Source organism: Schistocerca nitens, unplaced genomic scaffold, assembly GCF_023898315.1.
Source record: "Schistocerca nitens isolate TAMUIC-IGC-003100 unplaced genomic scaffold, iqSchNite1.1 HiC_scaffold_451, whole genome shotgun sequence".
NCBI lineage: Eukaryota > Metazoa > Arthropoda > Insecta > Orthoptera > Acrididae > Schistocerca > Schistocerca nitens.
Genome location: NW_026045984.1, coordinates 503928 through 576016, shown reverse-complemented (window position 1 = coordinate 576016; position 72089 = coordinate 503928).

Here is a 72089-nt window from a genome sequence, read left to right as displayed (position 1 = left end):
ATGAATTACTGGCTCGGTTATGTGTAGTTCATAAGAAATAGTGTAATTTAGTTGCGTGTGACATGAAACTTGGCAAGGACGATAACTTTAGTGAGTTTGTCTGTGGAGGGCCCAACTTAAAACCTGGGTTTGTGTAATTGCTGTTAACTCAATCGCTTCACAAAGCTCATCTTTCAAAATTGTCACCGCATTAAACTAACAGAAACGTACTGTTTGATTCCTAGTGGCCCCGTCCGTTACTTCTTTGTTTTCATTGCTTTAATAGAAGCCCTGTTACTAAGGAGTAACTCTGAACGTAACTGCCTTCATTCTGTGGCGCCAACAGCAACAATCGACCGCTGATGCAGCGACAGAGCTCTGTGGTCTGCAGTAGACGGAGAATTAACGGAAAGACAAACTCGGCTTCTACATTACTATGATCTGCATTTGCGATTAATGTCTGAATGTGCTTACAACCAGTACAGTGTCACTATGCGAATCTGGTACTGGTTTCGTGATTTTGTGAACCGCGTGCAGGCTTTCCAGAGACGCGGCGGAACATAGGGGGACAACCTGGCTGGGTGTCATTCAGTGACATACTTGTAACGAACGTATGAAGTGAATAACTTAAACAGTGCTGTTTGAGCTAGTTTTGCCATCCAGCACCGATATACAGGGCGTGCAGAAAGCATTTGACCAAGATTGCAGGGCGGAAGGACAGCATGTAGCATAGGAATTTGTGTATGGCAACTAAAAGTCGTAAATTCATATTTTCAGTGCTACGGGAACGTAATTGAAATCTGACATACGGTGGTCCTTGTTCAAAATGATAGGTAATTTACAGAAAATGTATATGTAAACAGAACTTTCGGACTAACCAGTCACGATTATAAGATAAATTTAAAACATCACTAACACGTGTATCGTATTTAGTTGACGAACGAGATAGTACTTCTTCATGAATGAGGACACCCACATGTCAATGTTTCTTGTTTGAATATATCTCAAAAAGGTCAAAATTAGTGAAAAATTAGGCACCACTTAGTTAAGATGAGTATGTATAGAAAATGTTCAAACTGACCACCGTTTTCATGCTGGCATAGTGGTTAAAGGATTTAATTGCGACCTGTATTTTCTATACTCAGATTCCTTCATTTGATACTGTCTTCGTCAGACTGGTTTTCCGCGCCGTGTGTATGCCAGACGATGCATTACACTCTGTTGTTCGAATTCTCACGAGTCCAGTACACTTAATCCTTGGTAGAAAGTGCTAAGAACGGCAAAATGGCGGAATACGTTGGTAGCGAGTAGTAATTTTAAAATTCAGTAGACAGTAACTACGTAAAAGGAATGTGACACTTATAACGAAGCACTACTGAATTAGACGTGAAATACGTTTCGTGATTACAAAAAGTCCTCTAGTAGAGTGGTGGACGCAGAAATGTCGTGACAAAGAGTGTCTCTCACGCTATTGTAGGGCAACGTGTGAGGCCCCTCAGAACAGGTATTAGTGAAAGCAAGCACCGTTGGTCGGTTGCCAAAGCGTTTAAAATTAAAGACGAAATACATTTATACCGTCTATGATGTTGAAGTAATGTTTCGGAGCAGCATGAATACGGTGAAATTGATTACTCTTTCTTAGTTCGATATATATCTACGACACAAGGACGATACTCTATGGAACCAAGTAGCCCCTACTCCTTCTCCCGACCAGAGGCAAACACCATTCTACTTATTAACTGTTTTGACAGTACTGAAATGTGGTGAATATTGCTTCTAGCCCTGCATCAAGGTGGGCTAACAGAATCGGATACCTGCTGCGAGTTTCCATGTTTGTACTGAGCAGTCAAGACGAACGGCGCGACACAGACGGCGACCACGCGGGACACAACATTGGGATGACCAAAATTTCGGAAACCACTTTTCGATAGTCGTGTTTACATGTTAAACCTTAATCGATTCTACTAGCCGGAACGAACGTCTGCAGCACGTTCCAAGATTCATACGTTTCAGACCCATGGTCTCCGCTGAGCAAACTATCGACAATGAAACGAACTTAGTGGTGTTTTCGTATTGTGAAAGGAAGACGTCAACATGTAATGTAGAGTACGAATTCCTTACGGAGGTCAGTGAAAATATAAGATGGAGAAGTGTGAGGAGCAGATCACACGTAAAGGGATGTCCAGAAGTCTTATCCAGGCCCATTAAAGCGTTCGTGGCTGCTTCATTAGTGGGCCGGAATTACGCTCGTTGTCGAAAGAAATACGAGGCGGGCACTGGTGGAAGGGTTTTGCACCTGAAAAGATTAGGCGTTTAGGGATGGCCAGAAAACTTGTGATCGAGTAATCAATCAATGTTGTGTGATGGAGCCTATGCCCCTAAGCGAGAGGTTGGCTGTGGTTATAAGGACATTTGCAGCATCGATATTGCAGTGTTTCCGTGATAAGACAGAACTGCTACTGGCCGATCGATTTGCAATGACGGCCCTATGTGGAATGTATTAACAGTCCTACTATTTTACTGTCAAAGAGACGATTTGAAGACCTCACGCACATCCCTAAATATGTATATTATCAACAAATCAGAGATTCAAACAGTAGATGTGCTTGTCCCACACTGGGGAATGATTTAGAAAGAGTACATAGATATACAAATCGCACTGACTTGTGGGACAACTCTGCGATGCGACACGAGGGACAGCTCATTCAATAAGAGGACATCAAAACGATAACTTTTGTTTCACGTGATAATAAAAAAAAATTGTCAGAGTGCTTTAATAAATGGCAGGAATATGAAGGACACTACGGCAGAATTTAGAGGTCGGCCGAAGGTACGGAAAATAGTGTGAGTCCAAAGTTTTACACTGGCCAACGAGCGGCAAATAACGCATTCAGGCACCGTGAATGAAGCTTTGGTGGCGTTCGATCACGCGACCGGCTCTGCCCAGCAAAAGGACAAAAGAATATGGATGACACAAAGTTTTTATTCTAATTTTCTACCGCCGTTTGTCTTGAACGTGATCTTTGTTCTCATAGATGCAGTGTGCGAAGGTCCTAGATAGATCTTTTTTTTTTCAGTTGCCAGTTACTAATGGAACATGTATAAGCAGAGAAGCAACTGCTGGACACATTGCCCCAAGGAAGGAAACAGTTTCTCACACGGCGTTTAAATTCCGCATCGGCACAAAACACATGATATTTGTTTTTATTACATTTTCACAATCGATGCCTGTTTACAAAATACACGTTGATAATACATATATGATTAAGATTTCGCCTCGACTCAAGACGAATCTTTCTAGCGGTTGCCGTCTTCATAATCTTGGAGCGTAAAAATACGTTACACCTCTTACCACGCATCGCGTGTCATCTAGGTGAGCATAATAAAGCAGAATCACATGTGTTACCTGGCATGGATAAATATGTTTTGACGGTATTTGTTGACGACTTACATCAGTGTTTTCTTGAAGATTTTCTCACAAAACCTCCCCCCCCCCCTCCTCACAAGTTTGGGATACCATCAGCTGGAGGCAGCTGTGACAGAAGGCCGCCCATGAAAGTGCGGACTGCGAAATAGCAGTGTCCGGATGCATTAAAACAGTGCAACTAGCCAGCGACTAGGAGTGTGATTATGGCATGTTGGAATGGTTACGCACCTCGTAAATGGCAGGCGACGCGACGTTCTTCTGTGGGCATTTTCGAAAAACTTTTCCCGCTTTCCTTTAGGCCAGGAAACCGCCGTCACTCGCGAGGGAGTGGAACTGCCAACATTTAGGAGCGCCAGCAGCGACAGCCAGCAGCTGAGGCAGTGGCAAAGCTCTGTCGGCCGCAGGGACGGAGAACTGACGGAAAAATGTATTCGGCTTAACTGTGTATAGATGAGTGGCAGGGGTAAAATACAGGGAGCGAAATCTATTTACAATTTGTACAGAAACCAGATGGCAGTTATAAGAGTCGAGGGGAATGAAAGGGAAGCAGTGGTTGGGAAGGGAGTGAGACAGGGTTGTAGCCTATCCCCGATGTTATTCAATCTGTATATTGAGCAAGCAGTGAAGGAAACAAAAGAAAAATTCGGAGTAGGTATTAAAATCCATGGAGAAGAAATAAAAACTTTGAGGTTCGCCGATGACAGTGTAATTCTGTCAGAGACAGCAAAGAACTTGGAAGAGCACTTGAGCGGAATGGACAGTGTCTTTAAAGGAGAATATAAGATGAATGTCAACAAAAGCAAAACGAGGGTAATGGAATGTAGTCGAATTAAGTCGGGTGATGCTGAGGGAATTAGATTAGGAAATGAGACACTTAAAGTAGTAAAGGAGTTTTGCTATTTAGGGAGCAAAATAACTGATGAAGGTCGAAGTAGAGAAGATATAAAATGTAGACTGGCAATGGCAAGGAAAGCGTTTCTGAAGAAGAGAAATTTGTTAACATCGAGTTTAGATTTAAATGTCAGGAAGTCGTTTCTGAAAGTATTTGTATGGAGTGTGGCCATGTATGGAAGTGAAACATGGACGATAAACAGTTTGGACAAGAAGAGAATAGAAGCTTTCGAAATGTGGTGCTACAGAAGAATGCTCAAGCTTAGATGGGTAGATCACATAACTAATGAGGTACTGAACAGAATTGGGGAGAAGAGGAATTTGTGGCACAACTTGACAAGAAGAGGGGAGCGGTTGGTAGGACATATTCTGAGGCATCAAGGGATCACAAATTTAGCATTGGAGGGCAGCGTGGAGGGTAAAAATCGTAGAGGGAGACCAAGAGATGAATACACTAAGCAGATTCAGAAGGACGTATGTTGCAATAAGTACTGGGAGATGAAGAAGCTTGCCCAGGATAGGGTAGCATGGAGAGCTGCATGAAACCAGTTTCATAACTGAAGACCAGCAACAACTTTGTACAATATTTCGCACTTGTGTTTTAGGCAAAAATAATTAAAGTACTGTTATCAACGCTAAACTGAGGAATGCAAACTTTTTTATTTCATAGAAAGGCTTTACGTATTCTGCCATCAAAGGGGCCGCACAGATCAGATTTTGCGACAGTAATTACAACCTGGACGGCATCTGTAGTCCAGAGCATCTCGTCGAATCATTTACGTCCCGGCGCGGGGAAACAGAGTCGCGGACATCGGCATGTTCCCTGGCAGAACGACGGCAGTAACAGGATAGGTTTTATAGGCTACGATGTCTCTGTCCGCGAAGCTTTCCAGTCCAGACACTGTTGATACACCTGTACCTCCTCGGACGATAGCTACAGTTAACCAACCGTTCCAATGTGTAAATGTGTCATTCACATCAATGCTGAAATTCAGTGTGCATCCACAAAACACAGATGGTCCATCCAGCAGTGCGTGTGCTGAAACAGATTTCATAGTATTCTTCTTCTTGTCCGCAGCGGATGTTGTCATTTCGACGTCTTCCACTGCCTTGTATATTGTTTGTCTCGTTAACACAGCGCTCGCCGGCCTGTGTTATCTCCATGTTATAACTACATGGCAAACTCGCCGGCACGGCCCTAGTAATATTAAGGGCCGTGCTCGTGAGGCGCTGCCAAGTGCGTTGCGCAACCGCGCGGCTGGCGCGGAAAGCGCGCGGCCGCCATTAACGTAGCAAACTCTATGCGTTGCAGGGGGGGGCGCAGCCCCCCCCTGACCCCCCCTGCCAAAAAAAAACTTCCTGCATAACGCGTTCGCCCGGGCTACGCTACAGGTCAATTTATTTATGAAAATACAGTGTACAATCTCCAACAAATTTAACATACTCACAAACTCCTTTTCCTTTACACCAAATATACACACTTTCATTTACATTAATCTTACGTCAATTACGAGTATACAGGACGAAAGGTGAAGGTGACATGTATGCTGATTTGCCGAAATCCTTATTTGCTAATTCCGTAACGTGATAGGTTTTATAAGCTATGATGTCTCTGTCCACAAAGCTTTCCAATCCAGACACTGTTGATACACCTGTTCCACCTCGTACAATGGCTACAGTTAACCAGCCGTTCCCATGAACACGGACAGCGTCCGACGCAGGAATGCCGTTGCGAGCAACTCCCTTCCCAGTTGTAACAGAATTCTCGGCCCACAGCAGGTTTCGTGGCAATTTATAAACACCGCGTCATTTTAGTTGTTCGTTTATCTCGTACTGACGAATGACAGAGGTGTGACGCGGAGAGAAATGCGATTACAATGATGAGCTGCAGGCTTCTCTTAGCTGCGGCGTAATCGGAGGAGCGTAACATTTCTTATCGTGTTTTCTGTGGATTAAGGACAACACTGTGCTCTTTCATCCTGCAAGTTTTGATATTTACTTCGAAGCATCGTTCTGAACGAAACAAAAGTAGTAGGCGACATTCCCTGGAATGTTCAGAGTACCTGTGACGCTACCTATGTAGAGTCAGGCAGATGAAAGATTCTAACAGTGCACAGTAGTTTCGACTCAGTGACTCCGTTTGCCCTAATTGGGACATGGTTTCCAAAGAATTGCATTACATATACGGCGTGTGCCAATTTGTAGTACAGATTCCTAGTAGTATGGACATTTCGGACACATCGAGTAGCGGACACCAAACAAGCCGCTGTCGTCACCATTAAGACGTCACGGAAGACTCAGCTGTCACGACAGCCCTGTGATGGCAGACATCTATAGCCAAGTCTTTCTATTTTTTTGCTTGTTTATCGTTGTTGCCGAGAAAACTGCCGCATTCATTCACGTAATTCAGTTTGGAAGGTCACATATGAATTACATGTAGAGGTAATGACAAAATGATTCATGTGTGGCAACAGGAAATGCTCTGGCTGGAGGTATTGTTTCCTGGGTGATAGCGTGCTAGACACAAGACTACTATCTCATGTGAGCGTTACGTAAGGAAGATACAACAGTAGGAATAGTAACAGTCAACTTCGTTATGAATTACACGCTTAATTATGTGTAGCTCATAAGAAATAGTCTGATTCAGTTGTGTGTAAAATGAAATGCGGCAAGGACGATAACTTTTAGTGAGTTTGTCCGTTGCGAGCGTAACTTTAAATTTGGATTTTTTTAATAGATAAAACTCTTTATCTTTTAAAATTCTCGTCGCATTAAACTAAAAGAAAAGTGCTGTCTGAGTGCTAGCTGCCGCGTTCGGTACTTCTTTCTGTTTTCATTTCTTTAATAGAATCGCAGTTGCTCTAGAGAAAGTCAGAATCTAACTGCCATCTTTCCGTGGCGCCTACAGCAACAATCGACCGCTGATGCACCGACAGAGCTCTGTGGTCTGCGAGATATGGAGAATTAACGGAGAGATAAACTCGGCTTCTATATTACTACGATCTGCATTTGCAGAACGTGTATACGTAAACAGAATATTTGAAGAACAGGATAAATTTAAAGTATCACACGTGTATCGGACTTGGCTGACGCACCATGTTTCATTTTTCAATATCTCATAAAATAGCCAAAATGAATGACGGATAAGCAGCCACTTAATTAACATAATTATCTGTAGCAAATGTTCAAACCGACCACCGTTGTCATGCTGACATAGCGCCTTAAATATTCACGTGCGACCTCTGGCCTCTATATTGAGATTCTTTCATTTGATGCCGTCCTTGTGCCCTACACTTTTGGTCAAATTGTGTTTCCGCACCCTGCATATGCCAGACTAGGCGTGACAGAGGGTTGGTCGAATTCTCTAGAGTCCAGTACACTTAATCTTTGATGGAAAGTGTGGAAAATGGCAAATTGACGGAATGCGTTGGTAGCAATTTGTAACTTTAAAATTCAGTGGATGATAACTATGATACGTTTAACAAAGGCGCTAAGGAAATAGATGTGAAATACGTTTCTTGATTACTAAATGTCCTCAGGTATAGTAGTAAATGTACAAGTGTCGTGACAAGCGTATCAGTCACGCTATAATGGGGCAACACGAGAGACCGCACAGAGTCAATATTAATGAAAGTAAAGACTATGCACCGTCGGTCAACTGCCAAAGCATTGAAAACGAAGCAAAATTTTTAACTGCGTTGGTCACATTGTTACCATCATCGTGAGTAACGGCGGTACTCTTGTTTATAGTCTGTGATTCGGTATTGATGACTCAGAGGCTGTCGAATACGGCGATATTAACTTCTCTTTGTATTTCAATAAACATCTGAAACATGTGGACAACAACCTATGGAACCACGTAGACCTCGACCTGAATTTAATATTTTCTGTGATTTAACACCTAGCCTGGTTACTGAACAGGTAAGGCGGACGGTACGACAGATATGACGTTTACACGGGACACAACATTCACAAGACCAAACTGTGGGCAACAGCTTTTCTCTAGTCATGTTTGCATATGAAACGTTAGTCCGAAGAAGCCTCTATTTTGCGAGCTTCATAACATTTACGCTCGTAGCCTCTGCAATGCAACTATCCTCGGTACAGCGAACTTTTCGGTGTTTCCCTAATATCGGGAGCAGACATTAACAAACGGTGGAGGGTACGGACTTGTTACGGACGCCAGTGAATACATGAGGAGCAGGAGGAGGTTGGACATAAACGGGTGTTCAAAAGTATCCACGTGCGTTAAAGCGTTGGAAGGTGCTGTATTGAGCGACCAAAGTTACGTTTACTGGTGCACGGTTGTGAACTAAGTGTAGATACAGGTTGCGCACTTACTTCTTTTACGGCTTTGTGGTACCCACTATTCAAACACGATAGAGAATGGACAGCATACTTGACAACAGGTTGCAAAAAGAATAACTTTACGTGTTTCCACATTGTCAAGAAGCCGAGTACTGGCCTGTTTTTATACACGACCGGAATGTACAAGAGACCACTGCACCACTTCCGGAAAGAAGACGTCACAGCGATGTAAACATGTCGTCTACTCGGCTCGCGCGATCATTTTGCACAATCACCAGACAGAGAGATTAATAATTATATTAGTTGGCAGCTGTAGCTAGCAGAGTTGAAACCAGTCGGAAAGATGTCCGCCGTTTACGTTTTCAAGGTGTATCAAGCGCATAGTAGAGCAAAAATGAGACACATTGAAATGGAAAAAAAATTGTTTCTTCAGTACTTTAGTAATAAGAATGTGAGGCCAGGGTCACTAGATTACAGGCGTGGCGTGTTTGCCAGTGCAGGATCGTCCGTAATGAATGACTCGCGAGTGTCGATGTTGCGGCGTCTCCATAGTGTATCAGCAAGAGACGCCCTCCGCAGACCTGAATATGTGTAACACAACTGAAGCGAAGGGAACAGTCAATTCTGGGAAGCGCGCCATGTTTATAACATTTTCCCTCGTTTGCCACTTGCCTCATGTAAGTGTAATACTTTGCCTAGCGTTTTACGTAAAAATATTTAGAGTACTGTTACCAACAAAAAATATAGGAATACAGACAATCTTTGGTATAAGAAAAGGGCTTCACATTTTTCTGTCGTCAGAGGTGCCGCAAAAACCACATTTCCCAAAAAAAAATTCAATTTGTGCAGCGACTACTCTACGGAGCAGTTGGTCGAATCATTTGCGTCCGGACGTGGGGGAGCAGCGTCGCAGACGTCGACACCTCGTCTGCCAGCACGGCGGCAGTGATGCGGAGTCGAAGTAAAGGAGATGAATCTTTCTAAAGTAATCCTGAACAGATACACCAGTTTAACTCGACAAGAGCACGGACAGCGTCTGACGCAAGGATGCTGTCGCAAGCCACTCCGTTCCCCGTTGTAACGGAATTTTAGGCGCACAGCTGTTTTCGCAACAGTTTATTGTAAACACTGCGTCATTTGAATTGTCCGTTTATCTGATTCTGACGAATTACAGGGCGGTGAACTGGAAGGAACTGCGATTACGATGAGAAGTTGAAGGTTTTTCTTAGCTGTAGATTAATCGGAAGAACGTAACATTTCTTATCGTATCTTCTGTGGATTAGGGGAGACCACACCATGCTGATTCAGTCTATTCACCTATGAGATGAAATAAAAAAAATTAAACAGATTTACCCCTAGTTCGCAAATGCCTTCATCGCCTCGCTAGTACGGACGACCTCCAGATTCAGCCGTTGACAAAAGTTTGCTACCGACGCTTCCTCCTTTCCCAAACAGAGCAGGGCACACAGCGAGAGGTGAATAGCGTACACAGAAATGAATGACTTCGTTAAATATGCTGATATCAGCTGTCTTTTTTTTCCTTTCTGCTCTCACTATAAAGCTACGGCGCAAGAGTAACACTGTGTGACGTGGTGGTTGTACGTGCAGGAACGGTAAAGTATAATCTGCCGGAACTAAGAGGTGCTATCAGTTTCTTCTGACCAGAAGACAAAGTAGCTTCAAATGTTACCAATACTGACTAAACTGAAAGCAGAAAAATACTTCCTCCGAAACCACATCTTCACTGGCTCCAAAACTTTAATAGCAACTGGAAGTTTCGATGTTTACCTCGAGGCATCGGTCTGAAAGAAACAGAAGTGCCGTAGCATGCATTGTTCATGCAAATCTCCTGAGTACAACAGACGCTTTGTTACGCCAAAGTCAGTGTATTAATGACAAATTAAAACTTCTAGTAGTACACAGTGGTTCTAGTACAGCAACTGTGTTTCCCATAATTGGGTCACAGTTTTCAAAGATTACGTACATGTATGACTGGCGCCAGTTTCTACTACAGTCTTCTAGTAAGGACCATTTAAATACGACGGAGAGTGCACAACGCATTTTGTAGAAGCAGATATTAACGAGTAATTTATTCTTTGTCGTCATCAAGGCAACTCTGATATTGGTTTGATACGTGGCCGGAATGTGTGAGATGTCGCACAACTACTTTGCGGAGGAAGATGCAACTACAACGTTAACACGGAGGAATCTTTTGGAACACTGAACGTATCATCTTGGTGAACAGAGGATAAGGTAGGGGCTGCATACGTGGGTTGTGACAATCTCTCGTAATAAACAGGACGGGAGTGTAGATGTTATAACGTCACGGTTGTGTATCATGGAACGCGATGTGTATGGAACATATGTAAATTTTCCACAGTATGACTACACATCTGCATATGCGTTTCTAGGGCTGGGCTGACAGCGGTGAGCTCCCGCGCTTGCCGACCATCACAAAGACACGTGAAACAAAAGTCGTTACAGTTTGCCCACTGACGGATCACTCAGGAATGTTTGGACACTCTTTCAAAAGGGAGAATTTCAACCCAAATGACAACAGCACAGCCGGCCGAAGTGGCCGAGCGGTTAGAGGCGCTACAGTCTGGAACCGCACGACCGCTACGGTCGCAGGTTCGAATCCTGCCTCGGGCATGGATTTGTGTGATGTCCTTAGGTCAGTTAGGTTTAAGTAGTTGTAAGTTCTAGGGGACTTATGACCACAGCAGTTGAGTCCCATAGTGCTCAGAGCCATTTGAACCATTTGAATTTGACAACAGCACACGCTACGCGGCAAACATTTTCCAAAATCCTTGGGTTGGATGAAAGCAGGGATGTTGGCTGTGTCGGTCGTCATTTTTGAAACTCTACGAATGGCGAAAATTTTTGACACGACAGAGCGTTAATCTCTAACGCACTATTACGAATTTACTCTACAAGCAACGTTTTCTGGTACATCACGCTTCTTATCTCGATATTGGTTCGTCATTTGTACTAGATAAAGCACAAGTCGTAGGTTTTTATTCCGTGTAAAAATAGGACGTTACGGATGTCACTTCTTAAAGCATAATGCCACACATGAGACGCAGTCGTAAGGAAGTGGCCAGAAAACTATATGCTTCCCGCCAACGGATTCTGTGGAAGCGGCCAGCTAAATGAGCCACAGTCCAACAAGAAAAGGAATTGGTCGCATTACTGTAAGTCTGCCATTTGTGAAAATAAGGAGGTGGCAGGACATTGTTTGAAACGTTTGCTGTCGTTCCACGTGGCCAAACGTAACAAGGATAGTTATCGCATTAACGTCGCGAATCTTGTAGGAAGTAGATTAATTGAATTACCAAATGAGTGGTCCTAATGCGACAAGATCAGTTGTTGAAGTCAGTACTTGATTGCAGTTGCAGATAGTGCAACCGTCTAATCCATTTGGTTTCGAACCACAACACCGGAAGGATAGATGCAGGCGCCGTGTATACGTGTATCTCTACGGTCGAGCACATGAAGCCCGGTGTGTGTTCACAGATTCACGTACGCCAGCGAGGAGCACATAACGAAGTCAGGCATCGTAAACCAAAGTTTTGGCGGACTTCATTCTCGCGATAGGCGCCACCCACCTACACGACAGAATAATATCGCTGACGCAAGCTTTTTCCATTTCTTTGCCTTCTCAGTGAACTAATTGTTGACTCGAATGCAGTCGTCCTCCTATCATGAGCAGTGTGTAAAGGCATTCGAGGAATCCTTTCTTATCTGTTACCATTTAACACATCGATACAAAGAAATGATGCTGTCAACTTTTTTATTACGTCATCATAAGCGATGCTTGGTGACAACATATTCGCTAATTCTACGTACACGACTAAGTTTTCTCCTTGGCTCTAGAGCAATTTTTCTGTCCATTACACGTCTTCAAAACCATGGAGTGTAAATACGTTCCAGCTCTTACTGTTCCACGTATTCCGCACGACGCGTGTGATCCACGCGAGCGTAATAAAACAGCATCAGTGAGTTATTTGGCTTCGATGAAAACGTTTTAACGGTACTTCTTTACGGTTTTCTTTACATGTTTACCGGGAGATTTTTTCACTCAATCGCCTCCTTCTCGGGGGTGTAGCGTAACATCAGCTGGAGGCAGCTGTGACAGAAGGCCATCCACGAATGTGCCGAGTGCGAAAGAGCACAGTCCGGATGCGTTACAGTGGTACAACTGGCCAGCGGCTAGGGCTGTGATTCACATGTGGGGAAGGACACACACCTACGCGAGTTCTTGCTGTGGGTAGACATGCGTCAAGTAGGGATTCACTCTCATTTCGATGATGAACACTTGCATCTGAATTTTTCTCCCGTTTTCGCTTATTTCACAAAACCGCCATTACTCGCGGGAGAGTTAAAACTGCCAACATTCCGCGGTGCTGGCAGCAACAATCGGTCTCTGACGCAGCGACAAAGCTCTGTCGGTTGCAGGAGACGGAAAATTAACAGAAAAATAAATCCAGCTTCTACATTACTACTATATGTATTTGTGACTAACGTCTAAATGTGCTGACAATCAGTACGGAGTAATTATGCAGATCTGATGCTGGTTTCGTGATTTTGTGTGTCGCGTGCTGGCTTTCCAGTGACGCGACGCAACGTGGGCGGACGACCGGGGTGGGAGTCATTCAGTGTAGCGTACGTTAAAAGTGAACAATTTAAGCAGTGCTGGTTGAGCAGGGTTTCGCCATCCAGCATCGTTATACAGGGTCCGGAGAAACGATTTGACCAAAGGTGTAGGGCGGAAAGACAGTGTGAAACTTAGTAGTTTGGGTACAACAACTCGGGGTCGAAAATTCGTATTTTGGGCGCTACAGGAACGTAATTAAAATCTGACATGTGAACGTCTTTACTCAAAATGAAAGATAATTCACACAAAATGTAAGTGTAATCACAGTCTATGGACTAACCAGTCTCAGGACGATAACAAGAAAAACTCAAAGCATCACATACACCTGTGTAATACTTAGCCGACGTTCTAGACAACATTTCTTTAGAAATAAAGACAATCACATGTCCATGTTTTATATTTCAACATGTCTTGACAAAGTAAAGGAAACGTGATCCACCACTTACTTAGCGTTAAGTATGTCGCAGCAAATGTTCAGACTGCCCACCGTTTTCTTGCTGGCATAGCGCTGTAAATATTCAACAGCCATTTCTAGTTCCTATACTCGGATTGTTTTTTTTCATGCTGTCTTTCTGCCCTACACTTTGCGTCAGACTGTTTTCCCACACACTGTATATGTGAGACAAGACATGGCAGAATGATGGTCAACTTCTCAAGAGTCCGTAGAAAGTGCTGGAAACGGCAAAATGACGGAATGCGCTGGTACCGATATATATCCTTAAAATTTAATAGAAAAAATGCGATACGTTTAACCGTGTAGCTAGAATGTAAGATGTAAAATACGTTTCTTGATCACAAAAAGTCCTCAACTGAAGTGGTGAACGTATAAATGTCGCGACCATAGCCTCCGTGACGTTACTGTGGAGCAACATGTGAGCCCCTGCAGCGTCGGCATTCATGAAACGAGAGACGGTGCACCGGTGGTCGGTTCCCAAAGCACTGAAAATAAAACACGATTTTTAACTGTGTTGGTCCCACTGCTCCTATCATCGTAAGTAAAGTATTTTTACAGCTTCTGTGACGTGGAAGTGATGACAGAGACCGATGAATACCGTCATATCAACTCCCCCCACACGTTAACCTATGGAACCAAGTAGCCCTCATTTCTTCTTCTGATCAGAGGCAAACCACATTCAATTTATTTACGTTTTTGACTGTACTCAAACGTGGTGAATTTTGCCTCTAGTCCTCCGTCAAGGTATCTGACACCTGCTGCGATTTTCCATGTTTGTATTCAGCGGTTAAGACAGAGACGACGACTACACGGGAAACAACATTCAGGTGAGGAAAATTTCGGAAACCATTTTTCTCTAATGATGAGGTTGCACGTTAAACATTAATCGGATCTGATAGGATGAACAAACGTCGATGTCCAGAGGTTCATAATTTTTACACACATCTCTCTGCAATGGAGCTGCCCTTGACGAAGCGAACTTGTCATTTTGTGTAATATGAAGAGGAAACATTAACAAGTAGTGGAGAGTACGGAATCCTGGCAGACGCCAGTGGAGTCTTGATTTGGGGGAAGATGGGGAGCAGATTGCACGTAAAGGGATGTCCAAAAGCCTCGTGCACGGCCACTGAAGCGCACGCAGCTGATTTATTAAACAATCAGGATTACGCTCGTTGCGGAAAGAAGCGCGAGATGGGCACTGCTGCAAACACATTTCACCGAAAAGCGTTTGGCGTTTACGCACGGCGGCAAAACTACTCAAAGACTGAGGACCCATTCAGACCGCTGTGCACAGAGTCAGGGGGTGTCTTGTCTCCGGCCACTGTTTGCCGTGGCCCTCGCCACTGAGCGAGAGGCTGGCTGTGGCTATTAGCACATTCCCAGGATCCATATCGCAGTGTTTGCGTGATAAGACAGAACTGCTATTGGCAGATCGGTTTGCAAATACTGCCCTACGTACTATGTAGTAGCAGTCCTACTATTTGGCGGTATATTGATAATTTTTACTTATCGACCGTCTGACAGCAACTGAATAAAACACAATTTTAGTGCCATATGCGTTTCGCCTTTATTTTCTGCGAGACATCATCAGTGGCAGGTTGCGTGGACAATTTCTTACATATTACGCTCCTGTTGCATTTTCGGTGTTCTTCTTACGAATGCGAATTTGCGGTTTTTTTCCCACATTCCACAGCACTATGAACTGAACGCTTGTTTCAATGGAATGTTTTGGTTTCTGTTGCCGACTGTCAGACGGTCCATAAGTAAAAATTATCAATATACCGTAATATTACACGCAACTGAGGAAGACAGGACTAAAAAAGTTGAAGATGTCTACTATTTGACGTTCACAGAAACGGACTGGGTACCAGATACGCTTCCTAATGTAAGTATATTACGGAGAAATCGAAGATTCGAATACTAGAGAACGATTCTATCATCTCAAATGTCCCGCAGACGTGTTTGTCCCATATTGGGCAATGACTTCGAGAGAGTATCTAGGAATACAAATCGCACAGATGTGTGGTACAGCTTTGCGACACCGTCTGTTGAAACACGACGAATGGCACGTTTAACAAGAGGGTATAAATAATGACAACTTTTATTTTCGTGGTTTTTCAAAAAACATTGCGGAATTGTTTTAATATATACCAAGAATGTGAAACAGACTACGTTAGAATTTTGAAAGCATAAGGAGTATAAGGTTTGCACTTGTAGCCCGGTGACTTAAAAACGATCGGCCAGACATCCGCCATTTGCACGCTTTCAAAGAGGGTTAACACATACACTAGAAAAAAAAGTGTCGTACTAAACGGAAACAATCACCTCTTCAGAAACTCATGCATCTGGGAAAATATGTCAAGCAGTCAGCCCTTACAACACAAGTAAGGCCTGAATAAATACACGTGAGCGACAGAGTTGCAAACGGTTACGTACACACCACTGAGATGTTTCTAGAGTGTACTAAAGTCAGAGACAAACAGAAGGTATGCTCTTGAAATTCCTTAACTTCCTAAAACGACGGAACTTTTCGAGTGCCAAATGTATTTTGTTAGCGTGGCCAATAACAGACCAAGCTGTGTCGGTTCCAGAATACATAATGTCATAGGCAGCTTTCCAGGTAAGCAAATTCGTCTCTGGTTTTACGGTGGTGAGTTTCCTGCTCTGCTAATGGTGCAATTTGCTTGCCCGCGGCCAACAACACGTGTGAAAACAGAGAGGGTATTACGAAACCTGAATATGCTTTGGACGATAATGCGATAAAACAGTTAGCAATAAATGTAAATATTCGCTGTAGTATTTTAGGTAAAATTAGTTGCGTTATTTTTACTGAGGTAAAACCAAGGTACATCAGTTCCGTGGAAAGGCAGGCCGCAAGAGATGGGAACGTAGAGCAGAAACTTGCACCGGCACCGCGGCTACAGTCTTTCCTTGAGGGGCTGCAGAGGATTTCCCCGAGTTGGTTGCGATTCGAGCATGGGGGGGAAGCAGCGCCGCAGACATCGACGCCTTCGTTGGCAGCACGGCTGCAGCCGGCTGGTGCAGAGAGAGGCGATGGAGAGATTCGTCCGAATCTTGATTTCTTATTCAAATCTAACGCGCCAAACACGCCGAAAGCATTTGTATCCAGAATGCCGCTGCGACCCACTCCGTTCGCAGTTGTAACGAAATTTTCGGCGCAGTACTGCTCTCGCGACATTTCAAAAATTCACCTCTTTGTAATTGTTCGTTTATGTACTGCTGAAGAAACGAAAACCTCTGAACTAATTACGATGATGAGTCTACGAAACATTTAGATTTGGAAACAGAACGATTATGGAAATTATTGTCGATTATATCAGTTAGTATCATTTCCTGGTGACGAATACGATAGATTGTTACTTTCCACGTCTGCATACGAGTTTTAGCCGCTGTTTCAGAGCAATAAATCATTGTCTCTCCATGTGAACAAATCGGTGCTCGGCACTCACATTATGTATGTGAATGCCAACAAGATAAGTAAGAAGTAAGAAGACGTTGAATCTTTACAGCTCGTCCATTACTATTGCGAAAATATTGAAATGCTTTCAAATGCGAACAGAGTGTGTAATATAGCACACAATAGTTTGCTGTAGGGAGGTGGAAGTGTTATGCAAGCATGACGCCACAAGTGATTACTGGGAGTCAGTAGTGTTTTTCATCGAAGAATACGATGCGTAATTTCGATTGGACAGAATGATAACTTTGGCGAGTTTGTGTCTGAAAGGCCTAACTCTAAAAATGGGTTTATATAGATTAAATACAGTCATGTGAGCTTCTAACTCCGATGAATGTAAAGTTTGACTGATGGCTGTGCATTTACTATCATTTTTCCGTTTTCATTTTCTGCATCAAACCGCCATTATTCGCGAGAAAGTTAAAACTGCCGACATTGTGGAGCGCCAGCACCAGCAATAGCTACCTGAGGCAGCGACAAAGGTCTGTGGGCTGCAGCAGACGCAGAATTAACGGAAAAATAAACTCCGCTTCTATATTTCTACCATCTGCAAGCGCGATTAAAAGTGCCCAACGTCAGTACCGTGTCATTATGCGAATCCGACGATTTTGTGTAATCCCTTTTGGTGGTCAGTCAGTGACGCGTGTGAAAAAACGCGAACGTAAGCAGTGGCGGTGGAGGGGGGTTTCGCCGTCCTGCACTGTCACACATTATCAGACATGACCAGGTGCTGACCGCAGTCTCAATTCTTCGATAAAATGAAAGTGCTTAATAGCGTAAAATGATGGAATGCTGTGGTAGTGGTTTTTTCCTTCGACATACAGCAAGAAATCCGGCATCGGTGACCATGTTTCCGGAGTCGATATGATAGCGTTTACATGACGAACCAGAAGCGGTAGCGGCAGATCGGTTTATGAAAAGCACATTCGTTAGCCGTTTGAACAACTGTTAGATAACGATTTATATTTTGTTTGACACAGTGAAAGCGATTATTAACATACCGTTTCCTTTTCGTCGCGGGAACACGGAGAAACAAAGATTTTACTTTTACGCTTAACATTTCTCCTCCGTCCGACATTTATAATTTTCTGCAAAGAGATATCAGAATTTCCGTGTCCATTATTATATACAAGGTCCTTGATCGTTGAATGGCAGAATGGCGCCCGTAGACATCTTTTTCGCGCTGTTTATTCCGTTTCAACGTCTTATTCCTTATATCAAAGCTTAACACGGCAAGTCGCATGCTGCCATCGGTCGGCCATCGACTACACTGCGTCCTCTGTAACTCGTTTCGCAGTTACCTTCTTCTGCAACATCGGGCGCCATCAGAACGTCTTTAGATAGCGCTCTTTGGGGTGCGAATCACGCACTTCCAACAAATAAAAACAGAACATTCGTTCATAAAAATCTCTTGTAGTGGGCAACGAGAGAGGGCTGTAGCCTATTTGTGTGAAAGAAGGTAAATTGAGACAACTGTGAGCCGACAAGACTGCCACATCAGAGAAACAGGCAGTTGCGATTTCAAATCCGCCTCCACACAGCACCAGAGAATATCGTATAACGCAGTCAGGAGCCGTAGAATAAATTTCACACTGTTTTCGTTCTCGAGCGAAGCGTTGCTCAGCGCTTTCAAATAAGTAGTAGCATATTAAAACATGAAATAAGTTTATATTTTGTATTTCTTTTGAAAAGAATGGAAATAAATAAAGTTTTTTTTTTTTCGTCACGTTCCAACACTACCAGGAACATCTTTTCTGTTTTCCTGAAAGGAAAAAAACTGATTTCAATTTCAGGTGCAAGTATATTCCCTGCGTAGCGTACTTTTCAACTACTTAATATAATACGTGGCCTTAATTTCTCTTTAGTTCTTCAGTGACAGGGCACAATTCCTGGCATGGAGAACAAGAGACATAAGCAGTTAGGTGCGGCGCTGGAAGATACATCATGTGAATGGAGAAAGAGCTAAAGTAACAACCGGCGGCAGTCTTCAGAGAAAGCGGTCGCGAATCAGGTGTTGAGTGCGACGGACTACCTGGCGGATCTTGAAACGGAAAATCTGAACATGAACAGTAGCGGGAGGCAAAGGCCGGGCAAGTTCTCATACATAGGAAGATTATCCAGCAATCTGTGGGCGGCGATATACCACTGTGTGGACAGATTAAAGTTGTGTAACTGATCAGTGAGTGGGACAGGATACCGGCAGCAGACGCAGCATTATGCTGTGCTCAGAGGTTTGGAAATTAGTTCGCTGGCTTGAGTAGGGAGAGACTCCAATGTTTCTCTTAACGAGGTACACGGATTGACATGTGTCTTCTTCGTGGAAGATCAGAATTTGCATATGAATTATAAAGATATGTTATGTGCCTAATACTACTAAAGATGTACCCGGTAACAGTGGGGCAACTTTGAAATGTACAAGCAAAAATGCTTGACGTTTACTGAGTGTAGAATGAGGAAAGTCGGCAACAAACGAATAACCAGACAAAAATTGAATGTAAAATTGTTAATAATCACGCCGCTCGTAAAAAAGTGTTATACAGAGCGTTTCAATTGATTATACTGATACCGAGAAAATACACAGGTGTTCAAGGGTGAGAAACTATCGAAATGCTCGATAAAGATAAATAAATGATTGGATACAGCGAGACACGTCGCGCGTGCTCTACGGAGACAGGGGTGCGATGTGGCGCCTCAGCCGCTGTGGCCGCCATTAAGACTTGAGGAACGACTCAGCTGTCACTGCAGCCCTATGATGGCGGACATCTGTGGCCAAGTCTTAGTATTTCGTTCTTGTTTATCACGGTTGCTCAAAAAATTGAAACATTTATTCACACTATGCAGTATGTAATTCGGCACACCCTGTTACTAAATGTTCAGTTTATAAAGAAAGATATAAATTACATGAAGGGCATTTCTGCTCTGGCTGGAGCAACTGTCTCCTCCACGATTGCATGATAGACGTAACACTTCTATCAAGTGTGAGCATTTTCCTCATTCTTTACCTAAGAAAAATACGAGACTAGTAAAAATAATAGTCAACTTCGTCATGAATTACAGGCTCAGTTGTGCGTAGTTCGTAGGAACGTGGCAGGGACGATATCTTTAGTGAGTTTGTCTGTGGTGGACGCAACATAAAACCTGCGTTTCTGTAATTGCTGGTAACTCAATCGCATCACGAACATTATCGTTCAAAATTGTCAACGCGTTAAATTAACAGAAACGTACTGTTTGACTGCCAGTTGCCGCTTTCGTTACTCCTTCCTGTTTTGATTTCCTTAATAGAATCCCAGTTACTCCGGAGAATGCCTGAATCTAACTGCCATCATTCCGTGGCGCCAACACCAACAATCGACCGCTGATGAACCGACAGAGCTCTGTGGTCTGCAGGAGACGCAGAATTAATGGAAAGATAAACTCGGCTTCTGCATACTACGATCTGCGTTTGCGATTAATGTCTGAGTGTGCTTACAATCAGTACGGTGTCACCATGCGAATCTGGTGCTGGTTTCGTGATTTTGTGGATCGCGTGCTGGCTTTCCAGTGACGTGGCGGAATGTAGGCGGTCAACCTGGCTGGGTGTCATTCAGTGAGATACGTGTAGCGTCTGTAAAATGTGAATAATTTAAGCGGTGCTGGCTGAGCGACGTTTGCCATGCAGGAATGTTATACAGGGTGCGGAAAAACAATTTGACCAAAAGTGCAGGGCGGAAAGACAGTACGAATCATAGGAATTAGAGTGCCGCAAGTAAGAGCCGCAAATGCGTAATTTCGGCGCTACAGGAGTGTAATTAAAATCTGACATGGAGACCACTTTACCCAAAATGAATGGTAATTTATAGAAAATGTACGGCTGAACACAGTCTTTGGACTAACCAGTCTTCAGGATGAGAACAAGAAAACTAAAACATCACATACACGTTCATCATACTTAGGCGACGTACCACACAATATTTCCTTAGAAATGAGGACAATCGCGTGTCCATATTTAATACTTGAAGATGTCTTGAAAAGGTCAAAGTAAATGAAAAATGAGTCACCACTTAATTAAGTAAGCGTGTCGTAGCAAGTGACATAATGATAGTCGAACTCTCACGACTACATAGAAAGTGCTGGAAACGACAAAATGACGGAACGCGTTGGTAGCGATGTACAACTATAAAATTTAGTGGACGGCAAGTACGTGAAAGAAAATGCGAAACGTTTAAGCAAGTAGTAGATGTATAAATGTGGTGAGAAAAGCGTCTGGCACATTATTATGGGGCAACATATTATGAGCCCCTACAGCGTCGGTATTAATGGAACGAGAGGTACAGTGCAGCATTGGTCAGTTCCCCAGTTACCTATGGACTGAAAATGAAACGCAACTTTTAATGGCGTTGGTCGCATTGCTCCTATCATAGAGACGAACTAATTTTATAGTTTCTGTGATGTGGAAGTGATGACTCAGAGACCGATGAATAGTCTGATATCTGCTGCTCTCCGTATCTCGATATATCCCTGGGACACAGTAACCTATGAGACCAAATTTCCCTGATTTGTTCTCCTGGCAGAGGCGAACTATATTCTATTTACAGTTTTGACTGTACTGAAATGTCGTGAAATTTGCCTCACGTCCTCCATGTAGGTATCTGATACCTGCAGCAAGTTTCCATGTTTGTACTGAGCAGTCGGGATGAACGATACGACAGAGACGACGACTACACGGGAAACAACATTCAGATAAGGAAAATTTCGGAAACCGTTTTAATCATGTGGTTACATGTTAAACAGTAATCGGTTTTGCTAGAGTGAGCAAACGTCCATGTCCCGAGCTTCATAATTTTTACACGCGTGGTCCCTGCAATGCAGCTGTCCTCGACGAAGCAAACTTATCAGTCTTTGCGTAATACGAGGTGGAGACATTAACAGATGGTTTAGAGTACGGATTCCTGGCAGACGCCAGTGGAGTCGTGATGTGGTGGAGGGTGAAGAGGAGATTGGAAGTAGAGGAACGTTCAAAAGTCTCGTGTTCGGCCATTGAAGCGTTCGTAGGTGGTTTCTTGAGCGATCAGGATTACGCTCGTTGTGGAAAGAAGCGCGAGATGGGCACTGCTGCAAACACATTTCGCCAAAAAGCTTCGGGCGTTTAGGCACGGCGACAAAACCTCTCAAAGACTACAGACCCATCCACACGGCTGTGCACAGAGTCTGGGGGTGTCTTGTCTCCGGCCACTGTCTGCCGTGGCCCTCGCCACTAAGCGACAGGCTGGCTGTGGTCATAAGCACATTTCCAGGATCGATATCGCAGAGGTCGCGTGATGAGACGGAACTGCTATCAGCAGATCCGTTTGCAGAGACTGCTCTATGTAATGAATAGTAGCTGTCCTACTATTTGACGTTCACAGAAACGGACTGAGTACCAGATACCCTTCCCTACGCAAGTATGTTACTGAGAAATCGGAGATTCGAATAGTAGAGAACAATTGTATCATCGCAAATGTCGTGGCAGTTGTGTTTGTCCCATATTGGGCAATCGCTTCGAGAGAGTGTGTACATATACAAATCGCGCCGATCTGTGGTGCGGCTTTGCGATGTCGCCTGTTGAACCACAACGAATGGTACGTTTAAGAAGAGGAAATAAATATGACAACATTTGTTTTCGTGGTCATTCAAATAAATCGCGGGATTGTTTTCATATATACCAAGAATGTGGAACCGACTACGGTGGAATTTGGAGATATAAGACGCTGCAGGAATAAAATCGCATGTTGGCAACAGACGTCACGTAATCCGTTGGTCGAGGCGAACACAAAGCCGTGAGGAGTACAAGTTTTGCGCTTGTAGCCCAGTGAGTTAAACACGATCGGACAGATCTCCGCCGATTACAAGCTTTCCAAGTGTGTTAATACCTGTAGTAAAAGAGAAGTTGTATTAAATGGAAAAAATCGTCTGTCCAGAAATGCATGGCTCTTTTGAGAGTAGTTGCCGTGTTATTCTAGTGAGAAGCAAAAGGCCGGGCTCGCACGATTTCAGGGCTAGCATATGTGGCAGTGCGCAGCCGTTCATAATGAATGAGACGCGAGTGTGGATGTTATGTCGTCACTGTGGTGTACGAGCAAGTAACGCCGGCCGTGGTCTCCAGTTAATGAAGTACTGTCGCAAAGAGACTGCACAGCTACGCACTAAGCTCTCGATAACACGAGATACAATAATAACAACAACTCATTCTCTATCCATTATCATCACGACAATTGTAACACGCTTTTAGTATGTGGCCGGAATATGTAAAGAGCCACAGCACCGCGTCGCAATGGAAGGTGCCAAATTAAGGAGAACATGTCAAGCAGTCAGCTCCTAAAAGACAAGTTTAAACCAGAATAATTATATGTAAGCGACAGAGTTGCAGACGGTAAGATAAACACCTCTGAGATGATTTTAGAATGTATTGAAGCTAGAGCCAAACAAAAAGTATGCCCTTGAAATTCCTTAACTTCCTAAAACGACGGTCTTTTTCGAGTGCCACATGTCTTCTCTTAGTGTGGCGAACAACAGGCCAAGCTGTGTCGGCTATAGAATAGATGTAAACCTTCACAAGTTGCTTTCTCGGTAAGCAAATTTGTCTCCGATGCTGGTTTGACGACGGTGAGTTTCCTGCACTGCTAATGGCGCGTTTGATTGCCGGCGGCCACAAACACATGTGAAAACAGTGAGGGTATTAGGAAACCTGAATATGCTTAGGACGATAATGCGAGAAGACAGTTAGTAATAAATGTAAATATTCGCCGTAGTGTTTTGGCAACATTATTTACGTTGTATATATTCAGGTAAAACCAAGGAACATCTGTTCCGTGAAAAGACAGGCCGCAGAGACGAGAGTGTACAGCAGTAACTTGTACCGTCACGGCGGCTACTGCCTTAGCGCTGGGAAGCTGCAGAGGCTCTCCTAGAATTGATAACTTTTAACCCGTGGTGGAAGCAGCGTCGCAGACATCGACACCTTGTTTTCCAGCACGGCAGCAGTCGGCTGGTTCAGAAAGAGGAGACGGAGACATTCGTCCGAAGCTCGGTTTGTTATTCACGGCTAATCCGGCGAAGAACGCCGAAAGCGTGTGTCAGGGCAATGTCGCTGCGATACACTCCGTTCCCATTTGTAACGAACGTTTCGGCACAGTTCCAAGTCTCTGTAATTGTTCGTTTACGTATTGCTGAAGAAACAAAAGCCTCTGAACTAATTACGATGGTGAGTTAACGAAACATTCAGCTTTGCGAAGACAACGGCTATGGAAATTACTCTCGCTTATATAAGTTAATATCATTTTCTAGCGACCAGTATCATGGGTAGTTTCTGTTGGAACGAACGACGACTTTTGCGATTCGGTTTCTACGTCTGCATACGAGTTTCAGCCGCTGTTTCAGAGCGATAAAACATTATCAATCCCTGTTAACAGGGAGCTCACACAACGTTTGTGAATGCCGACATGATAATTAAGCAGTAACAAGACGAAAAATCTTTTTAGCTCGTCAATTACTATTGCGAAAATATTGAAATGCTTTTATATGCGGACAGTGTTTAATATAGCAGACAATCGTTTGCTACAGGGAGGTGGAACTGTCACGCAAGCACGATGTCACAAGTGATTAGTGGAAGTGAGTAGCATTTTTCATTGAAGAATACGATGCGTAATTTCGATTGGACAGAATGATAACTTTTGCGAGTTTGTGTGTGGAAGGCCTAACTCTAAATGAGGGTTTAAATGGACTACATACAGTTATGTGTGCCCCACCGACGTTGTTTATCGTTTAAAGGTTTATCGTTTATATATGACGATAGTATCTGTTCCCGAAAGAACAGTTACCGTTGATGACCTTGCAGCTTTCGTAGAAATGATAAGTAAATGGACACGCTAGCTGCAACAGGCGTTGATATACTTCACTGGGGACATGTTGAAAATGTGTGCCCCGGAGATCCCGGGTTCGAGTCCCGGTCGGGGCACACATTTTCAACATGTCCCCAATGAAGTATATCAACGCCTGTTGCAGCTAGCGTGTCCATTTACTTATCATTTCATTTAGTTTATCGTTTACATGTAAAGTTTGATTGGTGGTTGTGCATTTACTATAATTTCTCCGTTTTCATTTTCTCCATAAAACCGCCATTGTCAGCGAGCAGGCACTTATGCAGTTTAGCAGGTACGGAAAATTATGAGCAGCATATTCTCATCATCAACTCATTAAATGAAAATGGATGTTATATGGTGAATGATCACCAGTTCAATATTTTCGAATCATAGGCGGCCGCTGCCGCGGCCGCATTCCAAAAAAAAAACTCCCAACCTAACCTCAAGTGGGCTACGCTACAGATGTGTAAATATACAGTGGGGGGAGTTTATTAAAAGTTTGTTAATTTTGCACTGGCGTTTGATTGTGGCTAATTAGTAAAAATACATACCTACCGTTTCGTTAAAATGAACGTATACTGTAATCGACAAAATATTGAAAACTAAAAAAAAAAAAAAAAAAAAAGTTAAAAAAAATTTAAAACAATTTTTTTGATGTAAATAATTGACTGGGGCGAAAATAAATATCGTATTCGTAATCAGCGTATCACATTTGACTATAATCGATCAAATTTTGGAAAGAAATGAAAAATTTTTTCCGTACCTGCTAAACTGCATAAGTGCCAGCGATTAAGTGATAAACTGCCGACATTGTGGAGCGCCAGCAGCAACAATAGGTCGCTGGGGCAGCGACAAAGCACTGTGGGCTGCTGCAGACGCAGAATTAACGGAAAAATAAACTCAGCTTTATCTTTCTACGATGTGCAAGCGCGATTAAAAGTGCCCAACGTCAGTACCGTGTCATTATGCGAATGCGACGCCGGTTTTACGATTTTGTGTAACCCGTGCTGGCGTTCGAGTGGCGTCCCTTTTGGTAGTCGGTCAGCGACGTGTGTGAAAAAAAGCAAACGTGAGCAGTGGCGGTTGGGCGGGGTTTCGCCGTCCTGCACTGTTACACATTATCAGACATGACCGCAGTCTCAATTCTTCGATAAAATGAAAGTGCTTAAAACCGTAAAATGATGGAATGCTGTGGTAGTGTTTTTTTCGCTTCAAATTACAGTACGAAACCCGGCATCGGTAACGAGGTTTCGGGAGTCGATGTGATAGCGTTTACATGACGAACCAGCAGCGGTAGCGGCAGTTCGGTTTATGAAAAGCACATTCGTTAGCCGTGTGTAGAACTGTTAAATAACGTTTATATTTTACTTGACAGAATGGAAGCGATTATTAACATACCGTTACTTTCTCGAAACGGAAACACAAGAGATTCAAATATTTTCTTTTTACGCTAAACATTCTCCTCCGTTCGACATTTATAATTTACTATAAAAAGGTATCAGAATTTCAGTGTCCATAAACTCTGAATATAATTGCCATCATTCCGTGGCGCCAGCAGCAACAATCGACCGCTGATGCAGCGACAGAGCTCTGTGGTCTGCGGGAGACGGGGAATTAACGGAAAGATAAACACGGCTCCTACATTACTATGATCTGCAATTGCGATTAATGTCCGAAGGTGCTTACAACCAGTACAGTGTCACTATGCGAATCTGGTGCGGTTTCGTGATTTTGTGGATCGCGTGCTGGCTTTCCAGTGACGTGGCGGAATATAGACGGACGACCTGGCTGGGTGTCATTCAGTGACGTATGTGTAACGAACGTATGAAGCGACTAATTTAAACAGTGCTGTTTGAGCGAGGTTTGCCATCCAGCACCGATATACAGGGCGTGCAGAAACAGTTTGACCAAAAATGCAGGGCGAAAGGACAGCATGAAACATAGGAATGTGTGTATGGCAACTAAGAGTCGTAAACGCATATTTTCAGCGATACGGGAACGTAATTGAAATCTGCCATACTGAGGCCCTTGTTCAAAATGATGGGTATTTTACAGAAAATGTATACATACATTTCAAGCGTCACAAACACGTGTATCGCATTTAGCTGACGAACGAGACAGTACTTCTTCAGAAATGAGGACAATCACATGCCCATGTTTCTTGTTTGAGTATATTTAAAAAAAGTGAAAATGAGTGAAAAATGAGGGACCACTTAATTAACAGGAGTATGTATAGAGAATGTTCAAACTGACCACCGTTTCCATGGCTGTCGTAGCGCCTTAAATATTTAACTGCGACCTGTATTTTCTATACTCAGATTCCTTCGTTTGACACTCTCTTTGTGCGCTACGCTTTTGGTCAAATAGTTTTTCCGCCCTGTAAATGCCAGACGATGCGTTACACAATGTTGTTCGAATTCTCAGGAGTCCAGTACACTTAATCGTTCGTAGGATGTTCTAACAATGGCAAAATGTCAGAATGCGTTGGTAGCGATTTGTAACTTTAAAGTTCAGTAGACAGTAACTATGTTAAAGGAAATGTGACACGTATAACGAGGCACTACGGAATTAGACGTGTAATATGTTTTCTGATTACAAAAAGTTCTCTAGTGGAGCGGTAACCGCATAAATGTCGTGACAAGCGTGTGTGTCACGCTATTATGGAGCAACGTATGAGACCCCACAGAATCGGTATTAGTGAAAGCATTCACCGTTGCTCAGTTGCCAAGGCGTTCAAAATTAAACAAAACACTTAACTGGGTGTATGACATTGGAACTAATGGCTCTGAGCACTATGGGACTTAACTTCTAAGGTCATCAGTCCCCTAGAACTTAGAACTACTTAAACCTAACTAACCTAAGGACATCACACACATCCATGCCCAAGGCAGGATTCGAACCTGCGACCGTAGCGGCCGCGCGGTTCCAGACTGTAGCGCCTTTAACCACTTGGCCACCACGGCCGGCCATTGGAACTATCATCGTGAATGAAGACGAAATAAATTTATAGTGTCTATGATGTGGAAGTGTGGATTCAGAGACTGATGAATACGGTGAAATTAATTCCTCTATTTCTTTTTTTTTTTTTTTTTTTTTTTTTTTTGTTCGATAAATATGTACGACACTATGGAACCAAGTAGCACCTATTCCTTCTCCCGACCAGAGGCAAACACTATTCCACTTATTAACTGTTTTGACAATACTGAAATGTGGTGAATATTGCTTCTAGCCCTGCACCAAGGTGGGCTAAGAGAATCGGATACCTGCCGCGAGTTTCCATGTTTGTACTGGGCAGTCAAGATGAAAGGCGCGACAGAGGCATCGACTACGCGGGACACAACATTTAGATGACCAAAATTTCGGAAACCAATTTTCTGTTGTGATGGTTACATGTGAGACCTTAATAGATTCCACTAGCCGGAACGACCGCCTGCGGTGCGTTCCAAGCTTCATACGTTTCACACCTATGGTCTCCGCTGAGCAACTGTCAACGATGGAACAAACTTGGCGGTGTTTTCGTATTGTGAAAGGAAGACGTCAACATGTAATGTAGAGTACGAATTCCTTACGGAGGTCAGTGAAAATATAGGATGGAGAAGTGTGAGGAGCAGATCACACGTAAAGGGATGTTGAAAAGTCTTATCCAGGCCCATTAAAGCGTTCGAGGCTGCTTTATTAATAGACGGGAATTACGCTCGTTGTCGAAAGAAATACGAGGCGGGCACTGGTGGAAGCGTTTTGCACCTGAAAAGATTAGGCGTTTAGATATGGGCAGGAGACTTGGAGTAAATTCACATTCCCACCGCTGTACGCAGGGTTAGGGGATGTTTTTGTTCCCAGCCACTGTTGTGAGCTTGAGCCTTTGCCACTAAGCGAGAGGCGGCTGTGGTTGTAGGGACACATCCAGCATCGACATCGCAGATGTGGAATGTAGTTGCAGTCCTACCATTTTACTGTCACAAAACGATTTGAAGGCCGCATACACCTCCCGAAATATGTATATAACCGACAAATCAGAGATTCGAATACTAGATAATAATTGTATCATAACGAATTTCCCGCAGATGTGCTTGTCCCACACTGGGCAATCATTTAGAAAGAGTACCTAGGCATACAAATCGCACTGGGTCGTGGGACAACTTTGCGATGTCGACTATCGAAACACGAGTGATAGCACGTTTAATAAGAGACAATCAAAATACTGACTTTTGTTTTACGTGATAATCAAAACAATTTGCAAGATTGTTTTAATATATGGCAAGAATATGAAGGACACCACGGCAGAGTTTCGAGATTGGCCGAAGGTACGGAACACGGTTTGTGTCCAAAATTTTACACAGGCCGACGTGCAGCGTGTAACGCATTTAGGCCCCGTGAACAAAGCTCTTGTGGAGTTGGTTCTCGCGACCGGCTCTGCCCAGCAACAGGAAAGAAGAATATGGATGAGACAAGTTTTTTTTGTTTTAATCTTCTACCGCCTTGTCAGTGAATTACTGTTTGACTTGAACGTGTTCTTTGTCCTCACAGGTGCAGTGTGTAAAGGTTCTGGATAGATATATTTTAATCTGTTTCCAGTTACGAATGGAATCTGTCGACACACACCGCGTTTAAATTCCGCATCGGCACAAAGCAGGTGACATTGTCGACAATTTTTTATGCATCTTCACAATCGATGTCTGTTGACAATATAGACGCTGATAATGCGTATAAGAATTGGGTGTGACTCAAGACGAATCTTTCTAGCCGTTACAAGTCTAGATAACCTTGAAGCGTAAATACGTAACAACTCTTACCACACAAAGCGTGTGATCTGGGTGGGCATAATAAAACAGAATCTCATGCATTAACTGACCCGGATAAAAATGTTTTGACGGTGTGTTTTGACGATTTCTGTACGTGTTTTCTGGAAGATTTTCTCACACAACCTCCTCCTCCTCCTCCTCAGAAATTTAGGATACCATCAGCTGGAGGCAGCTGTGACAGAAGGCCGGCCATGAATGTGCGGACTGCGAAGCAGCACTGTCGGCATGCATTAAAAAAGGTGCAACTGGCCATCGACTATGCGTGTGATTCACATGTTGGAACGGACACGCATCTCGTGAATGGCGGGCGACGCGACATCCTGCTGTGGGTAGATTTTAAGAAAGGTCAGATAACAGCCGTCACTCGCGAGAGAGTCGAACTGCCATCAGTGGCAAAGCTCTGTAGGCCGCAGGGGACGCAGAACTGACGGAGAAATGTGTTCGGCTTAACTATGTATAATATGTCGCACTTGGGTTCTAAGCAAAAATATTGGCAACACTGTTAACGACGCAAAACCGAGACAAACAGACTATTTTATTTCATACAAGGGTTTTACGTATTCTGTCATCAGAGAGGCCGCACAGATCAGATTTCGCAACTGTAGTTTCAACCTGGACAGCGGCTGCACTCCACAGTAATTCGTCGAATCATTGACGCCCCGACGTGGGGAAACAGCGTCGCAGACATCGACATCTTCCCTGGCAGCACGACGACAATGATACGGTCACCGAAAGAAGAGCCATGGAACTTTATAAGATAATCCTGAATCGCTACTCGAGTTTAACTCGGCGAGAACACGGACAGCGTCTGACGCAAGAATGCCGTCGCGAGCAATTCCATTCCCAGTTGTAACGGAATTTTCGGCCCACAGCAGGTTTCGTGGCAATTTATAAACGTCATTTTAGTTGTCCGTTTATCTCATAGCGAAGAGCTATAGAGCGGTTAACGAGAAAGAAATGCGATTACGATGATGAAGTGAAGTCTTTTCTGAACTGTAGTTTAATCGGAAGACCGTAATATTTCTTGTCGTGTTTTCTATGGGTTAAGGGAGACAACACTATGGTCTTTCAGTGAATTCCCCTAGGCAATGAAAGTAAAAAAAACAGATTTACCCAGAGTTGGGAAATCGCTTCATCGCCTCACTAGTAAAGGCGACCTCATTTCATGGCAGATGTGGTTTGGAAACTGAGTTTCAGCTGTGGGCAAAAGTTTTCTACCGAAACTAACTAGAGACGCTCCTTACTTCCCAAATAAAGCATCGCATACGGCGAGAACTGAATAACAGGCACAGAAGTGAAAGAGAGGAACTCGTATATAATGATTTCATCATTTTTTTCCTTTCTGGTCTCAATATACACCTGTGGCACAGCCTGAGCAAAACGCGTGTGACTTTGTGGTCCACGTGTAGGAACGGTCAAGCATAGTCTGTCGGAACAAAGAGGTGCTATCAGTTTCTTAAGACCAGAAGACAAAACAGCTTCATTTGTCACCAATCCTGATTAGACTGAAAGCTGCTACATGTAGCATCTGGAACCGTACGTGGGTAAACTCCAAAGCAGTTTCGATATTTACTTCGAAGCGTCGGTCGGAACGAAAGAAAAGTAGTATGCGCCATTCACAGAAATATTCAGAGTACGTTATAGTGCTACAACGATGAAAAATAATATTACGACAATGTCAAACCTTATTTTCATAAAATAAAGAATAACTGACGATATTAAAATTGTAATTATAATTTTATTATTTTAATTTTTGAGCTCAGTGAATCAAAGACTTTCTATTGCACGGAATAAACTAGCATTGTTTGTACTACGAAACTATATATGATTCTTAAGTGAGAACTAATTCTATGTAAGACATTTTGTCTGGGCGGGTTTTGTGCTCGTACTGGTCGGTAGAGAGAGAAAAGTTTCTTAATCGATGTATGTAATGTGAATGTATAAAGGCTATAAAAAGGAGAGAGAGAGAGAGAGAGATAATTCTAGCGGACAATGACCATATTGTATAAGAAATACGATATCTCTAAAGCGTATCGTACTGTGGTTTAAAAAGACTGAAAATTTCGGTGTTTAATCTAAACCTGTCCTGAATAACAGCGAAGAACATTTATGTCATCATATATTGTCTTCGTTTGACCACGGTTGTGATTCGCATGTTACTTTTTGTTACGCGACGTGTTAGGAATATTTTCATTATACGCGCAAAAGTGCACGCAGCTTTGATCGAACCTGCATCTTTCGGAAACGATAACTCTTAATCAGCACAATGACGCGAATACGGTCTGAATCGCAACCGTGATCACAAAAGTGTTTCCTGGACCTGATTTTTATAAATGTGTAGACTTGAAAGCGAACAATATTGCACCATCGCTGGCTCGCAACAATTGAAAGGAAACAAAACAGGGACTGAACAACTTTAAATTTTAAGGCCGTCAGCGTTACGAAATCTGAACGACGTAAGTTAATGAATTAAATATTAACAGGAAGAGAATTATTAAATTTTCAAGATTAAATGATAGCAAGAGGTTAAAACATTTTAGAATCATTACGTTTCTTTGCATTAGTAGTTGAGTATCAGATACCATCATATCTATTTAAAAGATAGTGCGTAAATTACATTGCCACCTTTTATAAATATTGGCTGGCTCTGAGCACTATGGGACTTAACTTCTGAGGTCATCGGTCCCCTAGAACTTAGAACTACTTAAACCTAACTAACCTAAGGACATCACACACATCCATGCCCGAGGCAGGATTCGAACCTGCAACCGTAGCGATCGCGCGGTTCCAGACTGTAGCGCCTAGAACCGCTCGGCCACTCCGGCTGGCTATAAATATTGTTCTAGCAATTCAACATGAGACGCTTTCCTGTGTAAAGTCAGTGTATTGGAGACATATTAAACATTTTATTAGTACACACTAGTTTTAGCTTAGCAACTGTGCTTGCCGTAATTGGGACACGGTTTTTAAAGATTATCAACATACACAATGCGTGCCATTTTGTAGTGCGGTTTCCTGGTATGGACTTTTCGGACACGTCGGAGAGCGGACACCACACTTCGTACGAGCACCTAGTAATGTTAAATTTCTTCTCTATTCTCATTAGGGCAACTTTCATGCTGATTTGATACGTGGATGGAATGTGTAAGAAATCACAGCACTACTTCGCAGAGGAGGAAGCAAACCACAACGAAAACTATTTGGCAACAAAGCCTGTGCGATTCGAATGTCGATGCAGAAAATAAAGCGATGGAAATTTGTGCGTTTGGAACACGTAATCCCCGTTTTCCTAACGATCGATTAGATGTACGCCATTTACATGTTTAGATAACATTATTAAAGCAGTACTAGAACAAACAGTACACCATTTAAACGCTAAAACTTAATTATAGGACAAATCTTTCGCAATACTAAACGCATCGTCTCAGTGAGAAGACTGTAAGGCCGAGCTCTGTCGAAGGCAGGGGCTGCACGTGTGGCGCTGCAGAGTCGGCCGTAATAAACAGGGCGAGTGTGTCCGTGTTGTGACGTCACGGTTGTGTACCACGTAACGTGGCCTGCCGCGATGGGTACAGAATGTGCGTACATTTTCCAAAGTAGGTGTCTACATCTGCATATTGTGCGTTTCCCGGGCTGGGTGGACGGCAGTGAATTACCAGCACTGCTTACGATACAAGTGCTTGCAGACCGTCTCAAACACACGTGAAACAAAAGTCGTTACAGTCTGCCCAGTGACGGAGCACTGAGTAATGGTTGGACACTCTTCTTTCAAAAGGGAGAATTTTAACCCAACTGACGCCACAAGCTACGCACCAAACCTGCTTCAGAATCCTTCCATGGGTTGAAAGCAGGGATGCGTGTCGGTCGTCAGGTGTAAAACGCTACGAATGGCGAAGATTTTGAGACGACGGGATGTTAATCTCTAACTCGGTATACGGGCGTCCTCCATCTGTAACGTATTCGGTTCTTCACGCTTCATATCTCGATACTGTGTCGGTATCTGTACTGGAGTATGCAGGGACCATAGCCTCTTATTCTGTGTACATTCGGACATCACAGATGTTAGTTCTTAAGCCATAATGACACACACCACAGGTACTCCTGAGGAAACGGCCAGAAAACTGTATGCTTCCCGGCAGGCCGATATTTGCTCTTCTGTAGAAGCGGCCAGCTAAATGAGCCACAGTCCAACATGAACAGGAATTCTGTCGTTCGTGAAAATAAAGACTTGTCAGGACAGTGTGTGAAACGTTTGCTGTCGTCCCACCTGACCAAACGCAACAAGGATAGATACCGGATTAGCACTGCGAGTCTTGGGGAAATTAGCTTAACGGAATTGCTACACGTGTGACGCTAATACGACACGGAGATCCGTCGTTGAAATGAGTGCTTAATACTGCAACTGTCGTACCCACCTGGTTTCGAACCTCGACACGGCAAGGATATATGAACTTGCCGTCTACATGTGTGTGTCTACGGTCTAAAGTATGAAACGCTGTGTGTGTCCAAAGTTTCACGTACGCCAACGAGCGCCGTACAACGCAAACAGGCGCCGTAAAATAAAATAAAGCTTTGGTGGCGTTCGTTCTCGCGTTCGGCGCTGCCCAGACACGACAGAATAATATCGCTGACGCAAGATTTTTTTTATTTTTATCAGCATTCCAGTAAATAACTAGTTAGTTTCCATACGGTACTCCTCTTCACGTGTGCAGTGTGTTAAGGCCGATGATAGATCTTTTTCCTTTTCCGTTACCAGATACGAATGCAGTCTGTAGAAACACAGAAGGACAACAGCTGGACACATTGGCACGAAGTAAGACAGGTTGTCACACTGCGATTATATTCCGCCTCGATGCGAAACAGACGACGCTGTCAACTTGTTTATTAAACCTTCACAATCGATGGGTGGTGACAACATATCTGCTAATCCTGTGTACTTGTTTAAGGTTTCGCCTCGACTCGACAGGAATTTTTCTAGCCATCATACGTCTTCAAAGCCGTGGAGTGTAAATAAGTTCTATCCCTTACCGCTACGCATATTCTGCACCACGTGTGTCATTAAAGTGAGCATAATATAAGTAGCACAAGCGTTACCTGGCTTGGACAGAAAGGTTCTGAAGGTATTTTTTGGCGATTTCTAAACGTGTTTTCCAGAAGATTTTCTCACAGAACGGTCTACTTCTTAGGAGTGTAGGATACAATCAGCTGGAGGCAGCTGAGACACAAGTCCATCCATGTAGGTGCGGTGTGCGAAAGAGCACACTTCGAATGCATTACAATGTTACAACTGCCAGCGACTAGGGGTGAGATTCACGTGTGGGAATGGACACGCATCTCGCAACTGGACGGCTACGCCAGGCTCTGCTGCTCGTAAATATTAAAAACTAAGTCGCTGGGCCAATTAGGGATTCACTCTCGATCAGATGTTGCATATACATTTTTCTCCCGCTTTCGTTTGGTTCAGAAAACCGCCATTACTCGCGGCAGACTTTAAAATTGACATCGTTCTGCGTAGTAGCGGCAACAATCAGTCGCTGAGGCAGCGACAAAGCTCTGTCGGTTGCAGGACACGGAAGACTAACGGAAAAAGAAATTCATCTTACACATTACTGCTATCTACATTTGTGATTAACGTTTAAATATGCACATAATCGGTACAGTGTAATTACGCGTATATGATACTGGTTTCGTGATTTTATGTGTCGCGTGCTAGCGTCCCAGTGACGTGGCAGAATATGGGTGGCAGTCACCCAGCGTTCGTAAAAAAAAGAAAAATTTAAGCTGTTCTGATTCAGCGAAGTTTGCCATCCGGCATACAGGGTGCATAGAAACAATCTGACGAAAAGTGTATCGTGGAAACGCAGCATGAAACACAAAAATTTGAGTATAGCAACTAGGCTTCGCGACTGAATATTTTCGGCGGCACCGGAACGTAATTAAAATCCCACACAAGAGCGTCTTGGCTCTAAATGATTGGTAGTTTACAGAAAATATATACGTAAACACAGGCTGTGTGAACTAACCAACCGCCACCAGGAGAACAAGATAAATTTAAAGCGCCACTTACACGTGTATCGCACTTAGCTGTCTTAGGACACAGCACGTTTTTAGAGATGAAGAGAATCAGATGTGCATGTCTCATGTTTCAATATGTCTTAAAAAGGTGAAAAAGAGTAAAAAACGATCCGCCACTTATTGCTATAAGTATGTCATAGCAAATGTTCAAAGTGGCCACAGGTGCCATGTTGGCATAGCGCCCGAAATATTCAACTGACACTTGCAATACCGAAATTCCTTCATTTGATGCTGCCTTCCTGCTCTGCACTTTCAGTCGAATTGTTTTTCCCAACCCTGTTTCTTCTAGACGTGACGCGACAGTAACGGTCGAATTCACAGCCATCCAATACACTTCGTCTGTGGTAGAAAGTGCTAAATACGGCAAAATGACGGAATGTGTTACGAGCGATTTATAACTTTGAAGTTCAGTACACAGTAACTACGTAAAAGCACATGTGATACATTTAACCAAATCGTTACGAAGCAAGATTTAAATACGTTTCCTGATTAGAATGGGCAATGATTTCTGAGCAGTATGTAGATACACAAATCGTGCCAATCTGTGGTACAACTGTGCAATGTCGGTCATTTAAACGCGACGGGTAGCACACTTCACAAGAAGAAATGAAAATGATAATCTCATTTTTCGTAGTAAAAAAAAAATTGCGGTATTTTTTTGACGTACAGCAGAAATGTGAAACAGACTACTGTAGAATTTCGAGGTGGAAGACGTGACGGGAACAATGTCAGCATGTTGTCAACAGAGGACAGGAGATTCGTTTGTCGAGGCGAAGACAATGCCTTAAAAAAGTATTTTTGCGCTTATCGCCCAGAGAGTAAAAGAGAGTAAAACACAGTCGAACAGATATCCGCCATTTCCACGTTTTCAAACTGTTTTACACTTACAGTAGAACAAAATTGAGACGCTTTGAAATAGCGAAGAATTTACTTTTTTCAAAAAACCATAATGTGTCAGAGCACTCACTGTATTATTTTAGTGAGGAGAATGTGAGGCCAGCCACACTCCATTACAGAGCTAGCATATGTGGCAGTGCAGAGCCATTCGTAATGAATGAGTCGCGAGTGTGGATGTTATGACGTCTCCAAAGTGTATCAGCAAGAGACGCCTGCCCTGATCTTTAGATAATAAAGTACTGTCGCAAAGAAACTGCATAGATACTCACTAAGCTGTTGATAGTACGAGACATAATAAGAACAACTTTCTCTTTTCCATCACCATTGTCATCAGGACAATCATAACACTCTCTTAATATGTGGCCGGAATATGTATAGTGCCACAGCCCCACTTCGCAATGGAAAATGCTGTAATAAGGAAAACATGTCACCAGTCAGCTAGTAGAAACACGGGTAAGGCGAGAAAAATAATTTGTAAGGTGCAGAGTTGCAAACGGTTACATATACACGACTGAATGTTTTTATGGCGTTTTAAAGCTAGAGCCAAACAAAAAGTGCGCCCTTGACATTCCCTAAGTTCCTAAACAGACGGAATTTTTCGAGTGCTAATTTTATTTTCTTAGTGTGGCCAATAACAGAGTAAGCTGTGTAGGTTCCAGAATACATGTAAACTCTCGTAAGTAGCTACTTTTCCAGGTACGCAAATTCGTTTCCGATGCCGGTTTGACGACGATGAGTTTTCTGCGCTGCTAATGATGGATTTGCTTGCCGACGACCACAAGCACATACGAAAACAGTTAAGGTATTACGAAACCTGAATAAATTTAAGATGAGTAATGCGAAAAAGCAGTTACTAGTAACTGTAAATATTGGCTGTGGTGTTATACGCAAAAATAGTTACGTTACTTATATTCACGTAAAACCGAGCCCCATCACTTGTGTGAAAAGACAGGCCGCAGAGAGGAGAATGTACAGCAGCAACTTGTAGCCGCTCGGCGGCTGTTACCGTAGCATCGACAGATGACAGGAGTCTCAAGACTCGTTTACGTTTTAAGCACGGGGGAAGCAGCGTCGCAGACGTCGACAACTCGTTTGGCAGCACGGCTGGAGTCAGGTGGTCCAGGAAGAGGTGGTGGAGACATTCATACGAACCTCGATTTGTTACTCACGTTTAAACCGGCCAAGAACGACGTTGAATGTCGTTGCGACACATTCCGTCCACAGTCGTAACGGAATTTTCGGCGCAGTGCTGTTTCAGTGGCATTTCGTAAATATCTCATCTTTGAAACTGTAGCTTTATGTATTGCTGAAGAACTGAAAACCCTTGAACTAAGAAGAATGCAATTAACAGTTGACGAAACATTTAGCTATGGAAAGAGAACGGTTACGGAAATTACTGTCGCTTTTATCAATAAGTACTGTTTTCTAGAGGCGAATACGATAGTTAACCCATGTTCGGATGAACGACGAGTTTGGTGATTCGGTTTCCACATGTGCTGTTTGATGACAATGAATCATCATCTCTCCGTGTGAGCAAACCGGTGGTCGACGCTCACATAACATATGTGAATACTGACGTGATAATTAAGAGGACCAAAGGTGACAGCTTTGAGTATCTCCTAAATTACTATTGCGGAAATATTGAAGTGCTTCTGCATCGGACAGAATGTGTAATAGAGCTCACAGCCGTTTACTGTAGTGAGGTGGAAGTGTTGTGAAAACATTACGCCACAAGTGATTAGTGGAAGTCAGTGGCATTTTTCATCGAAGAATACGATGCGTAATTTCGTTTGGACATAACGGTAACTTTTGCGACATGCAGTTTAGCAGGTACGGAAAAATTTTTTCATTTTTTAGTCATCCAAATCGTTTCATACTTGGCATATATAATGTTTACATGCAGTTGCCAACAGTTCAATATTTTCGAATCATAGGCGGCCGCTGCCGCGGCCGCATTCCAAAAAAAAAAACTCCCAACCTAACCTCAAGTGGGCTACGCTACACATGTGTAAATATACAGTGGGGGGAGTTTATTAAAAGTTTGTTAATTTTGCACTGGCGTTTGATTGTGGCTAATTAGTAAAAATACGTACCTACCGTTCCGTTAAAATGAACGTATACTGTAATCGACAAAATATTGAAAAATTAAAAAAAAAAAAAAATTTTTTTAAATTTAAAACAATTTTTTTGATGTAAATAATTGACTGGGGCGAAAATAAATATCGTATTCGTAATCAGCGTATCACATTTGACTATAATCGATCAAATTTTGGAAAAAAATGAAAAATTTTTTCCGTACCTGCTAAACTGCATAAGTGCCGTCGTAATTTTTGGCTTAAGGCTTTGCTCGCCTATAACTTCGCTAAACGTTACGTTTGACTGGTGGTTGTGCAATTATTATCATTTTCCTCCGTTTTCATTTACTTAATTAAATCGACATTACTAGCTAGAAAGTTTAACTGCCGACGTTGCGGGAGGCTAGCCCCAACAATCAATGGCTGGGGCACTGACAAAGCTCTGTGGGCTGCAGAAGAGGGAGAATCAACAGAAAAATACATTCGGCTTCTACGTTACTAAGATCTGCAAGCATAATTAAATACGTTCAAAGTCAATACAATGTCATTATTTGGCGATTTCGTGTAACCAGTGCTGGTATTCGTGTGACGTGGCGGAACATGGGGGGACGACCCGTTTGGAAGTCATCCAGAGACGTATGTGCCACGTATGTGAAAAAAGGCATAACTTATGCAGTGCTGTTTAAGCGAGATTTTGTCATCGTGCACCGTCGTTCATGCCAGAGATGAGCCGACTAGATCGCTGACCGCATTCCCAGGAGTTCAATACTTACTTAGTCTCTGATAAAATGATTGTGCTACAAACGGTAAAATGATGGAATGTGGTGGTAGTGTGTTTTACCTTTAAAATACAGTAAAAAATTCGGAACCGGTAACGGCATTTCGAAAACCGATATGATAGTGTTTACATGACGAACCACAAGCGGTGGTGGAAGATCGGTTTGTGAGAAACACACTCGGTAGACATATGTAGAACTGCTAAGGAATGTTTTACTTTTTGTTTCACGCAATGAAAGTAAATATTAACATACCTTTCCTGTTACAAAACGGAAACACAGAGAAGCAAAGATTTTATTTTTACGCTTAACATTTCTCCCGCTTTCGATATTTACAATTCTCAACAAAAGGCCATCAGAATTTTCGTGTGCACTATTATATGCAATGTCCGTGATGGCCGCGTGTCACAAGATGCCCAGTAGACATGTTACTCTTTTCCGCGCTGTTTATTTCTTTTTAGCGTCTTATTGTTTATATCACTGCCGGACACTGCAAGTCGCCTACTGCCATCTCTCGACCAACGGCTGCTCTGCGTCCTCCGAAACTCCTTTCGCAGTCAACGTCTTCTGCCACGCGAGGCGCCAATAGAACGTGTCTCTCCATATCGCTGGTTCGGCGTGAATCACGCATTTTCGTGAAATGAATAAAAAAAAAATAGAAATCTGTTTTTGTGGGCGTGGAGAGAAGGCTGCGGTCTTTTAGCATGAAAGGAGGTAACACGTAATATGAAATAACTGTGAGCGAACAAGACTGCCACGTCACAGAGACAGGCGGCTGCGATTTCAAATCCGTCGGCACACAGCGCCAGAGAGTATCGCATAACGCAGTCTGGCGGTGTGGAATAAACTTTGGATTGCCTTCGTACGACCGTAGCGATGGCCAGCGCTTTCAAATAAATTTGTATTACAGATATGGGATAAGTTGATTTTTTTGTACTGCCTTTCTAGAGAATGGAAATAAATAGATTCCGTTTTTCGTCACAGCTTTCAACACTACAGAGAACGTTTTTTCTCGTCCGAGGTAAACTCTGAATTGAATATCGGGTTCGAGGCTACTCGCTAAGAACTGTTACTTCCATCAGTTTAAAATAATAGTCTACGTTGCATTAATTTTCATTTAGCTCTTCGGAATGCAGATAACCATTCATGGCATGGAGTAACAAGAGGCATCAGTCATTAGAATCAACGTTGGAAGAAACGTTATGTGACTGGAGAAGGAGCTAAGTTCACAATCGGCGGCAGACTGCAAAGAAAGCGGTCGTGAAACACGGACTGGGAGCGACTGTTATTTGGCAAACCTTGAAACGGAAAGTCTGAAATACATAAACTGGATATAAAGGCCGTGCACGTTCTGTAATAATCTGTGGACGGCGAAACAGCTCACTCTGGACAGATTACAATGGCGTAACTAATCAGTGACTACTGGGCGCGCACGTTGCAATCAGCAGTATATGCCAGGATGAGCTATGGGCGGAGTTTCGGACACACGTTCGCCGCTTCAAGTAGGGATAGATTCCGACGCGTATCTTAAACAGAGATAAGGATTGACGTCTGTCTTTTTCGTAGAAAATTAAGTTCTGCGTGTAAATTACAAAAACATGTTATGCACCTAGTACTTCTAGAGATGTACCTGGTAAAAAGGTCCAAGTTTCGAAGGTACACGTCATTTGGTTGACGCTAACTGAGTGTAGAAAGAGGAAATGGGGTAACTAACGAATAAGCTATTGATAAAAATTGAACGTAAAATTGTTAATACTAATGCCCCTCGTAGGGAAGTATTATACAACACGTTTCATTTGTTTATACCGATCACATAAAAAACATACTAACGTTTCAGGTATGAGCAAATAGTGAATTGATCAAATGTAGCGAAACACGTTGTGGGTGGTCAACCGAGACAGGGGTGCCGTGTGACGTCACACCTCAGTGTGGGCTGCTGTGCGGTTGCTACGGCTGTAGACGCGCCTCAGCCGCTGTGGTCACGGTCAAGGTTTCATGAACCACCCGGCTGCAACGGTAGCTCTGTGTTGCCACTATTCTACAGCCAAATCTCGGCATTCACTGGTTGTTTGTTGTTGTTGCCACCAAAATTGCAGCAATTATTCACACTGTGCAGTATGTAATTCGGCTGGCCCTCTTACTAAATATTGAGTTCATAAAGTTACAGATGAATTCCATATAGAAGTAATCACAAAATCATTCCTATGCCGCAACAGAAAATGCTCTGACTGTAGAAATTGTATCCTGGATGATTGCATGCTAAACGCAAAACTGCTATTTTGCTCGTTCTTTACCTAAGAAAGATACGATAGTAGTAATACAAACAGACAACTTCGACATGAGTTATGGCCTCAGTTAAGTGCAGTTCATAAGAAGTAGTCAGAATCAGCTGTCTGTAAAATGAGAAGTGGGAAGCACGAAAACTTTAATCAGTTTGTCCATCGAGGGTATATTGCAGATTCCTGTGATAGCTCTCAGTTCCACTGCGTAGTTTATTGTTTAAAATTGTCATAGCATTAAACCACCAGGAACGTTGAGTATGACTGCTAGTTGCCGCTTTCGTTACTTCTTTCCATTTTCATTTATATCGTAGAATCCCTTATACTTGGAGGAAATTTGAATTTAACTGCCATCATTCCGTGGCGGCAACAGCAACAATCGACCGCTGATGCAGCGATAGAGCTCTGTGGGTCGCAAAGTACGGGAAACGGCCGGAGAAACGAGACGAGACATATTCATTGCTGCTTTCTGCAATTGCGATTAATATCGAAAGTAGCACACGTTTAATACAATAGCTTTACAAGAATGTGATGCATGTATCGTAATCACAGTCTTAACTGTATTGTTCGCCGAAACTTTCAAAAATGACCATTCAACGTGAATCTATTGTGAAACGAATCAAAATTATATACACCTCTTAACCGAGCCAGTCAATTTACTTCCTCGCATCGTCAGTCAGGATGACCGTGTGTAAATAGTGTCTTTGCATTAAGCTTTTAGAAGATGTTCACTACAACAACAACTTGCAATGTCATTTTACTTACGAAATTTATACTATCTCAGCAAACAAGGAGTGAATGATGTCGATGTGTGTAAGTTACCTAGCCCCATAAACTGAGTAGCTGTGATGTAAAGTCTTTATGTTATCTCGTTATATGCATACGACAGAGTAACGAATCTGCCCCTTGGATGGGACAGTGTACTGATACGAATTGTTAAGCTCTGTCTGTGGAAACAAATAATCGCTTTTAGTTTCTCCTGACCAGAGACTACTTTCATTCTCCTTACAAACAATGACAACAATATCGGAAGGTGGTAAATGTTTCCCATTTTCCTTAATGTAGGTGAGCGACAAGAATAAAATACTTGCTGTAAGTTACACGATGGCGATATCGAGACATCAGTATGAACCATGCAACAGAATTCTTTGCGGAGGTTTCAAACACATGGTGGCATTACACTAGGCCCTGAATCACAGCTATCGAACTGATTCGGTCAATTTAAGAGTTTCACATGTGTGTCTGTGCACGATTTTCGCTGCATGCTTACTAAGATTGCAAGGGGGGACGGGAATGGTTACCTCATCCAAACCAAGCGACAGAGGTAGATACGTATGTGACACTTATCCATAGCTTTCATACTGACTGCATGCGATGAAAGAGTTGAATTTATGAAATGTGATACATTATGAATCCATAAACAGCATAGGGAGCCCTCTAAAAGCAAGTACCTTGAAAGACTTTATGTAGGAGCCAAACATTGATATTATTCTAGTTACAGAAGTAAAGGATACTGCACTACACGATGTATTGGGATATAGATTAATGCTGGAACTGGAGATGATTTAGAGACCGTGATACTCGCGAAAGAGGGCATAATAGTGGATCACGTTGAAAACTCACATGTAAAACAGTTGTAGCTTGTACTGTTTACAACACCTGGCTATTTAATATATATGTTCCACCTGGTGGCAGTAAACGACGTAAACGAGCAGAGTTTCTTTAATTACGAAATTGTCCCTCTCTTCAGATTTCATTAAGGTAATATCATTTTGGCAGAAGATATGAAAGGCGTTCTACGCCCAAGAGGTCAATCTCCTAATCGGAACCCTTCTATTGAATTATAAAACGTAAGACAAGAGTACCATTAAATTAACACGTAGAGCATAAAACAGCGACATGGCTGGGTTTACATTAATTATTAACTGCTTGGAAGGTCGCTCGTACAGGCTACACCTGTGGAACAGAGACCAACGTGCTGCACACAGAAGTGTGGCGCAGCAGCTGCACTGAGCACGCTGCACTTGCGTGCACAGCTGATGTGGAGCGACAGGGCGCCCACCACACCAGAAGTCATGACGGAACCTCAACCCTGCACACCTACTGCCAGATGCCGAATGCTGCGACCGTTCCCGCAAAAATATGCAGGAATGGGAAGGTAACTTCACATCCTATATTTCTTTCCTCAGTTTGTGGACAATTTGCACGAAAATAAACTGTCTCCAGAAGGTGTGCTGCTTTTGGGATATGTGCTGTCCTTTGGAGGAGAGCTGTATTTAGGAAATGTGCTGTCTTTGCAAGGTGTCCTGTATTTGCAATGTGTGCAGCCTCCACAAGGTGTGCTGCCTTTGCAAGGCAGTTGTTCTTTGCAAGGTGTTCTCCTTTGCAAGATTTTCTGCCATTGCATTCTGTCCTGTCTTCGCAAGGTGTGCTACTTTCGTGAGGTGTGCTGCCTTTGCAAGCTGTTCTGCCTTGACACAGTGTGTAGCCTTCGCAAGGTGTGCAGCCTATGCTAGGTTTTCTGCCTCTACTATCAGAAGATGTGCTACCTTCACAAGATGCTGGCTTCTCAAGGAGTGCTGCTTCACAAGAAATGCTGCATTAGCTAGGTGTGTTGCCTTCACAATAAGTGCTGCCTTTGCAAGGTTACCTTGTGGAAGCTGCATATCCGGTGAAGGAAGTCAACCTTTCAAAACTAGCAAACCTTGCGAAGGTAGCACAGCATGCAAAGGAAGAAGACCATGTGAAGAAATAAGACACTGCAAAGGCAGTACATATTGTGAAGGAGGGCCAACTTGTGAAGGCAGCACACCTTGTGAAGCCAATACACTGTATAAATGCAGCATACAGTATGAAGGCAGCACACATTGTGAAGAAGCCGGCCGCGGTGGCCGACAGGTTCTAGGCGCTTCAGTCAGGACCTGCGCAACTGCTATGGTCGCTGGTTCGAATCCTGCCTCGGGCATGGATGTGTGTGATGTCCTTAGGTTAGTTAGCTTTCAGTAGTTCGAAGTTCTAGGTGACTGATGACCTCAGATGTTAAGTCCCATAGTGCTCAGAGCCATTTGAACCACATTGCGAAGACAGAATCACTTGTGAAGGCTGCAAACATCGCAAAGGCAGCACACATTGTGAACATAGCACACTTTGCTAAGGCAGCATACCTTGTGAAAGCTGCAAAGATTGCGAATGCTGCACACCTTGAAATCAATGCAAGCATTGCAAATACTACAAATTTTATGAAGGATGCACACCTTGTAAAGGCTGCATACCCTGCAAAAGCAGCACATGCTGCAAAGGCGGCACACAATGAAAATGCAACACATGTTCAAATGCAGCACAGACTGCAAAGAGGCACATGCAGGAAAGGAAGCACATGCTGCAAAGGCAGCACATGCTGCAAAGGCAGCACAAATTGAGAAGCCTGAAACACACTGGAAAGGCAGCACAAACTGGAAAAAGCAGCATATACTGGAAAGGAAGAACACACTGGAAAGGCGCAGACATTGGTAAGGCATCACAAACTGGATAGGCAACACTCACTGGAAACGCAGAACACACTGCGGAGCCACATCACTTGAAAACCACACACAATGTGAGGCAGCACACGCTGCGACTGCAGCCTTACCAGTGTGTGATGCCTTTCCAGTATGTGGTGCCTTTCTAGTGTGTGGTGCCTTTCCAGTGTGGTTCAAAATGGTTCAAATGGCTCTGAGCACTATGGGACTTAACATCTATGGTCATCAGTCCCCTAGAACTTAGAACTACTTAAACCTAACTAACCTAAGGACAGCACACAACACCCAGTCATCACGAGGCAGAGAAAATCCCTGACCCCACCAGGAATCGAACCCGAGCGTGGGAAATGAGAACGCTACCGCACGACCACGAGCTGCGGACTCCAGCGTGGTGCTTTCCACTCTGTGTGCTTCTCCAGTGTTGCTGCATATTAAATGTGTGCTTCCTTTCCGATGTGTGCTGCCTTCCCAATACGTGCTGACTTTTCAGTTTGTGCTGCCTTTCTCAGCATGGGCTACCTTTGCAGTGTGTGCTGCCTAGTATTGTGTGCCGCCTTTGTAGCATGTGCTGCCTTTGAAGTGTGTGCTTCCATTGCAGCATGTGCTGCTGTTGCAGCGTTTGCACCCTTTGCATGGTGTGCAGCCTTCGTAGCATATGCAGCCTTTGTAGCATATGCAGCCATTGCAGCATGTGCTGCCTTTGCAGCTTGTGCTGCCATTCCATTGTGTGCTTGTTTTATAGTGCATATTGCCTTTACAGTGCGTGCCACCTTTCCAAGACAGCAAAGACAGTACGATTTCCAAAGGCAGTACGCCATGTGAAGATAGCACACCTTGTGTAGACAGCACGACTTGCAAAGATGGCACACCTTGCGAAGACAGCATGTCTTGCCAAGACAGCATGTCATGGCAACACAGCACGACTTGCATAGGCAGCACACCTTGTAAAGGCAGCATGACTTACAAAATCAGCTCACCTTGTGTGGACAGCACACCTTGCGAATGCTGAACTCATTGTGAACAAAGCTCGCCTTGCGAAGACAAATAGCCTTACAAAGACAGTGCGGCTTGCTAAGACAGCACGCCTTGTGATGGAGGAATGCTTAGCAAAAGCAGTACTCCATGTCAAGGCAGCCAACCTGAAGAAGGCAGCATACCTTGCGAAGGCAGCACACCTTGCGAAGGCAGCACATCTTGCAAAGGCAGCACGCCATGTGAAGGCAGCACACCTTGCGAAGGCAGTACACCTTGCGAAGGCAGGACGCCTTTCAAAGACAACACGCCTTGCGAAGGCATCATGCCTTTTAGGGCAGCATGCCATGTGAAGGCAGCACTGCTTGCAAAGGCAGCACATCTTGCAAAAACAGCACACCTTTCAAAGACAGCAAACCTTGCAAATACGGCATGCATTGTATAGACAGCTCACCTGGCAAAGACAGTACACCTTGCAAAGACAGCAAACCTTGCAAAGACAGCATGCCTTGCAAAGAATTCACGGCTTGTAAGGAATTCACGCCTTGCAAATATGTCACACATTTCAAAGATGGCACACCTTGCCAAGATGGTACACAATTCCAAGACAAAACACCTTGCATAGTTAGAACAGCATGCCTTGAGAAGACAGCATGCCTTGCCAAGACAGCACACCTTGCCAAGAAAGCATGCCTTGCCAAGACAGCGTGCATTGCCAAGACAGCACACCTTGCCAAGACAGCACACCTTGCCAAGACAGCACACCTTGCGAAGACAGCATGCCTTGCAATGATGGCACACCTTGTGAAGACAGCTTACCTTGCGAAGACAGCACACCTTATGAAGAGAGCACGCCTTGCCAAGACAGCACGCCTTGCTAAGACAGCACGCCTTGCTAAGACAGCACACCTTGCTAAGAAAGCATGCCTTGGTAGTACATCATGGCTTGCTAAAACAGCACAGCTTGCTAAGAAAGCAAATCGTGAGAAAACGGCACTCCTTGTGAAAACAGTATGCCTTGGCAAAACAGCATGCCTTGCCAAGACAGCATACATTGCCACGACAGCACACCTCGCCAAAACTACAAGCCTTGCGAAGACAGCACCCTTTGCGAAGAACACACGACTTGCCAAGACAGCACACTTTGCCAAGACAGCATTCCTTGTGAAGACAGCACTCCTTGTGAAGACAGGACGCCCTGCGAAGACACCACACCTTGCCAAGACAGCACGCCCTGATAAGGCAGCATGCTTTGCAAAGATAACATGCTTTGTGATGACAGCATGTGTGAAGGCAGCTGCCATTGCGAATACAACTCGCCTTGTGAAGACAGCACGCCTTGTGAAGACAGCACGCTTTGCGAAGTCAGCACACCTTGTGGAGACAGCATGCCTTGCCGAGACAGCACACCTTGTGGAGACAGCACGCCTTGCGAAGACAGCATGGCTTGGGAAGACAACACGGCTTGCTAAGACAGTACTCCTTGCAAAAACAGCATGCCTTGCAAAGACAGAAGGCTTGCAAAGACACCACAGATAGCCAAGACAGTACAACGTGCCAAAACAGCATCCCTTGCCAAGAAAGCATGCCTTGCAAAGTCAGCACGCCTTACTAATACAGGACTATTTGCGGAGACAGCACGTCTTGAAAAGATGGCATGGCATGCGAAGGCAGAATGCCTTGCGAAGACAGCACCTCTTTTGTAGACTGCATGCCTTTTTGAGACAGCAATCATTGAGTAAACAACTCGCCTTGGGTAGACAGCACGCCTTGTGTAGGCAGGATGCTTTGTGTAGACAGCATGCCTTGTGTAGATAGAACACATTGTATAGAGAGCACATCTTCCAATGACATGTGTAGACAGTATGCCATGTGTAGACAGTATGCCATGAGGAGGCAGCACATGTTGCCGAGGCAACACACCTTTCCAAGACAGCACACCTTTCCAAGACAGCCCACCTTGCCAAGACAGCACGCCCTGCCAAGACAGCACACCTTACCAAGACAGCACACCTTGCCAAGACAGCACGCCTTGCCAAGGCAGCATGCCTTGACAAGACAGCATGCATTGCCAAGACAGAACACCTAGCCAAGACAGCACATCTAGCCAAGACAGCACACATTGCCAAGACAGCATGCCTTGCCAATACAGCATGACTTCCCAAGACAGCACGCCTAGCCAAGACAGCACGCCTTGCCAAGACAGCATGATTGCCAAGACAGCACACCTTGCCAAGGAAGCACACCTTGCCAAGGCAGCATGCCTTGCCACCTAGTCAAGACAGCACACCTTGCCAAGACAGCACGCCTTGCCAATACAGCACGCCTTCCCAAGACAGCACGCCAAGCCAAGACAGCACACCTTGCCAAGACAGCATGCCTTGCCAAAACAGCACATCTTGCCAAGGAAGCACACCTTGCCAAGACAGCACACCTTGCCAAGACAGCACGCCTTGCCAAGACAGATAGCCTTGCCAAGACAGCATGACTTGTAAAGACAGGATGCATTCCCAAGACAGCACACCTTGCCAAGACAGCATGCCTTGCCAAGACAGCACGCCCTGCCAAGAGAGCACACCTTACCAAGACAGGACGCCTTGCCACGACAGCATGACTTGTAAAGACAGGATGCATTCCCAAAACAGCACACGTTGCCAAGACAGCATGCCTTGCCAAGACCGCACGACTTGCCAAGACAGCACACCTTGCCAAGGCAACACGCCTTTCCCAGACAGTAGGCATTGCCAAGAAAACACTCCTTGCCAAGACAGCTCTCCTTGCAAAGACAGCACACCTTGCGAAGGCAGCACGCCTTGCAAAGACAGCATGCCTTGTGAAGACAGACGGCTTGAAAAGACAGCACACCTGGCAAAGAAAGAAGGCTTGCGAAGACAGCACACCATGCGAAGACAGACGGCTTGAAAAGACAGCACACCTTGCAAAGAAAGAAGGCTTGCGAAGACAGCATGCCTCGCCAAGGCAGCACGCCTTGCCATGGCAACACGCCTTGCCAAGACAGAAGGATTGTCCTTGACGGAACGCCTTTCCAAGACAATGCGCCTCGCCTATACAGCACGCCTTGCCAAGACAGCACACCTTGCCAAGACAGCACACCTTGCCAAGACAGCACGCCTAGCCAAGAGAGCACTCCTTGCCAAAACAGCATGTCTTGCCAAGGCAGCACACCTTGCCAAGGCAACACACATTACAAAGACAGCACGCCTTGCCAAGACAGGACACTTGAGGACAGCATGCCTTGCAAAGGCAGCACGCCTCGCAAAGACAGAACACCTTGCGAGGACAGACAACTTACTAAGACAGCAAACCTTGCAAAGAAAGTAGGCTTGCGAAGACAGCACACCTTATCAAGACAGCACACCCTATCTAGACAGCACGCCTTGTAAAGACAGCACGCTTTGCAAAGACAGCACACTTGAGGACAGCATGCCTTGCAAAGGCAGCACGCCTCGCAAAGACAGAACACCTTGCGAGGACAGACAACTTACTAAGACAGCAAACCTTGCAAAGAAAGTAGGCTTGCGAAGACAGCACACCTTGCAAAGAACGAAGGCTTCTGAAGACAGCACTGCTTGCCAAGGCAGCACACCATGCGAAGACAGCACACCTTGCCATGACAGCACACCTTGCGAAGACAGCATGCCTTGTGAAGATTGCTTGCCTTGTGAAGACATCACGCCATGTCAAGACAGCATGCCCTGCCAAGACAGCAAGCTCTGTCAAGACAGCACTCCTTGACAAGACAGAACGACTTACCTGGACAGCACGCCTTGCAAAAACAGCATCCCTTGCCGAGACAGCACGCCTTGCAAAGATGGCACGTGTTGCCAAGGCAGGATGCCTTGTGTTGGCAGCACACCTTGCAAATACAGCTTGCCTTGCGAAGACAGCACGCCTTACAAAGACTACATGCCTTGCAAAGACAGCACATCTTTCTAAGACAGCACGCCTTGAAAAGAGAGAAGGCATGCGAAGACAGAATACCTTACCAAGGCACCACACCTTGCCAAGACAGCACGCCTTGCCGAGACAGAACACCTTGCCATGACAGCACGCATTGCCAAGACAGAATGTGTTATGAAGACAGCACGCCTTGCCAAGACAGTACGCCCTGCGAAGACAGCATGCCTCGTGAAGACAGCACGCCTTGTGAAGAAAGCAACCATTCTAAAGACAGCACGCCCTATCAAGACAGCATGCACTGTCGAGACAGCACGCCTTGTAAAGACAACATGCCTTGCCAAGACAGCATGCATTGTGAACACAGCACATCTTTCCAAGACAGCACGCCTAGTGAATGCACCACGCCTTGCCAAGACAGCACATCTAGCCAAGACAGCACGCCTTGCCAAGACAGCACACCTTGCCAAAACAGCACGCATTGTAAGGCAGCACAGCTTGCAAAGATAGCACGCTTGGCGAAGACAGCACGCCTTGCTAAGAAAGCATTGCTTGCTAAGACAGAATGGCTTGCTAAGGCAGCACACCTTGCCAAGACCGAACGCCCTGCCAAGGAAGCAGACATTGCCAAAACAGCACACATTGAGAAAGCAGCACAGCTTGCGAAGACAGCTCACCTTGAAAAGACAGCACACCTTCAAAGACAGAACGCCTTGCCAAGATATCATACCTTGCCAAAACAGCACACCTTGTGAAGAAAGCAGCACTCCTTGCGAAGGCGGCACTCCTTGCGAAGGCTGCACTCGTTGCGAAGCCTGCACTCCTTGCGAAGGTTGCACTCCGTGCAAAGGCTGCACTCTGTGCGATGGCTGCACTCCGTGTGAAGGCTGCACTCCATGAGAAGGCTGCACTCCGTGCAACAGCAGCACTTCGTGTGAAGGCAGCACTCCCTGTGAAGGTTTCACTCCATGCGAAGGCTGCACTCCATGCGATGGCTGCAATCCATGTGAAGACTGCACTCCATGCGAACGCTGCACTCCATGTGAAGTCTGCAGTCCATGCAAAGGCTGCACTCCATGCAAACGCTGCACTCCATGCGAAGGCAGCACTCCATGCGAAGGCTGCACTCCATGCGAAGGCTGCACTCTGAGCGAAGGATGCACTCGGAGCGAAGGTTGCACTCCGAGCGAAGGTTGCACTCTGATCGAAGGTTCCACTCCGAGCGAAGGTTGCACTCCGTACGGAGACTGCAATCCATGCGAAAACTGCATTTCATGTGAAGGCTGCACCCCATGCAAAGGCTGCACCTCGTGCAAAGGCTGCATTCTGTGCAAAGGCTGCACTCTGTGCAAAGGCTGTACTCCATTCGACGGCTGTACTCCGTGCGAAGGCTGCACTCCGTGCGAAGGCTGCACTCCCTGCGAAGGATGCACTCCGTGCGAAGGCAGCACTCCGTGTGAAGGCTGCACTCTGTGCGAAGGCTGGACTCCTTGCGAACGCAGCACTCCTTGTGATGGCAGCATTCCTTGCGAAGGCGGCACTCCTTGCGAAGGCGGCACTCCCTGCGAAGGCGGCACTCCTTGTGAAGGAAGCACTGCTTGCGAAGGCAGCACTCCTTGCGAAGGCAGCACTCCTTGCGAAGGCTCCACTCCTTGCGAAGGCTGCACTCCTTGTGAAGGCTGCACTCTGTGCGAAGGCTGCACTCCATGCGATGGCTGCACTCCATGCGAAGGCTGCACTCCATGCGAAGGCTGCACTCCGTGCAACAGCAACACTCCGTGTGAAGCCTTCACTTAATGGGAAGGCTGTACTCCATGCAAATGCTCCACTCCATACGAAGACTGCAATCCTTGCGAAGGCTGCATTTCATGTGAAGGCTGCACTCCGTGCGAAGGCTGCACTCTGCGCGAAGGCTGCACTCCCTGCGAAGGATGCACTCCGCGCGAAGGCTGCACTCTGCGCGAAGGCTGCACTCCGTGCGAAGGCTGCACTCCGTGCGAAGGCTGCACTCCGTGTGAAGGCTCCACTCCGTGCGAAGGCAGCACTCCTTGCGAAGGCAGCACTCCTTGCGAAGGCAGCACTCCTTGCGAAGGCTGCACTACTTGTGAAGGCTGCACTCCATGTCATGGCTGCACTCCATGCGAAGGCTGCACTCAATGCGAAGGCTGCACTCTGTGCAACAGCAGCACTCCGTGCGTAGGCTTCACTCCATGGGAAGGCTGAACTCCATGCAAATGCTCCACTCCATACGATGACTGCACTCCTTGAGAAGGCTGCATTTCATGTGAAGGCTGCACTCCGTGCGAAGGATGCACTCCGTGCGAAGGCTGCACTACTTGCAAAGGCAGCACTCCTTAAGAAGGCAGCTCTCCTTATGAAGCAGCACTCCTTGCGAATCAGCACTCCTTGCGAAAGCAGCTCTCCTTGCGAAGGCAGCACTCCTTGCGAAGGCTGCCTCCTTGCGAAGGCTGCACTCCTTGCGAAGGCTGCACTCTGTGCAAAGCTGCACTCCGTGCGATGGCTGCACTCACTGCGAAGGCTGCACTCCATGCGAATGTTGCACTCCGTGCAACAGCAGTACTTCGTGTGAAGGCAGCACTCCATGTGAAGGCTTCACTCCATCCAAAGGCTGCACTCCATGCGATGGCTGCACTCCATGCGAAGTCTGCACTCCACGCGAAGTCTGCACTCCATGCGAAGGCTGCACTCCGTGCAACAGCAGCACTCCTTGCGAAGGCAGCACTCCTTGCGAAGGCAGCACTCCTTGCGAAGGCAGCACTCCATGCAAACGCTGCACTCCATGCGAAGGCTGCACTCCGAGCAAAGGTTGCACTCCGTGCAAAGGTTGCACTCGGTGTGAAGGCTGCGCTCCGTGCGAAGGCTGCACTCGGTGCGAAGGCTGCACTCTGTGCGAAGGCTGCACTCCGTGCGAAGGCCTCACTCCGTGCGACGGCAGAACCCCATGCGAAGGCAGCACCCCATGCAAAGGCAGCACTCCTTGCGAAGGCTGAACTCTGTGCGAAGGCTGCAGTCCTTGCGAAGGCTGCAATCCGTGCAAAGGCTGCACTCCGTGCGAAGGCTGCATTCCGTGCGAAGGCTGCACTCCGTGCGAAGGCTGCACTCCGTGCGAAGGTTGCACTCCGTGCGAAGGCAATACTCCGTGCGAAAGCAGCACTCGTTGCGAAGGCAGCACTCCTTGCGCAGGCAGCACTCCTTGCGAAGGCAGCACTCCTTGTGAAGGCAGCACTCCTTGCGAAGGCAGCACTCCTTGCAAAGGCAGCACTCCATGCGAAGGCAGCACTCCTTGCGAAGGCAGCACTCCTTGCGAATCAGCACTCCTTGCGAAGGCAGCACTCCTTGCGAAAGCAGTAGTCTTTGCAAAGGCTGCACTCCTTGCGAAGGCTGAACTCCTTACGAAGGCTGCACTGCGTGTGAAGGATGCACTCCGTGCGATGGCAGCACTCCGTGCGAAAGCTGCACTCCATGCGATGGGTGCACGCCGTGCAACAGCAGCACTTCGTGCGAAAGCAGCACTCCATGCGAAGGTTTCACTCCATGCGAAGGCTGCACTCCCTGCAAATGCTCCACCCCATGTGAAGGATGCACTCCATGCAAAGGCTGCACTCCATGAAAACGCTGCACTCCATGCGAAGGCAGCACTCCAAGCGAAGGATGCACTCCGAGCAAAGGTTGAACTCCGAGCAGAGGTTGCACTCCGAGCGAAGGTTGCAATCCGTAAGAAGACTGCACTCAATGCGAAAACTGCATTTCATGCAAAGGCTGCACCCCATGCAAAGGCTGCATTCTGAGCAAAGGCTGCACTCTGTGCAAAGGCTGCACTCCGTGTGAAGGCTGTGCTCCTTACAAAGGCTGCACTCCTTGCGAAGGCTGCACTCCGTGCGTAGGCTGCACGCCGTGCGATGGCTGCACTCCATGCGAAGGCTGCACTCCATGCAAAGGTTGCACTCCGTGCAACAGCAACACTTCGTGGGAAGGCAGCACTCCATGCGAAGGCTTCACTCCATGCGAAGGCTGCACTCCATGCAAACGCTGCACTCCATGCGAAGGCTGCACTCCGAGTGAAGGCTGCAGTCCGAGTGAAGGTTGCACTCCGAGCGAAGGTTCCACTCCGAGCGAAGGTTACACTCCGAACCAAGGCTGCACTCTGTGTGAAGGATGCACTCGGTGCGAAGGCTTCACTCCGCGCCAAGGCTGTTCTCCGCGCGAAGGCTGCACTCCGTGCGAAGGCTGCACTCCGTGCGAAGGCTGCACTCCATGCGATGGCTCCACTCCGTGCGAAGGATGCACTCCGTGCGAAGGCAACACTCCGTGCAAAGGCAGCAGTCCTCGAGAAGGCAGCACTCCTTGCGAAGGCAGCACTCCTTACAAAGGCAACACTCCTTGCAAGGGCAGCACTCCTATCGAAGGCAGCTCTCCTTGCGTAGGCAGCACTCCTTGCGAAGGCAGCACTCATTGCGAATCAACTCTCCTTGCGAAAGCAGCACTCCTTGCGAAGGCAGCACTCCTTGCGAAGGCTGCACTCCTTGTGAAGGCTGCACTCCTTGCGAAGGCTGCACTCCGTGTAAAGGCTGCACTCCGTGCGATGACAGCACTCCGTGTGAAGGCTGCACTCCATGCGAAGGGTGCACGCCGTGCAAAAGCAGCACTTCGTGTGAGGGCAGCACTCCATGCAAAGGCTGCACTCCATTCAAACGCTGCACTCCATGCGTAGGCAGCACTCCGGGCGAAGGATGCACTCCGAGCAAAGGTTGCACTCTGAGGAAAGGTTGCACTCTGAGCGCAGGTTGCAATCCATACGAAGACTGCACTCCATGTGAAAACTGAATTTCATGCGAAGGCTGCACCCCGTGCAAAGGCTGCACCCTGTGCAAAGGCTGCATTCTGTGCAAACGCTGCACTCCATGCGAAGGCTGCACTCCATGTGAATGCTGCACTCCGTGGAAAGGCCTGCATTCCATGCAAAGGCTGCACTCCGTGCGAAGGCAGCACTCTTTGCGAAGGCAGCACTCCTTGCGAAGGCAGCACTCCTTAAGAAGGCAGCTCTTCTTGCGAAGGCAGCACTCCTTGCGAATCAGCACTCAATGCGAAATCTGCACTCCATGCGAAGGCTGCACTCCGTGCAACAGCAGCAGTCCTTGCGAAGCAGCACTCCTTGTGAAGGCAGCACCCCTTGCGAAGGGATCACTCCGTGCAAATGCTACACTCCATGTGAAGGCAGCACTCTGAGCAAAGGTTGCACTCCGAACGAAGGTTGCACTCAGTGTGAAGGCTGCGCTCCGTGCGAAGGCTGCACTCGGTGCGAGGGCTGCACTCCATGCGAAGGCTGCACTCCGTGCGAAGGCAGCACTCCTTGCGAAGTCTGCTTTCTGTGTGAAGGCTGCAGTCCTTGCAAAGGCTGAACTATGTGCGAAGGCTGCAGTCCTTGCAAAGGCTGCAATCCGTGCAAAGGTTGCACTCCGTGCGAAGGCTGCACTCCGTGCGAAGGGTGCACTCCGTGCGAAGGCTGCACTCGTTGCGAAGGCAGCACTCCTTGTGCAGGCAGCACTCCTTGCGAAGGCAGCACACCTTGTGAAGGCAGCACTCCTTGCGAAGGCAGCACTACTTGCAAAGGCAGCACTCCATGCGAAGGCAGCACCCCTTGCGAAGGCAGCACTCCTTGCGAACCAGCACTCCTCTTGAAGGTGGCACTCCTTGCAAAGGCAGTAGTCTTTGCGAAGGCTGCACTCCTTGCGAAGGCTGCAATCCTTGCGATGGCTACACTGCGTGTGAAGGCTGCGTTCCGTGTGATGGCAGCACTCCGTTTGAAGGCTGCACTCCATGCGAAGGTTTCACTCCATGCGAAGGCTACACTCCATGCAAATGTTCCACCCCATGTGAAGGATGCACTCCTTGCGAAGGCTGCCTCCTTGCGAAGGCTGCACTCCTTGCGAAGGCTGCACACCGAGCGAAGGTTGCACTCCGAGCGAAGGTTGCACTCTGAGTTAAGGTTGCACTCCAAGATAAGGCCGCACTCTGTGTGAAGGATGTACTCCATGCGAAGGCTGCACTCCGTGCGAAGGCTGCACTCTGTGCGAAGGCCTGAACTCCGTGCGAAGGCAGCACTCCTCGCGAGGGAAGCAATCTTTGCGAAGGCAGCACTCCTTGCGAAGGCAGCTCTCATTGCGAAGGCAGCACTCCTAGCGAAGCAGCTCTCCTTGCGATGGCAGCACTCCTTGCAAAGGCAGCACTCCTTGCGAATCAGCACTCCTTGCGAAAGCAGCACTGCTTGCGAAGGCAGCACTCCTTGCGAAGGCTGCACTCCTTGCGAAGGCTGCAATCCGTGCAAAGGCTGTACTGCGTGCGATGGCGGCACTCCTTGCGAAGGCTTCACTCCATGTGAAGGCTGCACACCATGCAAACGCTGCACTCCATGCGAAGGCTGCACACCGAGCGAAGGTTGCACTCCGAGCGAAGGTTGCACTCCAAGTGAAGGTTGCACTCCAAGATAAGGCCGCACTCTGTGTGAAGGCTGCCCTCCATGCGAAGGCTGCACTCCGTGCGAAGGCTGCACTCCTTGCGAAGGCATTCTGTGTGAAGAATGCACTCCGTGCGAATTCTGCACTCCCTGCGAAGGCTGCAATCTGTGCAAAGGCAGCACTCCTTGCGAAGGCAGCACTCCTTGCGAAGGCAGCACTCCTTGCGAAGGCAGCATTCCTTGCGAAGACAGCACTCCTTAAGAAGGCAGCTCTCCTTGCGAAAGCAGCACTCCTTGCGATTCAGAACTCCTTGCAAAAGCAGCACTCCTTGCGAAGGCAGCACTCCTTGCGAAGGCTGCCTCCTTGCGAAGGCTGCACTCCTTGCGAAGGCTGCACTCCGTGCAAAGGCTGCACTCCTTGCGAAGGCTGCATTCCGTGCAAAGGATGCACTCCGTGCGAATTCTGCACTCCCTGCGGAGGCTGCAATCCGTGCAAAGGCAGCACTCCTTGCGAAGGCAGCACTCCTTGCGAAGACAGCACTCCTTGCGAAGGCAGCATTCCTTGCGAAGGCAGCACTCCTTAAGAAGGCAGCTCTCCTTGCGAAAGCAGCACTCCTTGATATTCAGAACTCCTTGCGAAAGCAGCACTCCTTGCGAAGCAGCACTCCTTGCGAAGGCTGCCTCCTTGCGAAGGCTGCACTCCTTGCGAAGGCTGCACTCCTTGCGAAGGCTGCACTCCGTGCAAAGGCTGCACTCCATGCGATGGCTACACTCATTGCGAATGCTGCAATCCATGCGAATGTTGCACACCGTGCAACAGCAGCACTCCTTGCGAAGGCAGCACTCCTTGCGAAGGCAGCACTCCTTGCGAATCAGCACTCCTTGCGAAAGCAGCACTCCTTGCGAAGGCAGCTCTCCTTCCGAAGGCTGCCTCCTTGCGAAGGCTGCACTCCTTGCGAAGGCTGCACTCCTTGTGAAGACTGCACTCCATGCAAAGGTTGCACTCCGTGCAACAGCAGCACTTCGTGTGAAGCAGCACTCCATGTGAAGGCTTCACTCCATCCAAAGGCTGCACTCCATGCGATGCCTGCACTCCATGTGAAGTCTGCACTCCATGCGAAGGCTGCACTCCGTGCAACAGCAGCACTCCTTGCAAAGGCAGCACTCCTTGCGAAGGCAGCACTCCTTGCAAAGGCATCACTCTGTGCAAATGCTGCACTCCATGCGACGGCTGCACTCTGAGCAAAGGTTGCACACCGAGCGAAGGTTGCACTCGGTGTGAAGGCTGTGCTCCGTGCGAAGGCTGCACTCGTTGCGAAGGCTGCACTCTGGGCGAAGGCTGCATTCCGTGCGAAGGACTCACTCCGTGCGACAGCACCACTCCGTGCGAAGGCTGCACTCCTTGCGAAGGCTGTATTCTGTGCGAAGGCTGCAGTCCTTGCGAAGGCTGTACTCTGTGCGGAGGCTGCAGTCCTTGTGAAGGATGCAATCCGTGCATAGGCTGCACTCCGTGCGAAGGATGCACTCCATGCGAAGGCAGCACTCCGTGTGAAGGCAGCACTCGTTGCGAAGGCAGCACTCCTTGCGCAGGCAGCACACCTTGGGAAGTGAACACTCCTTGTGAAGGCAGCACTCAGTGCGTAGGCTGCACGCCGTGCGATGGCAGCACTCCATGCGACGGCTGCACTCCATGCAAAGGCTGCACTCCGTGCAACAACAGCACTTCGTGCGAAGGCAGGACTCCATGCGAAGGCTTCACTCCATGCGGAGGCTGCACTCCATGCAAACGCAGCACTCCATGCGAAGGCTGCACTCGGAGAGAAGGTTGCACTCCGAGCAAATGTTGCATTCCGAGCGAAGGTTGCACTCCAAGCCAAGGCTGCACCCTGTGTGAAGGATGCACGCTGTGCGAAGGCTGCAATCCGTGCGAAGGCCTCACTCCGTGCGACAGCAGCACTCCGTGCGAAGGCTGCACTCCTTGCGAAGGCTGTATTTTGTGCGAAGGCTGCAGTCCTTGCGAAGGCTGAACTCTGTGCGGAGGCTGCAGTCCTTGTGAAGGCGGCAATCCGTGCATAGGCTGCACTCCGTGCGAAGGCTGCACTCCGTGCGAAGGCTGCACTTCGTGCGAAGGCTGCACTTCGTGCGAAGGCAACACTCCTTGCGAAGGCAGCACTCCTCGCGAAGGCAGCACTCCTAGCGAAGGCAGCACTCCTTGCAAAGGCAACACTCCTTGCAAGGGCAGCACTCCTTGTGCAGGCAGCTCTCCTTGCGGAGGCAGCAGTCCTTGCGAAGGCAGCACTCCCTGCCAATCAGCACTTCTTGCGAAAGCAGCACTCCTTGCGAAGGCAGTACTCTTTGCGAAGGCTGCACTCGTTGCGAAGGCTGCACTCTGAGCGAAGGTTGCAATCGGTGTGAAGGCTGAGCTCCGTGCGATGGCTGCACTCCATGCGAAGGATGCACTCCATGCAAAGGCTTCACTCTGTGCAACAGCAGCACTCCATGGGAATGCTTAACTCTATGCGAAGGCTGCACTCCATGCAAACGCTGCACTCAATGCGAAGGCTGCACTCCGAGCGAAGGTTGCACTCCGAGCGAAGGTTGCACTCCGAGCCAAGGCTGCACTCTGTTTGAAGGATGCACTCCGTGCGAAGGCTGAACTCCGCGCGAAGGCTGCTCTCCGCGCGAAGGCTACACTCCGTGCAAAGGCTACACTCCGAGCGAAGGCAACACTCCGTGCGAATGCAGCACTCCTCGCGAAGGCTGCACTCCTTGCGAAGGCAGCACTCCTTGCAAAGGCAACCCTCCTTGCAAGGGCAGCACTCCTTGTGAAGGCAGCTCTCCTTGCGAAGGCAGCACTCCTTGCGAAGGCAGCACTCGTTGCGAATCAGCAGTCCTTGCGAAGGCAGCACTCCTTGCGATGGCAGTAGTCTTTGCGAAGGCTGCACTGCTTGCGAAGGCTGCACACCTTGCGAAGGCTGCACTCCGTGTAAAGGCTGCACTCCGTACGATGACAGCACTCCATGCGAAGGCTTCACTCCATGCAAAGGCTGCACTCCATGCAAATGTTCCACTCCATGTGAAGGATGCACTCCATACAAAGGCTGCACTCCATGCAAACGCTGCACTCCATGCGTAGGCAGCACTCCGAGCGAAGGCAGCACTCCGAGCGAAGGTTGCACTCTGAGCGAGGGTTAAAATCCATACGAAGACTGCACTCCATGAGAAAACTGAATTTCATGCGAAGGCTACACCCCGTGCAAAGGCTGGAACCTGTGGAAAGGCTGCATTCTGTGCAAAGGCTGCACTCTGTGCAAAGGCTGCACTCCATGCAACGGCTGCGCCCCTTACGAAGGCTGCACACCTTTCGAAGGCTGCACTCCGTGCGAAAGCTGCACTCTGTGCGAATGCTGCACTCCGTGCGAAGGCTGCATTCCGTGAAAAGGCTGCACTCCTTGCGAAGGCAGCACTCCTTGTGAAGGCAGCACTCCTTGCGAAGGCAGCACTCCTTTCAAAGGCAGCACTCCATGCGAAGGCAGCACTCCTTGCGAAGGCAGCACTCCTTGCGAATCAGCACCCCTTGCGAAGGCAGCACTCCTTCCGAAGGCATTATCCTTTGCGAAGGCTGCACTCCTTGCGAAGCCTGCACTCCTTGCGAAGGCTGCACTGTGTGTGAAGGCTGCACTCCGTGCGATGGCAGCACTCCGTGTGAAGGCTGCACTCCATTTAAAGGGTGCATGCCGTGCACCACCAGCACTTCGTGCGAAGGCAGCACTCCGTGCGAAGGCTGCTCTCCGCGCGAAGGCTGCACTCTGTGCGAAGGCTGTGCTCCTTACAATGGCTGCACTCCTTGCGAAGGCTGCAATCCATCCAAAGGCTGCCCTCCATGTAATAGCAGCACTTCGTGCGAGGGCAGCACTCCATGCGAAGGATTCACCCCAGGCGAATGCTGCACTCCATGCAAAGGCTGCACTACATGCGAAGGCTGCACTCCGAGCGAAGGTTGCACTCCGAGCGAAGGTTGCACTCCGAGCCAAGGCTGCCCTCTGTGTGAAGTATGCACTCCGTGCGAAGGCTGCACTCCGCGCGAAGGCTGCTCTCCGCGCGAAGGCTGCACTCCGTGCGAAGGCTGCACTCCGTTCGAAGGCTGCACTCCGTGCGAATGCTCCACTCCGTGCGAAGGCTGCACTCCGTGCGAAGGCAACACTCCGTGCGAAGGCAGCACTCCTCGCGAAGGCAGCACTCCTTGTGAAGACAGCACTCCTTGCAAAGGCAGCACTCCTTGCAAAGGCAGAACTGCATGCGAAATCAGCACTCCTTGCAAAGGCAGCACTCCTTGCAAGGCATCACTCCATGCAAACGCTGCACTCCATGCGAAGGCAGCACTCCGAGTGAAGAACGCACTCCGAGCAATGGTTACACTCCGAGTGAAGATTGCGCTCCAAGCAAAGGTTGCACTCTGAGTGAAGGTTGCACTCCGTGTGATGGCTACACTCATTGCGAAGGCTGCACTCCATGCGAAGGTTGTACTCCGTGCAACAGCAGCACTCCTTGCGAAAGCAGCACTCCTCGCGAAGGCAGCACTCCTTGCGAATCAGCACTCCTTGCGAAAGCAGGACTCCTTGCGAAGGCAGTACTCCTTGCGAAGGCTGCCTCCTTGCGAAAGCAGCACTCCTTGCGAAGGCAGCACTCCTTGCGAATCAGCACTCCTTGCGAAAGCAGGACTCCTTGCGAAGGCAGTACTCCATGTGAAGGCTTCACTCCATCCAAAGGCTGCACTCCATGCGATGCCTGCACTCCATGCGGAGTCTGCACTCCATGCGAAGGCTGCACTCCATGCGAAGGCTGCACTCCGTGCAACAGCAGCACTCCTTGCGAAGGCAGCACTCCTTGCGAAGGCAGCACTCCTTGCGAAGGCATCACTCCGTGCAAATGCTGCACTCTATGCGAAGGCTGCACTCCGTGCGAAGGCTGCACTCCGTGCGAAGGCTGCACTTCGTGCGAAGGCAGCACTCCGTGTGAAGGCAGCACTCATTGCGAAGGCAGCACTCCTTGCGCAGCAGCACTCCTTGCGAAGGCAGCACTCCTTGCGAAGGCAGCACTCCTTGTGAAGGCAGCACTCGTTGCAAAGGCAGCACTCCCTGCGAAGGCAGCACTCCTTGCGAAGGCAGCACACCTTGCGAATCAGCACTCCTTGCGAATCAGCACTGCTTGCGAAGGCAGCACTCCTTGCAAAGGCAGTAGTCTTTGCGGAGGCTGCACTCCTTGCGAAGGCTACACTCCTTGAGAAGGCTGCACTGCATGTGAAGGCTGCATTCCGTGCGATGGCAGCACTCCATGCGAAGGGTGCACGCCGTGCAACAGCAGCACTTCGTGCGAAGGCAGCACTCCATGCGAAGGTTTCACTCCATGCAAAAGCTGCACTCCATGCAAATGCTCCACCCCATGTGAAGGATGCACTCCATGCAAAGGCTGCACTCCATGCAAACGCTGGACTCCATGCGAAGGCAGCACTCCTTGCGCAGCAGCACTCCTTGCGAAGGCAGCACTCCTTGCGAAGGCAGCACTCCTTGTGAAGGCAGCACTCGTTGCAAAGGCAGCACTCCCTGCGAAGGCAGCACTCCTTGCGAAGGCAGCACATCTTGCGAATCAGCACTCCTTGCGAATCAGCACTGCTTGCGAAGGCAGCACTCCTTGCAAAGGCAGTAGTCTTTGCGGAGGCTGCACTCCTTGCGAAGGCTACACTCCTTGCGAAGGCTGCACTGCATGTGAAGGCTGCATTCCGTGCGATGGCAGCACTCCATGCGAAGGGTGCACGCCGTGCAACAGCAGCACTTCGTGCGAAGGCAGCACTCCATGCGAAGGTTTCACTCCATGCGAAAGCTGCACTCCATGCAAATGCTCCACCCCATGTGAAGGATGCACTCCATGCAAAGGCTGCACTCCATGCAAACGCTGGACTCCATGCGAAGGCAGCACTCTGAGCGAAGGATGCACTCTGAGCAAAGGTTGCACTCCGAGCAGAAGTTGCACTCCAAGCGAAGTTTGCAATCCATACGAAGACTGCACTCCATGCAAAACTGCATTTCATGCAAAGGCTGCACCCCGTGCAAAGGCTGCAATCTGAGCAATGGCTGAACTCCGCGCAAAGGCTGCTCTCCGCGCGAAGGCTGCTCTCCGTTCGAAGGCTGCACTCCGTGCGAAGGCATCACTCCGTGCGAATGCAGCACTCCTTGCAAAGGCAACACTCCTTGCAAGGGCAGCACTCCTTGCGAAGGCAGCTCTCCTTGCGAAGGCAGCACTCCTCGCGAAGGCAGCACTCATTGCGAATCAGCACTCCTTGCGAAGGCAGCACTCCTTGCGAAGGCAGTACTCTTTGCGAAGGCTGCACTCCTTGCGAAGGCTGCATTCCATGCGAAGGATGCACTCCGTGCGAAGGCAGCTCTCTGTGCGAAGGCTGCACTCTGTGCGAAGGCTGCACCCTGTGCGAAGGCTGCACTCCATGCGAAGGGTGCACGCCGTCCAACAGCAGCACTTCGTGTGAAGCCATCACTCCATGTGAAGGCTTCACTCCATGCGAAGGCTGCACTCCATGCAAATGTTCCACTCCATGTGAAGGATGCACTCCATGCAAAGGCTGCACTCCATGCAAACGCTGCACTCCATGCGAAGGCAGCACTCCGAGCTAAGGCAGCATTCCAAGCGAAGGTTGCACTCTGGGCGAAGGTTAGAATCCATACGAAGACTGCACTCCATGAGAAAACTGAATTTCATGCGAAGGCTGCACCCCGTGCAAAGGCTGCAACCTGTGCAAAGGCTGCATTCTGTCCAAAGGCCGCACTCGGTGCAAAGGCTGCACTCCATGCAAAGGCTGCACGCCGTGTGAAGGCTGCTCTCTGTGCGAAGGCTGCACTCTGTGCGAAGGCTGCACCCCGTGCGAAGGCTGCACTCCTTGCGAAGGCTGCATTCCATGCGAAGGATGCACTCCATGCGAAGGCTGCACTGCCTGATAAGGCTGGAATCCGTGCAAAGGCAGCACTCCTTGCGAAGGCAGCACTCCTTGCGAAGGCAGCACTCCTTGCGATGGCAGCACTCTTTGCGAAGGCAGCATTCCTTACGAAGGCAGCACTCCTTAAGGCAGCTCTCCTTGCGAAGGCTGCTCTCCATGCGAAGGCTGCACTCCGTGCGAAGGCTGCACTCCGTTCGAAGGCTGCACTCCATGCGAAGGCTGTGCTCCTTTCAAAGACTGCACTCCTTGCGAAGGCTGCAATCCATGCAAAGGCTGCACTCCGTGCAATAGCAGCACTTCGTGCGAAGGCAGCACTCCAAGCGAAGGATTCACTCCATGCGAAGGCTGCACTCCATGCAAAGGCTGCACTCCATGCGAAGGCTGCACTCCGAGTGAAGGTTGCACTCCGAGCGAAGGTTGCACTCCGAGTGAAGGTTGCACTCCGAGCCAAGGCTGCACTCTGTGTGAAGGATGCACTCCGTGCGAAGGCTGCACTCCGCGTGAAGGCTGCTCTCCGCGCGAAGGTTGCACTCCGTGCGAAGGCTGCACTCCGTTCGAAGGCTGCACTCCGTGCGAATGCTTCACTCCGTGCGATGGCTGCAGTCCGTGCGAAGGCAACACGCCGTGCGAAGGCAGCACTCCTCGCGAAGGCAGCACTCCTTGCGAAGACAGCACTCCTTGCAAAGGCTGCACTGCATGCGAAGGCCGCACTCCTTGCGAAGGCAGCACTCCTTGCGAATCAGCACTCCTTGCGAAAGCAGCACTCCTTGCGAAGGCAGTAATCTTTGCGAAGGCTGCACTCCTTGCGAAGGCTGCACTCCTTGTAAAGGCTGCACTCCGTGCGATGATAGCACTCCGTGCGAAGGCTGCACTCCATGCGAAGTGTGCACGCCGTCCAATAGCAGCACTTTGTGTGAATTGAGCACTCCATGCGAAGGCTGCACTCCATGCAAACGCTACACTCCATGCAAAGGCAGCAATCCGAGCGAAGGATGCACTCTGAGCAAAGGTTGCACACCGAGCAGAGGTTGCACTCCGAGCGAAGGTTGCAATCCATATGAAGACTGCACTCCATGCGAAAACTGCATTTCATGCAAAGGCTGCACCCCGTGCAAAGGCTGCATTCTGAGCCAAGGCTGCACTCTGTGCAAAGGCTGCACTACGTGCGAAGGCTGTGCTCTTTAAAAAGGCTGCACTCCTTGCGAAGGCTGCACTCCGTGCGTAGGCTGCACGCCGTGTGATGGCTGCACTCCATGCGAAAGCTGCACTCCATGCAAAGGCTGCACTCCGTGCAATAGCAGCACTTCGTGCAAACGCAGCACTCCATGGGAAGGATTCACTCCATGCGAAGGCTGCACTCCGTGCGAAGGCAACACTCAGTGCGAATGCAGCACTCCTTGCGAAGGCAGCACTCCTTGTTAAGGCAATACTCCTTGCGAAGGCAGTAGTCTTTGCGAAGGCAGCACTCCTTGCGAAGGCTGCACACCTTGCGAAGGCTGCACTCCGTGTAAAGGCTGCACTCCGTACGATGACAGGACTCCGTGTGAAGGCTGCACTCCTTGCAAAGGCTGCGCCCCTTACGAAGGCTGCACACCTTTCGAAGGCCGCAGTCCATGCGAAGGCTGCTCTCTTTGCCAAGGCTGCACTCTATGGGAAGGCTGGACTCCGTGCGAAGGCTGCACTCCGTCGAAGGCTGCACTCTGTGTGAATGCTGCACTCCGTGCGAAGGCCTGCATTCCCTGCAAAGGCTGCACTCCGTGCGAAGGCTGCTCTCTGTGCGAAGGCTGCACTCTATGGGAAGGCTGCACTCCGTGCGTAGGCTGCACGCCGTGTGATGGCTTCACTCCATCCAAAGGCTGCACTCCATGCGATGGCTGCACTCCATGCGAAGTCTGCACTCCAAGCTAAGGCTGCACTCCATGCAATAGCAGCACTCCTTGCAAAGGCAGCACTCCTCTGAAAGCAGCACCCCTTGCGAAGGCATCACCCCGTGCAAACGCTGCACTCCGTGCGAAGGCTGTGGTCCTTTCAAAGGCTGCACTATTTGTGAAGTCTGCACTCCGTGCGTAGGGTGCACGCCGTGCGATGGCTGCAATCCATGCGAAGGCTGCACTCCATGCGAAGGCTACACTTCGAGCGAAGGTTGCACTCCGAGCAAAGGTTGCACTCCGAGCGAAGTTTGCACTCAGAGCCAAGGCTGCACTCTGTGTGAAGGATGCACTCTGTGCGAAGGCTGCACTCCGCGCAAAGGCTGCTCTCCGCACGAAGGTTGCACTCTGTGCGATGGCACCACTCCGTCCGAAGGCTGCACTCCGTGCGAAGGTAACACTCCTTGCGAAGGCAGCTCTCCTCGCGAGGGCAGCACTCCTTGCGAAGGCAGCACTCCTTGCGAAGGCAACACTCCTTGCAAGGGCAGCACTCCTTTCGAAGGCAGCTCTCCTTGCGAAGGCAGCACTCCTTGCGAAGGCAGCACTCATTGCGAATCAGCACTCCTTGCGAAAGCAGCACTCCTCGCGAAGGCAGCAGTCCTTGCGAAGGCTGCAATCTGTGCAAAGGCTGCACTCCGTGTGATGGCTGCACTCCGTGCGAAGGCTGCACTCTGTGCGAAGGCTGCACTCCGTGCGAAGGCTGCACACTGTGCGAAGACTGCACTCCGTGCGAAGGCAGCACTCCTTGCGAAGGCAGCACTCCTTGCGAAGGCCACACTCCTTGCAAGGGCAGCACTCCTTGCGAAGGCAGCTCTCTTTGCGAAGGCAGCACTCCTTGCGACGGCAGCACTCATTGCGAAACAGCACTCCTTGCAAAAGCAGCACTCCTCACGAAGGCAGCACTCCTTGCAAAGGCAGCACTCCTTCAAAGGCAACACTCCTTGCGAAGGCAGCACTCCTTGCGAATCAGCACTCCTTCCGAAAGCAGCACTCCTTGCAAAGGCAGTACTCTTTGCGAAGGCTGCACTCCTTGCGAAGGCTGCACTCCTTGTAAAGGCTGCACTCCATGCGATGACAGCACTCTGTGCGAAGGCTGCACTCCATGCGAATGGTGCACGCCGTCCAATAGCAGCACTTCATGTGAAGGCAGCACTCCATTCGAAGGCTTCACTCCATGCAAAGATTGCACTCCATGCAAATGCTCGACTCCATTTGTAGGATGCACTCCATGCAAAAGCTGCACTCCATGCAAACGCTGCAGTCCATGCGAAGGGAGCTCTCCGAGCGAAGGATGGAGTCCGAGCAAAGGTTGCACTCCGAGCAAAGGTTGCACTCCGAGCGAAGGCTGCACTTTGTGCGAAGACTGCAATCCGTGCAAAGGCAGCACTCATTGTGAAGGCAGCACTCCTTGCGAAGGCAGCACTCCTTGCGAAGGCAGCACTCTTTACAAAGGCAGCACTCCTTGCGAAGGCAGCACTCCTTAAGAGGGCAGCTCTCCTTGTGAAGGGAGCACTCCTTGCGAATCAGCACTCCTTGCGAAAGCAGAATTCCTTGCGAAGGCAGCACTCCTTGCGAAGGCTGCCTCCTTGCGAAGGCTGCACTCCTTGCGAAGGCTGCACTCCGTGCAAAGGCTGCACTCCGTGCGATGGATGCACTCATTGCGAAGGCTGCACTCCATGCGAAGGTTGCACTCCGTGCAACAGCAGCACTTCGTGTGAAGGCAGCACTCCATGTGAAGGCTTCACTCCATTCAAAGGCTGCACTCCATGCGATGGCTGCACTCCATGCGAAGTCTGCACTCCATGCGAAAGCTGCAGTTCGTGCAACAGCAGCACTCCTTGCGAAGGCAGCATCCCTTGCGAAAGCAGCACTCCTTGCGAAGGCAGCACTCCGTGCAAACGCTGCACTTCATGCAAAGCTGCACTCCGAGCAAAGGTTGCACTCAGAGCGAAAGTTGCACTCGGTGTGAAGGCCTCACTCCATGCGAAGGCCTCACTCCGTGCGACAGCAGCACTCCGTGCGAAGGCAGCACTCCTTGCAAAGTCTGCATTCTGTGCGAAGGCAGCAGTCCTTGCGAAGGCTGAACTCTGTGCGAAGGCTGCAGTCCTTGCGAAGGCTGCAATCCATGCAAAGGCCGCACTCCGTGCGAAGGCTGCACTCCATGCAAAGGCTGCACTCCGTGCGAAGGCTGAACTCGGTGCGAAGGCTGCACTCCATGCGAAGGCTGCACTCCGTGCGAAGGCTGCACTCCATGCGAAGGCTGCATTCCATGCGAAGGCAGCATTCCGTGCGAAGGCCGCACTCATTGCGCAGGCAGCATTCCTTGCGAAGGCAGCACTCCTTGCGAAGGCAGCACTCCTTGTGAAGGCAGCACTCCTTGCGAAGGCAGCACTCCTTGCAAAGGGAGCACTCCTTGCAAAGGGAGCACTCCATGCGAAGGCAGCACTCCTTGCGAAGGGAGCACACCTTGCGAATCAGCACTCCTTGCGAAGGCAGCACTCCTTGCGAAGGCAGTGTTCTTTGCGAAGGCTGCACTCCGTGCGAAGGCTGCACTCTGTGCGATGGCTGCACTCATTGTGAAGGCTGCACTCTATGCGAAGGTTGCACTCCGTTCAACAGCAGCACTTCTTGTGAAGGCAGCATTCCATGTGCAGGCTTCACTCCAGCCAAAGGCTGCACTCCATGCGATGGCTGCACTCCATGCGAAGTCTGCACTCCATGCTAAGGCTGCACTCCGTGCAATAGCAGCACTCCTTGCAAAGGCAGCACTCCTCTGAAAGCAGCAACCCTTGCGAAGGCATCACCCCGTGCAAACGCTGCACTCCATGCGAAGGCTGCACTCTGAGCAAAGGTTGCACTCCGAGCGAAGGTTGCACTCGGTGTGAAGGATGCCCTCCATGCGAATCCTGCAGTTCGTGCGAAGGCCTCACTCCATGCGACGGCAGCACTCTGTGCGAAGGCTACACTCCTTGCGAAGGCTGCATTCTGTGCGAAGGCTGCAGTCCTTGTGAAGGCTGAACTCTGTGCGAAGGCTGCAGTCCTTGCGAAGGCTGCAATCCGTGCAAAGGCTGCACGCCATGGAAAGGCTGCACTCCGTGCGAAGGCTGCATTCCGTGCGAAGGCTGCACTCCTTGCGACGGCAGCACTCCTTGTGAAGGCAGCACTCCTTGCGAAGGCAGCACTCCTTTCAAAGGCAGCACTCCTTTCAAAGGCAGCACTCCTTGCGAAGCCAGCACTCCTTGCGAATCAGCACCCTTTGCGAAGGCAGCACTCTTTGCGAAGGCAGTAGGTTTTGCGAATGCTGCACTCCTTGCGAAGGCTGCACTCCTTGCGAAGGCTGCACTGCGTGTGAATGCCGCACTCCGTGCGATGGCAGCACTCCGTGCGAAGGCTGCACTCCGTGCGTAGGCTGCGCGCCGTGTGATGGCTGCACTCCATGCGAAGGCTGCACTCCATGCAAAGGCTGCTCTCCGTGCAATAGCAGCACTTCGTGCGAAGGCAGCACTCCATGCGAAGGCTTCACTCCATGCGAAGGCTGCACTCCTTGCAAAGGCAACACTCCTTGCAAGGGCAGCACGCTTTGCGAAGGCAACTCTCCTTCCGTAGGCAGCACTCCTTGCAAAGGCAGCACTGCATGCGAAGGCAGCACTCCTAGCGAAGGCAGCACTCCTTGCGAATCAGCACTCCTTGCGAAAGCAGCACTCCTTGCGAAGGCAGTAGTCTTTGCGAAGGCTGCACTCCTTGCAAAGGCTGCACTCCTTGTAAAGGCTGCACTCCGTGTGATGACAGCACTTCGTGTGAAGGCAGCACTCCATGCGAAGGCTTCACTCCATGCAAACGCTGCACTCCATGCGAAGGCAGCACTCCGAGCGAAGAACGCACTCCGAGCGAAGGTTGCACTCTGAGCGAAGGTTGCAATCCATACGAAGACTGCACTCCATGCGAAAACTGAATTTCATGTGAAGGCTGCATCCTGTGCAAAGGCTGCACCCTGTGCAAAGGCTGCATTCTGTGCAAAGGCTGCACTCTGTGCAAAGGCTGCACTCCTTGCAAAAGCTGCGCCCCTTACGAAGGCTGCACTCCTTGCGAAGGCTGCACTCCGTGCGAAGGTTGCACTCTGTGCAAAGGCAGCACTCTGTGGAAAGGCTGCACTCCGTGCGAAGGCTGCACTCCGTGCTAAGGCTGCACTCCGTGCGAATACTGCACTTCTTGCGAAGGCCTGCATTCCGTGCAAAGGCTGCACTCTGTGCGAAGGCTGCTCTCCATGTGAAGGCTGCACTCCATGCGAAGGCTGCACTCCGTGCGTAGGCTGCACTCCTTGCGAAGGTTGCACTCCGTGCGAAGGACGCACTCCGTGCGAAGGCTGCACTTCCTGCGAAGGCTGCAATTCGTGCAAAGGCAGCACTCCTTGCGAAGGCAGCACTCCTTGCAAAGGCAGCATTCTTTGCGAAGGCAGCACTCCTTGCGAAGGCAGCACTCATTGCGAATCAGCACTCCTTGCGTAAGCAGCACTCCTTGCGAAGGCAGCACTCCTTGCAAAGGCAGCACTGTATGCGAAGGCAGCACTCCTTGCGAAGGCAGCACTCCTTGCGAAGGCAGCACTCCTTGCGAATCAGCACTCCTTGCGAAAGCAGCACTCCTTGCAAAGGCAGTACTCTTTGCGAAGGCTGCACTCCCAGCGAAGGTTGCACTCTTTGCGAAGGCTGCACTCCTTGTAAAGGCTGCACTCCTTGCAAAGGGTTCGCCCCTTACCAAGGCTGCACTCCTTGTGAAGGCTGCACTCCTTGCGAAGGCAGCACTCCGTGCAAACGCTGCACACCATGCGAATGCTGAACTCTGAGCAAAGGTTGCACTGCGAGCGAAGGTTGCACTCGGTGTGAAGTGTGCGCTCCGTGCGAAGGCTGCACTCGGTGCGAAGGCTGCACTCTGTGCGAAGGCTGCACTCCAAATGAAGGCCACACTCCAAGTGAAGGCCTCACTCGGTGCGAAGGCAGCACTCTGTGCGAAGGCAGCACTCCTTGCGAAGGCTGCATTCTGTGCGAAGGCTGCAGTACTTGCGAAGGCAGCACTCCTTGCGAAGGCTGCACTCCTTGTAAAGGCAGCACTCCTTGCAAAGGCAACACTCCTTGCAAGGGCAGCACTCCTTGCGAAGGCAGCACTCCGTGCAAACGCTGCACACCATGCGAATGCTGAACTCTGAGCAAAGGTTGCACTGCGAGCGAAGGTTGCACTCGGTGTGAAGTGTGCGCTCCGTGCGAAGGCTGCACTCGGTGCGAAGGCTGCACTCTGTGCGAAGGCTGCACTCCAAATGAAGGCCACACTCCAAGTGAAGGCCTCACTCCATGCGAAGGCTGCATTCCGAGCGAAGGTTGCACTCTGTGCGAAGGTTGCACTCCGAGCGAAGGTTGCAATCCAAGCCAAGGCTGCACTCTGTGTGAAGGATGCACTCCGTGCGAAGGCTGAACTCGAAGCAAAGGCTGCTCTCCGCGCAAAGGCTGCACTCCGTGCGAAGGCTGCACTCCGTGCGAAGGGTCCACTCCATGCGAAGGCTGCACGCCGTGCGAAGGCAACACTCCGTGCGAATGCAGCACTCCTCGCAAAGGCAGCACTCCTTGCGAAGGCAGCACTCCTTGCAAAGGCAACACTCCTTGCAAGGGCAGCACTCCTTGCGAAGGCAGCTCTTCTTGCGAAGGCAGCACTCCTTGCGAAGGCAGCACTCCTTGTGAAGCAGCTCTCCTTGCGAAGGCAGCACTCCTTGTAAAGGCAGCACTCCTTTCGAATCAGCACTCCTTGCGAAAGCAGCACTCCTTGCGAAGGCAGCACTCCTTGCGAAGGCAGCACTCCTTGCGAAGGCAGCACTCCTTAAGAAGGCAGCTCTCCTTGCGAAGGCAGCACTCCTTGCGAATCAGCACTCCTTGCGAAAACAACACTCCTTGCGAAGGCAGCACTCCTTGCGAAGGCTGTCTCCTTGCGCAGGCTGCACTCCTTGTGAAGGCTGCACTGCATGTGAAGGCTGCACTCCGTGCGATGGCAGCACTCCGTGCGAAGGCTGGACTCCATGCGAAGGGTGCACGCCGAGCAACTGCAGCACTTCGTGCGAAGGCAGCACTCAATGCGAAGGTTTCACTCCATGTGAAGGCTGCACTCCATGCAAATGCTCCACCCCATGTGAAGGATGCACTCCATGCAAAGGCTGCACTCTTTGCAAACGCTGCACTCCATGCGAAGGCAGCACTCCGAGCGAAGTATGCACTCCGAGCAAAGGTTGCACACCGAGCAGAGGTTGCACTCCGAGCGAGG